Source organism: Sinohyriopsis cumingii, chromosome 12, assembly GCF_028554795.1.
Source record: "Sinohyriopsis cumingii isolate HCF-2022 chromosome 12, ASM2855479v2, whole genome shotgun sequence".
NCBI classification, from domain to species: Eukaryota; Metazoa; Mollusca; class Bivalvia; order Unionida; family Unionidae; genus Sinohyriopsis; species Sinohyriopsis cumingii.
In genome coordinates, this window is record NC_142972.1 from 103570337 (window position 1) to 103642425 (window position 72089).

The 72089-nt window shown below is 36.2% G+C and overlaps 1 protein-coding gene and 1 long non-coding RNA gene across 2 annotated transcripts; one reads left to right on the top strand and one right to left on the bottom strand.

Annotated features, from left to right (window-relative positions):
- The first annotated feature begins 29275 nt into the window (after nucleotides 1-29275).
- On the top strand, nucleotides 29276-46662 carry LOC149787151 (uncharacterized). The gene is made up of 3 exons (XR_016425268.1): nucleotides 29276-29361; nucleotides 38173-38208; nucleotides 45887-46662. It is a non-coding gene; the product is annotated as an uncharacterized LOC149787151 (long non-coding RNA).
- A 9615-nt stretch (nucleotides 46663-56277) lies between these two features.
- On the bottom strand, nucleotides 56278-59476 carry LOC149787152 (E3 ubiquitin-protein ligase TRIM45-like). Its single transcript, XM_089978348.1, has one exon. It carries the CDS (start codon nucleotides 59392-59394, stop codon nucleotides 58285-58287), a length of 1110 nt encoding a protein of 369 aa, XP_089834474.1. The 5' UTR covers nucleotides 59395-59476; the 3' UTR covers nucleotides 56278-58284.
- Between the last annotated feature and the right edge of the window lie 12613 nt (nucleotides 59477-72089).

Here is a 72089-nt window from a genome sequence, read left to right on the forward strand (position 1 = left end):
TATGAAAATGCATTTTATACTTATTTCTACACCAATAATTCGGACTGTATCTAATTAAAATTAACCTTTTACTTCTTTATGAACCAGTCATTTTCAGAAGCAAATTCCACTTTCTTCATCGAGTTCAGTGTTCCAGTTACATATAAAGAGATGTGGACACCTACCCCCATGAAATGCCACGGGCACAATAAAACGGTGTACGAGGACTCTTGTTGTTTGGAAGAAGCTACAAACCCAGCTATACAAATTTACACTGAATCATTAGTAAACAAGCATTTTCCTCTAAAACATCGGTACTTTCTAAAAGTCTACAAGTTTTATACATGCCTGAGTCGTAATAGGAGTTATCACGACTTAAAATGTTTGTATTCGTACCGTTATCACTGGTTGCAGAACGTTTAAATCGGTTGAAATACAGTTGTTGTGCGGATCATTTATGGTTGCCCTAAACATTGATGTGTAGTCAGTCTACTCACTCAGGCGATCGATTTATCGAACAAACCGGTAACCCGTAGCGCTCTACAAAGTAGTGTCATGTCTTGTGGAGAAGATAAGAAGACTAGTCTAACATTACACTGTGCAAACACATGTGCTGTATTTGACGTCGGTAGAGAAAAATAATAAAGCTTATCTACTCTACCCATTCTGGCAAATTGTTGCTTATTTATTTTTGCAGTTTGAAGTGGGAACACATCGTTAAATATTATCATGATTAGTAACCACTGACAACTCAAACTCGACCTGTTTTATGCTATTATACCTGCAAAACACATGCAATCTTCCGACCGTTAGTACAATTTGCAGTGCAATATCTCATGCTTTATGTGCACATGTCATTGCATTATCTATCTATCGATCTGTCTATCTGTCTGTCTGTTTGTCTGTCTTTCTCTGTGTGGCCCATAGCCAGATTACATTGAAAGTAGATGTTATCAAGACATAAACATGACTCTGGAATGCCAGTATTGTTTCCGCATACCCGCACTCCCCTCTGGCCGATTGTACATTTCTTTGGAAATTATAAAAACGAAAAGCAGTAATGATATTCAAATATGCACAAAAATACTCACTAAGTCATTGATTTATAATTTCTAACTCGATTGTCACCAAGTGGTCCACAATATCATCATGACTGCGTTTCACGCCAAACGGAAGATTTCATTGTAAACGAGGAGCTTGCTCACTGTTATTTTTATGTTGCTCGAAGAGTCCATTTTTTAGTAAAGGGGCAGAAGCAAAGCATACATATGCATAGACGTTAACCACTGTGTCGTCTGCATTCAGCGTATGCAGTCTCTTGTTGCTTGTTCTTGTTGGGGTTTAAACCATTTTTCAGCACAAGATAGGCAATATATGGCGGCCAGTATTATTGGTGGTGGAAGAAAGAACCACCGACCCACGAGAAGCTACTGGAATCTTTCTCACATACCACATTAGCCGAAGTATACAATCTCTAATTAAAATATTTCCATAAACATTGAAGACGAGGGAAGAGGGATTATGCTATTACACCATAACGTTATGGAAATTCACACTCCACAGCAATTAAGGGCGATACCTCTGCCAGAATATGACCCTTACATTATGTACTAATCAAAGGTAGTTTTATTGATTTATTTTTAATAAAATATTCATTATAACTTTAGTTCTGCTTCCTCACCCCTCCATTCCCAACGCTTATGGCTGTGAAAATGGTAACGTGATTAAGTTATAACGTGTTACAAAGTAAGCTGAATTTGCTTTGTACACCGGCACCTGACACATGAGACAAACGGGCCAGCTTTGTACCAGTGCCTTATTTGTATATTCTTGGTTAAGTTTACATTTAACTCCAGCTGTATTATACTCTGCGTGCACTAATATAGAAGTGTGGTGAAATGATGCATATTAATCAAGCACTAAACCCTCTTAACAAAAGAGTTTTACTATGCCCCATATTTCATGCTTCTTCGACTTGGGTTTTATATTTTATTTAAAGTTTAATTCTCAAGCACTGTTTATGTTAGACCCAATATATTTGTTTATATCATGAATCTCAGTTACTTTCACACTCTTCCACAGAAGAAGGTAAATGTGACCATAATTTCACATTTTACTTGATTAGGTTAAGTTTTGAGATTTAGCTCAGATACACACAGGTCTTTGCGTGTCATGTGTGCTTACTGTTACATCTGTAACCAAGATATTTACTAAAGGAATGCATACCGATGAGCGCTACACACTCGGCGCAATCGTATTCCACCAAGTTCCATACTTTGTGACAGAATTTGTAAACCATTTTGTGTTGTAACTGTTCTTGGTAGTATCATGTAACGTGATGATTGTATACATCTCTACACGAGTGCAAATAAAGGCCAATGCCTGACACTTCACATTCTGCTGGCTAAGGTTAAAATGATTTGCATTTAGCTACGATACTATACGATCCCATCCAGACTTTGTGTGGGGATGCACAGTGATGAGTACTACTCCTTGATTCCAGAAACAGACCAGTATGACTATTCTGAATTGGATAAAAGTTTGTTGTTTACATTCATTTCTCAAGCACAGTTAATGATAGTACAATAGTTATGACTTTTACACAAGAAATTAATAAGCCACATACCTCTAAAGCTGAAGATATACAAGTCCTTAAAGTAGACCGCTTACTGACAAGACCTTCTGTAATGTAAAGATTTTGACCTACAGTGAGGTATTTATACACAGACGATGCAGCAATACATCGTCTGTGCTCTGGAAGTATTCGGTACTTCCCATCGAAAGCACTTCGCACGTGCGGCATAGGATGAAACGAGCACATTATTTCGAAATCATTGTACAATATACATAAATCACCCTATGGTATCGTTGTACACAAAAGCGAATCCCGAGTACATGTTTTTAATAAATAAAATGATTTATACAATTCCGTGACACCGTTATTGTTGCAATTTCATATCTATGTTTGCTAGACTATGTCTGGTTCACTGTGCAAACTCTAGCATTGATGTCATCAAGGATGATGAGTTTGTCTGTGTTGGTACCTTTGCGACGAGAGACTCGGGGTGTTCGTAATAATTGTTCTTCATCTCATCAAGGTTGGTGGATATGCGTTGATGATAGACGCATGTAATTTTCCAAATGCTAGGAGTCTTATCTGCACTAGTCTATCATTTACACCCTTTGGAAGTTTTGTGAGCCTCCTTACTAGTTTTAATTTGATGGCAAAACCAACACCAGCTACACCACTATCTGTTTTACTCGCCCACTTCAGAAGAAGATGTAGGCGGCTCCTGCTTCAGTGAGTTGTCTTTCCTCAGCTAGGCAAATTTCACTTAGGGCTGCTATCTCTATGTCGAGTCTGGTAAGTTCTATACCGATTGTGCCGTTTTTATGTCTGTTTTCTCATCTGATGTACTGTCCATTAGTGTTTGCAAATTCCAGTCACCAATGGCGCGTTGTCTCACCTTTGTCTTATTGTTGCATTTTCGACCCTTAAGTTGGTATCCCCATTAGTCGCTCTATGCTCTCCAGGCAATGTTTAGGGCATCTTTTTAACAACTTATTCGTGCTACGCAGGTTAGAATGTGATCCTGAAAGTGTTGCTTAGTCACCCACAGGGCTGTCTCATTCATCTGCTGTTTCGGCCCGGTGAAAAGCAGCCTTATATCCTGAGCCGCTTTTGTGTGTGTGTGTGTGTGTGTGTGTGTGTGTGTTATAGCGAAACCGTCATTACGGCGACAGTTCATTGTCACTGGGTAGTTATTAAGGCGACAATAGCATTAGGGTGACAAAATCTGTGTCACCCTAATGTATGCTATTCTTATGTAGCTTAGCTTGCTGACTGATTCACTTACAGAATTGTATACACGTATCACAATATCATCGGTAACTAGTATTTACAAATTTTGATGTCTGATACACAAGATTGTATTGAATATTGTATTAAAAAATTTAACCGTGTGTTAAGGTTGTGTTTTCTCCCACCGTCAGTGAATAGCAATTAAGGCGACATTTCTAAATATGCTTCCTATTTTTTCAAAGTTAATGAAAAATTTAATCAGATATATTGAATTGATTTAAGATAAAAAGACATCATTTTCATTTATTTTATCTCGAATCAAATTCCTTGTTAAGACATAACACACTCAACTTTTCGAAACGGGTTCGAAACAAAATCGAGCTGTAGTTAAAGATAGCGTTATCTTAAATTTGTGTTTGGTAAAGAATACATAAACGGAACAAACTTAATAAATTAATCATTAAAATAATATAAAAATGTATTATAGATCAATAGATTTATTTTAAAAAAATTATCAATGTTTTACACATTCAAAATCTTTTATTTTGTTATTAATTTATATAATAACCAATGTTTCTCTTTCCGTAAAATGTAAGTCCGTTGACAACTAGGACCTCGAAAGTACGAAGGACATACATGTAGAGAACGCTGGTTAGTATTGTTATATATTATTTGTGTAATAAATAACTTTGTTTTACTCGTGAGATGAAGACGTATAATAAATAGCTCGTTGAAACTTTTAACATAAAAATATTATGCCTTCATTATTGAAAAGAGTCGCTAACTTAAGTAATCAAAGGCATGGTTTGAAACTATAAGTGGATCATAAAGTTCATAATAATTCTACTAGAGTGCTACGGTATCACGGATCTTAAATTTAGCGATTGGTGAATACGTAAATAAAGACTTCGAACTTGCAGATCAGGTAAAGTGTTTGGGGGAGGGGGTTTCCAAAATTTCAAAAGAGCTTTGACATTCCTCGAAAGGGCACCATAGCAAAAGTCTGTTTGCTGAAGGTGTGCATAATACCCAATACAAGTGCGCAAGAAGAAAACGATGATCAAATTTAAATGTCAAGTGACTGTATGTATATTTACGCATTTTTAGCGGGTGGGGGAGGGAACAGGACACCCACACCCCCACCGATCAGGCCTAGCATTTAATTTCCAGCTTAAATTAGACGATTGTGGCATAACTTTACTATATAAGCTCACTTTCATATTTCTCTGACCACCATACTGCCAACACAGGGGGTCGTATCGTTGCTTACAATTTACCTGTCATACATGCACTGTGTAGTTATTGTATAGTACATGTATGACAGGTAAATTGTAAGCAACGACACGAGCCCCTGTGACTGCCATCTTGATTTCTTCTCGCTGCACCTCCTACAAATTTTTTTTATAATGAATGAATGAAAATGGTGCCCTATTTTATGCATGGTATTGTTGCTGGAGTGGCTATGTTGACATATTCAAGAGTTAAAAATAATGGTATTGTCTGGAAATTGTTTGCGCCAATAGGATGCCAGCCAGTTAAGTTTATGTATGTATACAGAGAGCAAGATATATGTGTAAACAGTATGTGTGTGATTTGGATTTTTACCGTAGCTTTAAAACAATTCAGTTATATCGCTACGATGTCTGTAGTGGGACAGTTTATAATGATGTCTAGCACTGGGGCATCATGCCACAGACATGTAGCATGATGTCCCACCCAGTCACATTATCCTGATACCAGTCCTAACACTAATCTCTTAATGCTGAGCGCCAAGGGAGGCAGATGTTAGTACCATTTTTGTAAGTCTTTGGTATGACTAGGCCGGGGATAGAACCCACAACCTCGTATATCCAAGGCGGACGCTCTAACTACTAGGCCACCAGAGCAGTCAACCAGATAAAACATAAAAAGGACAGTTTAGTTTTCACTCTGTCAATATATCTACCTCTTTCTCCCTCCTGCCCCCGCTCTCTCTCTCTCTCTCTCTCTCTCTCTCTATCAATCAATCTCTCTCTCTCTCTCTCTCTCTCTCTCTCTATATATATAATGATTTTATTCTTTAACAGTAGAGCGTCATTCTCATCAGCTGGCTCATACTTATTTACTTGATGCAAGGAGGAAAACTGGTCATTTCTACCACAGGCATTTATTGTAGTAGCATGGAGTCACAGATGCGGTGAGCAAACCACGTAGCCCACATGTCAGACCGCCAGCTTCCGAGAAGATATTTTGTATGGCGAGCTAGAACAAGGAAAACACTCCAAAAGAAGCCAGAGGAAACGCTTGAAGAAATCATTAAAGGATTTTGGCATAAGCATTGGCACATGGGGGCCGACTGCTCAGGACAAGGGCTTGTGGAGCTCCTTCATCGCAAAAGGCTCTCTGCAGCTTGCGAGGTGAACATAACACCGCAGCAGAATAACGCAGGCAGACTATGAAAGCCCTAAACAACGACCCCAAGATCTGCGCTGCTGCCATCTTTTGTCCACACGGCCATATAACATCCAGGGCGCACATCGACCTCTTAAGCTACCGGCGCACCCACAAGCCTATCGATCCCCTTCAAACATTGGATGACAAAAGTGATTGACGAAGACAGTACTTGTCTAGTCCTATGTAATAGTCTGTAATTATTGCTATGTCAATGTACATACACGGATGCTAATATACACGTGTCTCCATCAATATGGTAAGCAGCGACCTACACATCTGAGGATAGAAAGCCTATGCATGTTATTTCAGATATTAAATAATAAGAAAAAGAATACATTCATAAAGTTTCCACTGGTAGAATTAAATTTGATGTATTAAGAGTGTATGATAAATTATCAATAGAACCACAGGGATTACAAGTTTGAAGAACAAATATCTAAGTTGTGATCACATCTTTCAAATTGGTGTGCTACTGTTGTCTGCATTGCTTGTAAAGAATATAAGTAAGCTAGAAAGAAACAAGATAGAATGAATGAAAATGTACAGAAAGTAATACTTACCGACTAAACTCAATTACGATGAAAGAGAAATGAAAAGAAAAAAAGAAAAATAAAAGAAAGAAAGCGAAATATTCGAGAATTTAACTTAGCAAGAGTAATAAACTTTTTATTTTACATTACAAATAATGTGACATGCTTGATCAGTGAACAATGAGAAACACTGAAAAGATTTAGGAAAATTGTGCTATGTTTTATTTTGTGAGTGTTGCCATGTATAAGATTTAACAGAAATATGGTATTTTTCAATTAGATCTAGATCACCTTGTAAAATGTACCTACTAAATCTGTGTGTGCGTGTGTGTAAAATGTACCTACTAAATCTGTGTGTGTGTGTGCGTGTGTGTGTGTGTGTGTCTGTGTCTGTAAGATGTATCTACTAAAGCTGTGTGTGTGTAAAATGGACCTACTAAAGGTGTACACTGGAGGACGAAAGGACCGGTTATCATTTACTTGATTTGTATATAAAGAATGTACTGTCATGTTACTTTGTAAATTTGTAAAGTTGAATATATATATATATATATATATATATATATATATATATATATATATATATATATATAACATTGTCAAAAAGAAAGGATAAGGACTTTGGCGTATCTATAACTGGAATTTTATATCCACGATTCTCCGGCGACATATTTGATCTGAAAATTTACGGTCTCTGAAGTCTGTGCAAACTTTGTCCGATATTTGCATTCCGTCATATGAGATTAAACTAATGTAAAGAGTTTTATAGGCAAATAAATTACATGGACCACTAGACGAGAATACACATTAAATAAAGCTGAAGGCAATATCCTACTCTGTTAGAAGTCCAAATTATTTGAAGACGATCCGGTTGTATAGCAGTAAATTATTATTTCATGCCGACTCAAGCACCCTCAAAACTTAAAATAAGAGCATACTATACATTTTACAATGTTATTTATAGCTGACAGGCGTCTACAAATCATCGACACTTTGCGATTCAAGTAAAGATGGTCATTTTTCAAAACGATGCTGCATACTCGTAAGGTTTACTTGTTCTATAACAGCCACGTTTTAAGTGATTTATTACCCTGTACCATATTAAGTTGAAATTACTGTTATATTAAGAAAAAGAAAATGTATAATTCGTTTATGTAGTAGTTGTATAACTTCTCAAAATATCAGTTGCTATTGAAAGAAGAAAAAGATCAGTATTTGATACTAAAATGTCAATCGGATATTTGAACAAAAAATAAATGTTCATTTTTTCCCACAATACAACTATATTGTATTGAATGTTTATACTGCCTACGAATCTAATTGCCTGCTAAATATCTGTCGATTTGACCAACATCTGGATTTGTTTTGTTTTTATGTTACTTTCCTCTTACTCTATTAATAATAACTGTAGGATTTGCAAAACTTTCTTGAAGTCATTGCTTTATATATATATATATATATATGTGTGTGTGTGTGTGTGTGTGTGTGTGTGTGTGTTCATTATTAATATTATCATTTTTATTACAACTAATCATAAAAAAAAATAACAGCAAAGTTTCACGAAAAAGCGCCACGTATTTTCTTTATATAAATAGCTTCACAGGTATATATTCTCATATTTTTCCGAACCTCTATCTCTGAACTGTTGTTTGACAAGTCAAAACTTGCTGCTACGCAACACTTAATGCAGCTTCATGGACAAGTGAACAATGCCCTCACGTGGAACCTAATGCAGCATGTATGGACATAGCAATCATTGCTGCTTCTCGATACCTAATAAAGTCTGTATGGACATTGGAAACCTACGTAATATAGAAAACCTAGGCCCTGGGCTATTTAATCTGTCTTATTCAGTTTCAATCAGGCAATATGTTCTCATCTACTCTAAACAGTTTCAGATGATCAACCCCTTTGTTATCCTCAATTTTTGTTGCTGAAAACTCATAGCCACTGGTCCTCAAAATAGTTGTTATGATATCAAAATAGACGATTACCTGCGCCACTGACCATCAAAATAGCAGCTTTTACTAAAATTACAGTATATCTTGGTGACTGATGCAACGGAGAAAACAAACATGGAGACCGACGAATCAAATTAAACATCTCAACAAGATGTTAACAACTGTCATTTGAATTGATAAAATAAGAAATACATTTTAAAAAGTAAGCAAGATATACCGGCAGACAAACTAAATCGGGAGTAAAAATGGAAGAACAAACTTCCGGATTGCGATCATTAATATAAATGGAGTTAACGAAGAAAAATTAGGGAAATTATTAGAGGAAACTAAGGACTATGAAATAATAATGATACAGAAACGCAACATAATATAACAAAGGAAAAAAAGCGAAATTTGAGTAAAAAATGGATGCAATTTTAATCACTAGTGATAATCAAGACGAAACTAGGGGTGGGGTAGCAACACTAATTCGAAACAGTAAAGGTGTATCATGAGTGCAGCTACATGTAGTTTTTTTTAAGAACGTTTAATCCGTATAGAAATTAAAGATTGTCATTTTGTCAACGTTTACTTTCCCGCACAAATAATTAAGAAAACATATTTTTGGGGGAAAAAGCTAATCATATATTTACAGGACATTACAATAGAGAACTTTATAATGGGATGGAATTTTAACTGAGTGGAAGACGATGTAGATAGGAAAACATATTTAACACCAAACGATAAATTACTTAGGGAGAATATGAAAGATTTATAAACAAAACACAAACTAGTTGATGCATATAGAAGATTAAACATTTTAAGGAAAGAATTTACATATGAATATGGTGTAGACCAAGCTAGAAGGCTTGGGATACACAAAAGAGTTTAGAATAACTGAGTATAAAATATAAGACCATAAAATGGTTAATAAAGAAATAATAATGGAGAAAAGAAAAACGTGGGGAGAGGCGAGGCAATGGAAATTAAATAAGAAAATATTATGGAAAAGAAATATGAAGAAATTATAACAGAAGGATTGAAGGGTTTTATAAAGGCAACCAAGATTTTGAAAATGAATGGATATCTAAAAATGGAAAATTTAAAAGAAAACTCTAAATTATTGTAAAAAAGGAGAGAGAAAATAAAACAATGAGCAACAAGAACTTAATTTTTTTAAGACTTGACAGAGATAGATGAGGAAAAACAAATAGCACAGAAACTTCTAAATGAGATTTTAGATGAAGCAAAATGATGGAGGATAATAAGAGTTGGGAAATTTACAATATTTTACAAAAAGGCAAAGGGGTTATATAAGAGGGAAAGGAGGGGGAGAGTAGGATCTGGAAAGTATAAGGGATATTTGAATAAAATTTATTTACCAAAAGATGATATATTAAAGTGTATACAAATACTATCAAGATGTACATGAGGTGATATCATCAGAACACAAAGACATGTATAATGATTTCATCTCAAATGAGGAAATAAAGAAATCAGTTTCATCCCTGGCGAAAGGAAAATCGTTAGGAATGGGCTCGCAGCAGAATTCTATCAGATATTCCAAAAAGAAATAACGCCGATTTTAGAATCACTATATAATAACATATTTTTAGGAAAGGGAAAATTTTCTAAATCCATGACGGAGGGAATGATCACGATAATATACAAGGGGAAGGCAGATAGGGAAGACCTTAATCTGGTCAAAATGGTGCCATGATACTCTTTGAACAAGAAAAATCTTTCGACAGATTAGAACACAACTACATACAACTGGTACTAAAATTATGGCTTCGGAAAATAAAATCAGGAATGGGCCGAAATCTTGTACACTGGAATAAAAGCGAGAGTACAGATAAACAACAATCACGGAGGAATTTGAAATTCAAAGGTCAGTGAGGCAGGGATACCCAGTGTCAATGCTATTATACGTAATAGCAATTGAGATCTTGGATAACATTATAAGAAACAACTCGAAAATAGAAGGTATACACATTCCAAATTTGAAACATGAGTATAGGATGCTCCAACACGCAGATGATTTCACAAACTTTCTCATGGATGCAAAATCTTTAAGACAGACAAACAGACAAACAGAGACAGAGAGAAACATTCGAATGGATCGGGGGAAAACACCGAAAACTGATATATAGTATAACAAAACACTAGGGGATTAACTGGGAAACTGTCTGGAAGTCATGGGCGGGATTTAAAGTCATTACAAGTTCAAAGTGTGGTATTTAAATTTTTACAGGATGTATGGCTTACGGGTGAAATAACTTTCAAACGCCACATGGTAAAAGAAATACCCAAATGCCCAACAAAATACCATGCAATAGCTCAATGTGCGAATAACAAAGTAGAACGAATTAACTTCATAATGCAGATATGCAAACAAGGGAGATACCAAAGAAATAATGTGTTGCATCTAGACAATATCTGATAAAGTATGCAAAATATAACTGAGTATATTGTTAAAACAATGTTGAAACATGGTCATGTATTTAGGATTAAACAATAAGTGCTTGACTAAAATAACATTTTTATCCACCCTTGTGGAAGACCACTGTGGGGGAACGGCCGCAGTCCATCGCCCCGCTTAGGGGGCGGTTCCAGCCCGTGCGCCGGCTGGGGCTCCTCTCTCGCATGTCACAAGTACACATTAGCATAATCTAAGCTCTAAACGCACATTACAAAAAAAAAAAAAAGAAGGGAAACCCATCAATATAACACAACATTAACAATCTCTTTAGAGAGGTTCACCGGGTCTTTCAGACGGGGAACATGGAACCTGCGTACCGGAGGAAGTAATGAGCTTACATAGCACGAAGTGAACAGGACTTTGTGGTAGTTCATGAAAACCGCAATCGCAGCAAATGGACAAACACATACAGACATAAGGGATACACGAACACAACACTCACAAATAACAAACACACACACACAAATAAACATATAGACGCAAAGGGAGAAATTTCTTCCCTATTAATTTTATTTTCATTTTGATTTTATGCATTTTTTCTTTAGACTTCTTTTCCAGCTTTAGGAAACTTGAGGTACCACAAGACCATGTCCTAAAATAAGGAGCAGCACAGTTATCAAATAATGGTAGTGTAGCCCCTTATATCAGGCTAGGTAAAGTGCCCTCGAATAATATTAAAAGAATGAGAGAGAAACTTAACATGCAAACAGAAAAATACAGTTTAGGGTTTTCTTTGTATTTTGTACCTTTTGATAGAATACATAAACGTCTCTCATTCTTAAAATCATTTAAACTCAATAAAGAACCAAAAAGAACACCAGAAAGGAAAATGTTCCTACTTTTTACAAATAACAAGTATACAACCAGGGGAATGATATCACATAATGCCGTCCTTACAATAACATCTATAGCATACAAACACTATAGCAAATATACATATAGCAAACACAGGGCATAGGCAATCACGTAAACAACAGGAGGAAGGGGATCCACCATAGGCAATGATCTTTGGTCGGATGAACATCCCCATTAGCTAGAGGAACCAGCCTGGGCAACTCACACATACAAGCTTTTTTATATTTCGGTAAGGAGGAGGGGGAATTTTTAAAAAAATAAACATAAAAACGTTTGCAAATGGATAAGCAAACGTTGTAATACAGTTTTTAATGGCTTATATTTATGATTTTGATCACCTTAAAAATATAATTTTATTTCTTTGTTTTATTTGCCATGTCAATAGGGCCGTTAGAAACACTGTGTCCTTAATTCTGGGTTAGACACAATATATGTATGCGAAGATTATATAGGCATAAGGACATGGATGCATATGCATAATACAGTTTTAAAAATGCATATATTTAAGATTCTGATGATTTTAAAATATAATTTTGGTTTTCTTTTGGGTTTGGTATGGCAATAAGGACATTAGAAACGCTGTCGCCTAAATGCTGAACTAGACAGAATATGTGTGTGAAACGTTTGTTGCCATAAGGATGTTTTGACTATTACAGTTGTGTGTAGGCATTACGGCTATGCAGTATTAAATCGAAAAATATGTTTATATTTAAAAATAAATTTTGTTGTTTCAAACATGAATATTGAAGCTTGATAATAGAAATTATAATTCATTTTAATGAATTCATATACAAATATGTGCTACTGTTTCATAACACAACATGATGTCATCCTGTCACCCTAATGATGATCTGTGACATATGTCGCCCTAATGCTGGTTACGTGCTCATGCGTGTGTGTGTGTGATTGGGATTTGTAACGTAGCTTTAACCATTGTTCAGGATATCGCTACCATGTCAGCAGTGTGGCACTTTATAGTGATGTCTAGCACTGGGGCAGACATGTAGCATGATGTCCCACCCAGTCACAGTATTTTGATACCAGGCCGACCAGTCCTAACACTAATCCCTTAATGCTTAGCGCATAACGAGGCAGCTGTTAATACCATTTATAAACGTTTTTGATATGACTCGCTCGGGGTTCGAACCCACGACCTACCGCATATGAGGTGGACGCTCTAACCACTAGGCCACCAGAGCGGTCTCAGCCGCTTGTGTAAAGGTCTGCATATACCAGTGTATCCACACCTGCTGCTTTGCCGCTCGCGCATCACCATATGACTTGAAGGGGGAGGGGAATAATGTCATAATTTGAACGTGAGCTGGACTTAAGTGAGGAAAAGTTGTACAGATGTACCCTCGCCTACGCGTCCAGACCTACCTGGATTCAATTGCACGAGAATGTTGAGATGTCTGGAGACCGGTCCAGATGCAGTTGATGTCCATGAAGTCCTACCACAATTAAGCGGATACCCTGTACTATCCACATAGCTCATGCTAACTGCATTCACAACCGGGAAGATTAGCATTTCTGTTAGACCGCATGATACGCAAGAGAGGACTTTCATGAGGGAAAAAGGTGTTGCTATCCACTCTGGGTCAACGGTCACAGATATAACCGTCCACTGTTACTTACGTAACCTGGGATAGCAAGACCAGACCATTAATCCGATTACGACAAGGATACAGCTGTGGATCAGTGTGATAATATCATTCAACACTTATGGATTATATTGAGGCAATTTGAACAATTGCTATAGGTAACATCCCCTCGGATAATTTACCATTAATATGTTTGACGTCTGAAAATATATAAAAGTTCATTCTATATATTATCAGTGTAAAATAATTCTTTTATGGTTGCTATTCTAGACTTTTCTGTTGGGAGGAATGATTGTCCAGCACTACTATTTTGTTCTCGTTTGCAATTTATTTTTTCCAGCCCCGACTTATTATAGTACCTTTGCTTTGACATCATAGAAAATAATGCTCATTTTATTGTTCGATATGTTTTGTGCTTGCCATAATACGAATATTAGTTAGTTTCTACGTGTGTTTGTGTCTATTATGAGACTGAATTGCCTGAAAACGTAATATCTATGCAAAAATGATTAAAAAATAAGGTATAACAATGCAGATGTGAAACAACTGCTACAAAATAGCTTTATATATTATTGTCACGATCACATTAGTGTGACTTTATGTTTACATGATGTGGCTGCTGTGGGCTACTTAGATCTTTGTAGAAGTACGTGACATATTTGTTTCTAATGCATTTCTGGTTTCCGTTTCTTTTCAAAGGTGAAAATCACGAGTAAAAACTTGTCCACTAACCTGCTGATGTATAATTGGTTTGGTCTCACTAGAGCGCATCCCATTTGAGCGCCGCTCAGTGAGGCGCTGAATTATTTTTTTCTTCTCATTAGGGCTAATCCCATTAGGGCGCCGGAAATCTCACTAGAGCGCATTGACTATAGGGAGCGGAGGAAAAAAATTAAGTACAACAAGATTGAATTGCCATCACGTTTGATGTCATATATATATATATATATATATATATATATATATATATATATATATATATATATATATATATATATTATAATATGTACAAAAACGGCGGTCTCGTCACTATTATAAAATAATTACTAGACAGAAACCAGAGAACCATCAATACACATAATTTTATGCAACTATTATACCTTACACCGGTTTATTCTTTTCTGTACGCAAATCAACAAGTAGATAAAAATGTAATGCAAATTAAATTATATAAAGTGGTCATTACTAGCACAAACACGTTATTACATGCATAAAACAATATAGATACATATATAACATAAACACAATACTGTATTAGATTGATCCGTGGTCAAGCTCACTATAATTTAGGGACAATGATATAGAAATCAGTCGCAAGACCTATTGTCTGAAGAAGGAATGATAGCAGCTATCCGGGATGAATTCCCCATTGCTACACACCGAGGTTGTTATTTCCATCTCCTACAGGCTGATTGGCGTCAGGTGCAAAGTCTTGGATTAGCGAACACTTATGCACAGGATGATACTGCTCGGTTAAAGTCAGGCAGTTGACTTTGGGATTTGCACCAAGACTGCTTATCCAGTCAATCTTTCAACAGCTTCGTTCTTCCGCTCCACATGTTTTGGCGCCTCTATTCGGATATTTCGAACAACAGTGGATGGTAAACATTCCTATACAAATGTGGAATGTCTACCAGGTCAACCTACGAACGAACAATCAGTGTGAAGGATGGCATAACCGCTTTAATCGTCTGGTCAACAAACATCATCCGAACATCTGGCGTCTACTTACAGCAATTCGTGACAGGCAGGCAAGTTCCGCCGTTATACGATTGCAAATCACTGCAGGACAACAAGTGGTACTTCCAAACAAGAAATATTTGTACATTGAAAAACGCATTCAGAGACTGACGGTAATGTGCAACGATGGAAGCATTGATGCTATTAAACTGATAACTGGTATTGGCCATATTCTGAATCAACCCATTTAAAATAAATATAAAGTTACAGTTAACAAATTTTTTTCCATTGTTCGCACTTTAGTGATACTAGTTATTCGCGCTCTAATGGGATGCGCCGTAATAATATTAGCTCTAGTAGGACAAAAAATATTTTAAGCTCCAACAGTTTGCGCTCTAATGAGACGTTACCGTATACTTGTGGTAGAGATAAAGAAACAGACAATCAGATATCTGTAACAACGAAGAAATATGAGAACGAAAGGCTAGATGTAACATTTTACTGGTGATGAATGAATAATGTTATACCTGTATTCATTAATTACTGATTGACGTTTCCTAATAATTTACACAAGGAGAAAAACGTAAAAGTATATGCAAAGGAAATACTATGTATTATTAAATCTAGTGCGTTGTATTTATCGTACAGATTTAGCCAGTGTAGAAAGAAAGTGTCATTATTTAATGCATTTAAAGAGCAGCGATATACATATATGAATGACTTAATATGATGAATTAATACGGGATACAATTGATACAGTATTTTCAATTTTAAATTAGATGTTTGCTTTGACAATCATTCAGGTGTCCACCATAAGGAACAGAGTAATGCATTCTGGAGACATGAGATTATCGGATGGCGATATTAACAGTTTCATACAGGACATTATTGATTTGTTAGAGGACCCCACTCATCTTAAAGCGTTAGAGGAATGTAAGCAGGCTGTGATGGAGATAAACAAGGTACGGAAAAATGATTGTATAGCTGCTTATTCCCATACCTTGGTGAGGGTATTATGATACAGCCCACATGTCCATTCATATATCTCTCTGGCCAGACATCTGACCATTATTACTTGTTAAAATGTTTGTCAGGTTGTAGCTGAACAAAAATAAGGTATAGAATTTGATTACGTGTGCATAACTGCTTCTTATTTCCATATTTTGGTGTTGGATATTGGGATGGCCTCAATGCGTCTCTGTGTGTGTCTCACTCTTACCATATATCCCACGCTGAACAGGCTGTCACTTTGGTAAATAAGGTACATAATATGATTATGCGTGCATAAATGCTTCTTATTTCCATGTTTTGATGTTGGATATTTTGATATCCTCAATGTATCTGTCCATCTGTCTGACTATCGTCTGAATATCATCATATATCTCACTGTAAACAGGCTGTGGCAAATTTAAACAAGATATATAATACGATACTGTGTGCATAACTGCTTCATATTTCCATGTTTAGGCGCTGGATATAGGATATACTCAATGCGTCTGTCCATTTGTATTACTGTCAGCATATATCGTACGGTAAACAGGTTGTGGCTTACGTAATAGTGTATAATTCTTGCCTAAGAAACTGCTTCTTATTGCTTTGTTTTATTTAGGATATATCGTGATATCCTTTTGTCGTTCAATCCAATAATATATCTACATATTTGTTTATCCATCTGAGGGTCATTACATGTCCGATAGTAAGTAGGTGGTGATAATATACAAAACATGATTCTGTAAGTACTGTTGATTATTGGTAGTTACTGGGACACACCTTATCAGTCCTTCCATCAATCAGTTACCACATGTCCCACCGTAATCAGACTGAGCTATAGATAAATAAGGTATAGAACATGTGGATGAAATAAGATGCAAACGAATAATCGATATGCAGTTATTGCTTCTTATTCCCTTGTGTTACTGGCAGATGTTGGGATACATTCCAAATGTTCATACATCTCTCTGCCACCACATGTTACAAAATTTAAGCTAGCAGTGACTGAAAAAAGGTTACATAATTGTATTTTCTGTGCTCTCACCGCTTCTTATTTCCATCCTTTAGTGGTTGATGTTGTGATAGCACCCATGTGTACTATCCACACACCTTACCATCACCACATGTCCCATGTGACAAATTAACTACATTTGTGCGTATGTTGCTCGGCCTTGGGATTCCAACATGCATAATTTGTAGTTATATACTCTTTGAGTCATAACGTAATCATAACAAGATGACCCATTTTTAATTATGATCCCTGGATCACTTTCTTTGGTTGGGGAATAATTTCAAGGGTGATGTTAGGGATGTATGGATGGGGAATATATAATACAAATGCCGGGTTTTGAGATAGCAAGCTTGTGTAATTGCTTCTATTTCATTTCAAAGACGTTTGAGGGTTTTAAACATTCGGATCATGGATAAATTGCGATATTTAGTCAATATCTTTTAAACTAGACGTGAGGTTTCGCATTGTTGTCACTTAGGCCCGTACAGTTTTAAAAGGTCGAGGGTATTATAATTGTTACCGTGTGTCGGTTGAATCAATTTCCGTAGTTTTAATTGGAAATATACTCATAAATAGAAGGCCGGATTTTCATTGGTTTTATGATAACGCAAAATGGATATAATTATTTTATTTATCTTGATTTGATATATCCACATGTCTCTGGAAGCATGTTTATAAACGCCAGTTCACTTAGACAAATTATGTATGTATGTATTTATGTATGTATGTATGTATGTATGTATGTATGTATGCATATGACATAATTAGATTGTCACACTTTTGTATTGGTTTCTACATGTTCTAAAAATTGTTCTTTGTTTCAATTTTGAACTTAGTTGAGCATAATTCTGCTACAACTTTTACTTAGGCTATATATAATAAAAATGGGCATGATGTTATTGCATGTAGATAACCTGATTAGATTTTCACGCTGTTTGATTCATAATTTTGTTAATGTTTTTATTATAAATTATGGACTTAAATTATATTACGTATATTTGATTTAATTTATATTTGATTTTAATTTGTTTGATTTGATTGTTTGTAGGTTTGTGAATCTTTTTTTCTTTCTTTACATATCAATGTAACGTAATTTTATTTACTAGGAATTTAATATTTTCCTAAACATTCAGTTTGACTCGAATGTTACTTTAAATACCTAATAATAGAAAAACTTTCTATTTTTGACTTAGTTCCTTACCTTGATTAATAAGGGTCAAGTAAACAACTTGTTCTCGGCGTAAATGATTGGGTCTTATCAAGGACATACAGGAGCTACGTGATTTTTATATGTAAAACTTATTACGTGATCTCTCTATTTCGAAATTAGGCATTTCCGAAATTGCGAAATACTTAGTATTAATAGTGATGTTTAGAGAGAGAGAGAGAGAAAGAGAGAGAGAGAGAGAGAGAGAGAGAGAACTCAGAGTTTGGGGGCTTTTAAGCACTTGATGTCAAGTTGTTTTCTGCTGTTGTGACTAGTATTAAGTCTTTGAAATTTTTAATTTTGTTTTAATTTTTCGGATTCTAAAAGATTAATTCTTTTCTCTGAAAACATTTTGTGCTCATACAGGTATCTTGAACAAAGACACTTCTTAAATGTTTAATTTGGATTTCCTAAACCTGAGGATTAATTATTGTGTTTCTACAAGGAACTGTAGACTTCAACACAGTACAGGTTACATCATACGTCATCGCCTTCCATCCTGGAATCTTCATCTGGACTCGAGCTTGAAATCATTGTACATTTTTTATTAGGACTTCTAAAACAGTATTCGTGGATAATTGTTGTATTATTTTTTTATTTGATTCTTAAAACCGTAAGTTCATATCATTTTCATTTTTACAGGATTTTTCCAGTGAAATAAATTATTATATTATATTTTTCAAGGCTTGTTGTTTTCACTCTTTTTTTTTGCTACTGTTTATTCGAGTCTAAACACGTAACAATACCTTCAACACAAACCATTTCAACTTCATTACTAGAACCATATACATGAATTAAATTAGGCATATTGTTTTTCTATCATTATGTTTAAATTCACCCTACTTTTGTTATTTTAACATTTTGTGAAACCTTGTTCGTATAAATAAATTGAACATTTTACACCTATGCAATACAGATTTGGAATGCATGTATTGATGGCCTTTTGTGATGTTTATATTATTTGTAATGATCTGGTTTTTGAACTCCGTTGACTTGCATTTGATTTGCCTTCAGTGGGGGCATACACTGTTCGACAAATTAAATCTTAATTGCTTTTAATTATATGGAGGAAACAGTAGCAAACATTGCTGTGGTTTGGTTAGAATCATAATAAATTTAGAAGTAGTAAAACAGATATGTTTGAAATCTCCAGAAATTACACCATTTTTTTTCTTCATACGTAACAAATCTGAATGAAAGAGTCATACACAATTCTATATAAATACCTCATTCTGGGAAGGATTTTGTTGTATTCAATATAACGTTAATGAGAAAAGTCATATTAAATTGATGTTCCTAGTTTACAGGTTTGTTACACCCCTTTACGATGTACTTCAATCCAATCAGCGTCTTACATAATAAACTATTTATGACTGCAACTAATTTTAATACTCTTTGAAACATGATAAAACATATCTCCAAATGATGTACATTGTAGCATACACAGATGTATTCTAAGTATGCTTCTACCTCGAAAAGTAGGTTGTATATAGGATTAACTTTCTCCATTTTTCCATGAGTCCATCCATGCATCAGCCCATCCCTTGTTCCTTTCCAGGATATAACTCCTATAGTAATGCAATTACCAGCAAACTAGAATAGAGAGCACATCGTGAGAGACAGTACATGTTAAAAATTTTAATTTGTTCCCATACCACTTCTCCCAGGGTATGGTCCAAAACTATGATGGGAGACTTTAATTATTGGCATGTTTGCACCACCGGTCCCAACATCTATGGACTGGTCCCAAATATTCACAGGTATGTGGGACTAGTCCCTTTAGGAAAATTGGTGACAAACCCACAAGGGCTTAAAACTTGTGACTTTGGATCAGACAGGCTGTACCCCACCTCGCGCTACCCTTATCCCAGCTATCCTCCACACCACACCCCAGCCAATGGGTTTGCCTAAAATGCTAATTATCCAAAAATTAAAACATTGCAACGTTAGAGTTTCTTCCATTGGTTGGGAATTTATGCTGTTGGTTCCAACGTGAAAGATCAGTATTCTTTTTCTGGGTCTAAATATAATTCTGCATCTTTGTATGCATCATACGAATGTTACGCTAGGTTGTTTATAATCAGGAACTTTTTCAAGTTCTTGTAGAACAGAACGATTTTAATGCACACAGGTGATACTGAGTGTTCAAATTTCTACCGCCCCTTCATATTATTTTCCATTAATTGGTCATATCTATCCACTTTTGCCGACCAGCCATGCGAATATGCAATCAATGTCACAATGGAATGATTTACGATTGATGAAATACAAACAAATTACGAGTGCCAATGTGCCTAACTCTTACGGATACCATGCACATCGCAACGTATTTCAATCAATCGAAATTTCATGCTATCTAATAAGATTTCAGAAAGCAAACCTAGGCAGTTTTAGCATCAAATTTTGTTTTGTTTTCCATTATTAAAAGACATGGTGGCAGAGTGCTGGAGAGTAGAACTCAGGTCAAACTGCTGTTGTTCCAAGGGTGGTATTGCTTTTGTGACAACCTATAATGAATTTTCAATGAGTCGTGTCACAACCTCCTCTCAAACTTCAGCTCTTCTGCAGGCTAATAAAATTAGCTTTCTGCCACATAATTTAATTACAACCGAAGTGTGTGCCTTGTGCAATGCAGCCTGGATCTCATTTGTCATAGTCTTTTGTTTTTTTCTGCCTCCTCTTAGCAAAGATTAATCTCTTCCATGGAGATGGCGTTGTCACGTAGCACCTTGGATACATGGTCTGAGATTCTGCTCAACTATGTTTCGGCCAAAGGGACATATTTGTTTTCTTGCAGTGTTGTCGGCAGATGAACCTGCAATGAAAATCAGACCACATCTTAAGGCAATGATTTATATTATAATTGCAATAGGGGTTGCAATCATTATTGACAATATTCCAGTCTGCTCCGCATTGGTGTCCATGGACACATCCATCAATGTATTGTCACTAACATCAACTGCATTTATAGTGCGCTTGGACATTTTGTAGTTGGCACAATGCTCCTTAGCTTGAGCCCCCGATCAGTTTAAGCATCGATTTTACTTTTTAGGCGAAATTGTTTTGGGTCATGCGTGTTTAGATATATCGACATTATAATTCCTCTGTAAGCAGCCTGATAACAAATCTTTATTTTTGTCCCAGTATTTGGTTAATTCGCGGACCCATACTATTAACTGATTGTGTGTTCTTGTAGGCAGCAGCATGGAGTCGACGAAAAAGAAGCTGACAGTTTCCCTGATTTAATTTCCCAAAATAGTTTTGTTTTTAACACCAAAACACTCTGCCTCTTGGCTAGCTCTATGTCGATTCGAAAATATGCCAAATAATCAAATGCAGCAGAATACATCTTTTCAAAACCAATTGTTGTTTAATCATTATTGAGACAAGTAACATAACAATGTATGATTAAATATCATTTTGGCATTACGTACAAACCAGAAAATATAGACATACCTTACAGCAAATTGTTAGAGTTGCAACGTTTAATCAAGAGTTTGACTTAAAAAGATGGGGGGATTTTAATGACAAGGATAAATTGTTCTTTGTCATAAGCGTCTTTGACTTTCTTACCCCAGTGTGTATCCATATCTTGGGTCACAAAATGAGTAGTTTTTCGCGGTTCGTATGAGAACATCAGTGCTATTTTTGAGTCACATAATATCATTTTGACTGCATATTCAATTATCGGCTACCATAAATGGAAGATTATATTCGGGTATACGTTGACAAGCAGTGTATATGCACGGATATCTGTATTCACACTTGCCGATTCTACAAACATGGATTTCAATGATGCCGTATTTGTTATTTAATATGCTTTCATGAGATAGGGTTTATGCATGACATGTATTTTCATTCTTGCCACCATACCATTTAAACGTAGCTGTCCATTAAGAGCCGAATACACATTTATGTCCTTAGAAGTAGATTCAGACCATGTAAATTCCCGTTGCGTTCTTTCACTGAATTTCATATGACATGTCGATGTTTAGATTATGTCAGTTTAACAAGGCGAGACAATACACGCTTATGCATCTTCGCAGTGTGCAAATACCTAAGTCGAACCGTTCATGCTTTATGTCATCAGAGTTCATTTTAGTAATCCAACCATAATCAATTAGCATTTGTGATCACATAAAACTTATACTCTAATCCATCTCAACAACATTAGGCACCACAAAAAAACTACCCTGCAAAGATAGTCACTGTTAATTCTTTAATGATAAATGAGGTATTTAGTAATCAAACGATACTGGCTTTACTGGTTAGAATGCCTCGATCATAAATAACATTATCCATGTCGACGAACTTAAACCACCGAACCGAAGCCAACAAACATGCCGACCTACGTGGATGCTATTTATTTGATGCTGCTTGAAATTAGCAACTAAATTATCATGTCCTGCCTATGCCATTTTGTAGTCACGTAATCACAAGTAAAACTACCATAAATATGCTTTCCTGCAAGCAAGATGTGAAAAAAAATGGAAAAAATAATTAATTTTTCAATAGTATATTTGCATACGCTGGCAATTACAATGAGTGATGAGAGACTCCCCTCATCTCAGGAGGAAAACCTTCCCAGCCATGAAGTTAACATGAATGCTATTGCAGTAGTAATCATGTTAGAGACATTTCTACGGCCAGAGGCAATTAAATCAGGGGTTGGCTTTGGGTGCTCTGGGTAGCAGCAGTGTTTGATTTATATCTTCGTTGCAACTGCATTCCACACTAATTTGTATAGAAGTGTGATAACCTCTAGGAGGTGCAAATACTCTTACACCAATAATTCATATATCTTTTAAATGTCAGACCAAAAACATTTTGAAAGTCTTGATTTGACAGTGTAAAGAACCAGATGCATTTGTTGTCATAAGTACACCAACTGGTATGATTCTATTAGTCGTCAGATAATGTCATATAAAACAACAATGATGCCTGTATCGTTGTACTCATGATGACAACCTCACTGCTGTGGATTTCAGTTTTGGGGGAAATTAGTGCCATGGCAAAGAGGTGACTGCATCATTGGTATCCAAGGAGTCAGGTCCATGTACACTCAATGTGTGTTGTTATGTGCGGTCATAGCAGCATTAGTGCATAAGTCAAAATATGATAATGCATTCCAGCATATTTAGTGGCGTCCGTTTTTCATTTAAGATATGTATCAAGACCTCATGGATGCTGTCTTCACGTAATCTGTACCAATGTGGTTTTCATAGAAGACTGCATGCATGTCCTTGTGGGAATCACCACCCACAGTACTAACTTGTACAAGGGTAGAGTTTTATCACAATGAATATTCCCAGTTGCATTTGCCTGATCAAGGTGGGCATAGAGACTACGGATGTTGATGAATGCAGGTGTTGCTTATGTTTCCTCTTATTATAAAACAATGTTATTTACATTGGTCAGATAGGTTCCATTCCAAAGATATGGACGTTCAGCAGGTTTTAAAATTAAGTAACTGACAGGGTAGCATGATTTGTGCTGCTGACATGCCCTGTCGCCGTCTTGTAGACTATATGCATTCCAGGAATGGCAATTTGCATTGTTTTTCGATCGTATGCATCTAATTATGCCCTAATGGCAAATGTTTATGCTTATATGTCTACTCTTTTGGAGGAACTGGTCGATTGATAACTCGATAAATAATTTAATTACCAAACTCATCCAAACTGTTGTACCATTCTAGTCTGTACATACAGCCCAAACGTGTTATGTTCGTGCTTGAGTCATTTCATATCACCTAGAAAGTTGGTCAATACAACATGCTTTGTCAGAGCGCATGATGTGGTGAGATTGCATAGCCATAAGTACTTAGTTCAGTAGCATCTTTAACTACAGCTATGAACTGTTGTTGAAACTTGATGTGCATATGCAGAAGGTTATTTCATTTCAAATCAGACTTGTTGACATAGTTGATAATTGCATGATACCCTCTTTTTAGAGGAAGAATAATGTAGGCAGTTGATGTACACCGTCTGATAGCCTGATAAAGTTCTGGCAGAATCAGCTCAACCTTGCCATTGGATCCAACACCTCTGATTATTGTGTTGGCATACGCGACCATCTGTTTATCTGGGAACAGCAGCGCTGACAGTGGATGTAATATATATATATATATATATATATATATATATATATATATATATATATATATGGTTTGTGTGTGTGTGTGTGTGTGTGTACATTTTCCAGCTGTTATTCTAATGCATTTTCACTTTTTGATCACAAAGTTATAAAACTGTGCTGTGGTGGTTATTACGAATGATATGTGATTTGCACCGGGATGTCACGGAATTAACCTCTTTTATTTATTGAATACATGTACTCGGGTTTCATTTTTTTGTGTAAAACGATACCCGAGGGTGATTTATGTATATTGTGTCATATTTGGAAATAGTGCGTTCGGTTCATCCCATCCCGCACGTGTGAAGTGCTCTCGATTGGACGAACCGAATGCCTACAATGCACAGACTATGTGTATAAATACCTCACCGTACGGAAATTTCTTTACAATACGGCTAAATCTTGTCAGCCGGCAGTCTGCTTCAAGGACTTGCACAGCTTCAGCTGTAGAGCTCTCTAATGTCCGGATGTCCGGTCTGTCTAATGTCCGGGGGATCCGGATTGTCTAATGTTCGGGGTATCCAGAGTGTCTAATGACCGCGGTGTCCGGAGAGTCTAATGTTCGGGTGTCCGAAGTGTCTTATTTCCGGAGTGTCTAATGTCCGGAGTGTCCGGAGTGTCTAATGAGCGGAGCCTAGTCCGCGATGATCAGTTGCTTGGGTTCAAATCGCCTTGTATGCTACTAGACCAGACAATTGACCATGTTCCTGTAGCAAGGATAGTTATCGAAACACCTTTCTTGGCCGGAACCGTGGAAGCGTTCTGCATAGCAAACCCGATCTATAAACTTACGATTGGCAATGTACCATGATGTAGACTCCCGACCATGTCAGACTTCCGATTCCCGATCATCCATGCAGTGCAAACTAGGATTAAGGTAAAGGAAGATAACAAACCTTTACGTAAATTAAAAGTACCGAAAATCATTACTGATATCTCCCGCGAAAAATTTCAGAATGAGCAAAAACGTGACGCGTCTCTACGTGCCACCGCGGATAAAACATTATCGGGTACCGTGAGGAAGTATACGAACGCGGAGTCCTCTAGATTTCTACATCGCAATGGTTTCATTTATAGAGACTATGCCTGATGGTAGCAAGTTCTTTCAGCTAGTTATTCCCCAGAAATTTAGACCACATGTACTCAAGGTTTCGCACGAGTCGAGTACGGCAGGCCATTTGAGTATGAATAAAACAACGGTTAAAGTATTAAGGGAATGTTATTGGCCCAAGGTTAACAGTGACATAGCACAATTGTGTCGTTCGTGCAAGGCTTGTCAGAAAACTGTCTCAAAGGAATTGAACTTTGTCATTCACATCGAAGGTGGGTCCAATATGCTGAAACCCACGTAGAAAGACCTAGACAAACAATTGATAAAGGGGTCTTGAATGTAGTATGCGTAGCGGTGATAAAGTATAGGGCGTGTGACGAATATGAATGCGTCTCCAGTACTGAAATGCCCCTTGAATAACCCATTTACGTAGGGAAAGAAAGTATTGACCAGATTAATGTATGCCCGGATTTATCAATGGGTCAGCGTACGCAGATCTTGGAGGTTTTGTCCCAATACCCTGACTTGTTTACGGACAAACCGGGCTGTCTTGGATTGGTTCAACACAATATCAAGTTGAATACCTCTGAGCCGATCAGGATCAAAGGATATCCAGTACCCTTTAATGCGCGAGAGACAATCAAAGAAGAAGTGGGGAAAACATTAGACCAGGAAGTGATCGAACCTTTGAGTTTCCCGTACTCGTCCCCCGTTGTGTTAGTCAGAAAGAAAGACGGGACGAACAGTTTTTGCATTGACTTTCAGCAATTGAACAAAATCACCGTGTTCGACGCAGAACTAACGTCGGACATTAAAAGTCTTTTTTTCAAAGTTGGAAGATCATAAATACATTTCCAAATTAGACCTTATGAAGGGATATTGGCGGATACCAATGGCTGATAATGTCCGCGAGTTAACGGCATTCGCGACTCCCAAAGGTCTTTATCAATTTAAAGTTATGCTTTTCAGTTTAGTCAACACCGGTGCGTCGTGCGTTCGTTTCATGCGCAAACTGTTAAATGGTATGGAAAACGTCGATAGTTTCGTAGATGATATCTTTGTTTATACACATACATGAGAGGAACATGTTAAGGTATTACGGGATATGTTCGATAGACTTCAAACTGTAAATCTTGCAGCTAAGCCCACCATATGTAGTATAGGGTATTTTAGCCTATAATGTTTGGGACATCTCGTAAGTGGATTAGGTCAGTTGAAACCTCACCCAGATAAAATAGGAGCAAACAGAGATGCACCTAGACCAGAAACTAAAACGCAAGTAAGATCTTTCCTAGGTTTGATGGGTTTTGCAGGAAATTTGTCCCAATTTTGCGACTATCGCCAGCCCATTAACAGTCTTGACTAGGAAAGGGCAACCGACTAAAGTCCCCTGAGGTATATGCCAGGAAAAAGCATTAAACGCTTTAAAACCGAAACTGGTAAGTGCACCAATCTTAAAGATGCCAGAATTGAACAAAACTTTTGTGCTGAGGACTGATGCGTCCGATACGGGTCTTGGGCTGTTTTGCTACAGGAGCAAGAGGGTATGACATTGCCCATTGCTTATGCAAGTAGGAAATCGCTCCCTAGGCAGCAAAACTACTCCTTGATTGAGAAGAAGTGCCTAGCCTTAGTATGGGGGAAAGGAAAATTCCATACGTACCTTTTCGGGAGGGAGTTTACCTTACAAACAGACCATAAGCCGCTCTTATACTTGAACAAAACGAAGGTGGACGATGCAAGATTGATGCGTTGGGCATTGTCTTTGGAACCGTATAGTTTCCGGATCGAAGCGAATCGAGGATCGGAAAATGTGGGTGCTGATTTTATACGTAGGGTGTAATTAGCAGATCATTTTCGTTCAGTATTGAAATTGGAAGTTTTAACAATTGTCTATGTTCACATTCCGTGATTTTACTAAAGGTGTTACCATGTTCTTTTTGGGGAGGAGGTAATGTCACGGAATTAGACTCTTCTATTTATTGAATACATGTACTCGGATTTCGATTTTTGTGTACAACTATACCCAAGGGTGATTTATGTATATTGTGTCGTATTTCGAAATAGTGAGTTTGGTTCATCCCATGCCGCACGTGTGAAGTGCTCTCGATGGGACGAACCGAATGCCTACAATGCACAGAATATGTCTGTATATAAATACCTCACCGTACAGAAATTTCTTTACAATACGGATAAGTCTTGTCAGCCGACAGTCTGCTTCAGGGACTTGCACATCTTCAGCTGTAGATCTGTCTATTGTCTGGAATGTCCGGAATGTCTAATGTCTGGGGTGTCCAGAGTGTCTAATGTCCGGGGTTTCCGGTCTTCTAATGTCCGGGGGATCCGGACTGTCTAATGTCCGGGGTATCCGGAGTGTCAAATGTCCGGGATGTCCTAAGTGTCTAATGTTCGGAGTGCCTGGAAGGTCTAATATTCGGAGTGTTCCGAGTGTTTCGAAGTGTTTCGAGTGTCCGGAGTCTGTAGCAGCTGTGAAGCTGAACTGTAGCAGCCTTGGAGCTGAAACAAAATGTACTGATGACGGAGTGTATCTCCGTAAATGTAATTTAGCCGTCGGCTCATTTTGGGGTTCGCAAAACCCAGTGTATCTTTCGGGACTATAAAGATAAGTTGTATATCTGTTACTCTTTTTATCACCATAATTTCGCTACCTAAGTGAATGCATTTTACTACATGAGTAAACGTTTACATCGTGTACTACCTGAGTAAACCATATACATCGTTTCATTGTCAAATCCTTGTGAACTATTCACCCCTTGTCTTTGTATTTGCTAAATTAATTTATTTGTATATTTCATCATTAAGTCTGTGCGTTCATATGTTAATTCAATCTAATGCTTGGATTATATATATATATATATATATATATATATATATATATATATATATATATATATATATATATATATATATATATATATATATATATATATATATATTTACACGCACATCGTCATAATTAATTGCTCATTCAAGTCATCCATGATTAAACATTGTATTTTATCATTGTCACAAGCGTTCTGTTGTGAATTCGAAAATCCCACCCGGTTATCTTGTTACACGGGGTATTACTGGCTTTTCCTAGACCAGCAATACTGACTGTCATGCATAGACTATCTTGTATTGAAAAGGGCGTTAAACATAATATAAACAAAAGCGGTATTGTAAAGTGTTTATTTTTTCAGCAACTGGTCGTTCTAATTAGGTACAAACTTTCGAGTGTATGCTTGTGTCTCACTAAATACAAACTCATTTTCAGATAAAGAGTGCTTCGCAAGACGTATCCTTTAATATTGACTTGGAGATGAAGGCGTTGAGTGAATGTGTAAATGACTGCAGACAGGAGCTGGGAATCCATCAGGAAGAAACTGAGAAAACAGTGGACTCTTTGAAAGAGGAATTACAAAATCTTAGGGACCAATTTGGCAATTTTAAGAAGATTACCAAAGACAAACTTAAGGACCTAGATTCAAAATACACAAAGATGGACGCATACGTTAACACGTTATTCCGAAATGTGGCGTCCAGTCTGGAAGATGTAAAAGAGATGTCAATGTACCGAATGAAGAAATTAAACTGATAAAGGAAAGAACCACTCACGCAATAAAAACAACAGAACAAATATCAGAAGAGAATATGGAGTCAGGTATGAAATATGCATGATTTTGGCAAATGAAATGTATCACAGCTGATATCAAAGCACGTGATTTTATTTTTTGTTAAATGGAATACGAAACCGGGTTCTTAAAAGGAATTTAAAGGTTGAAGTACTTGAATCTCATGCTGGAAAAGTATAGGTTATATGGATTGTGTCATGCTAATTTCAAAGCACATGTGTTTGTTTCTTGTTTGTGTAATTTATATAATATGTAGCAAGCATTTCAAAGTTGCAATATAGGACTCCCTGCCTGGAGATAATTCTAGTTCCTTCCAAAAATCATAGTCCAAATTTTGAAATTAGAATTACCATGTATCATTATTTAGCTGTAGAATGTAACTGTGGTTATTATATGCATACGTTGTTTTGCACAAAGGTACATCATGTCTGGCACAAATATGGGAAGAAGTAACTTTCCAAACAAAGAGCAAACCGGAATGTTTGTTATGAAAGGTAAAGTAAAACCATTGCTTTAATTGACCATCCCTTCCTCAGAAAAAAAACTGAATATTACACTTGTAGCATTAATAATAACGAAAATTATTTCTGTATATGTTTAAATACGTTGACTAACTTTAAAAAACTTCTTGTGGGCATGCGTTTGTAGAATAAGACCACTGCATCCTCCTGAAGGTGGGTTACTTTCCTTGTTAGATGTGGAGAGTATTTTGGTAATTGAGTAGAGGATAGGAGAATTGTTGTCACGCCAATACAATACACTACTTAAAGGTCATGATCCTAGTTCTTGGAGCCTTACAAAATATATAGCTTTTGAGGTCGATGGCAATCACCACTCGAGTAAAGTTTCTTCTTTTCACCCTACCATTATCCCTAACACTATAAATGCAATACATTTAAGCATAAATCTCGTTGGTCCACAAGGCTGGTGGGTACTACAGGTAATTAAATAATATTATATTATGGGAAAGCGCAACGAAATCTCAAATTATAATATGAGACATCATCTAAAAAGGTCCAGAATAAATCAGCCAGTGACTTCGAAGAGGAAATTGTTCTGAGTCGGGGAATTTGGATATCAATTACATCTGGTGATGATAATTAAAAGGTAAGCAAGTTATCGCTTTTTGTGATGGCAAAAGCACTTCCGATCATGATGATTATAGAGCCGTAAAGCACAAAATAAACTTCGTTTAATAGCAGTAAATGCAATACATTGCACATTATGACATCGTTATCCTCTTCCTGGAGTAAGTCCCAAGCTCAAGGTTAATATTTCTTCCAATTAAGTAATTGGAGGTCTAGAACAAAAACAATATTATCCCTGTCTACATTCTTAGTTAGTTCTGCTCATTCAGAATATGGTCATTATTTCCTTTGACTTAAAGTAGTTCTTACATGTTTTTTGTATAGTCAACAATTTTCATCATCTTTGTGGTCTTGTTGTTATTGATTGCGAATATTATATTACTTCACTAGGGATGCAGAGCATATTCGCTTTTACCCTCCATTAGTAACTTATGATATGATAAGCATGACCTATCTTTAATTATTTTTGTATTTCATTTCAGCTTTCAATATGTTGAAAATGTTGATAAAACATTGTTGCCATAAAATGGCTGCTTGGTACGTGAATTCCACCTATTTGCTGTGCACTTCATGTGTACACATATACCTTTGTCCCATTTGTTGAATTTAGTCTGACGAGGTGTGTCGCCTCTCGCAAAGTCATTGTGTATATAGGAAAACTATTCCTGCTTTTATTCCTTGGACAGCTCTCTCAATTCCCTCTCCATGTTGGGTAGGATTTGTATAATAGGCATCCTGGCTGCATGTTATGATAGCCGACTGAGTGGAGGCAGGATTTTTACAGTGGTTTCCGTTCATTGTTTTTGGAGAAAAGGTTCTTGCTTGTTGAGTGGAGGAGAAGCCGAAGGTCGCCTATCCAACGCAACGCACTTATTTGGCATTATGTTTAATTATACAGGAAGTAAGACGGGCCTGGTCTGAGTAATGATCTCGTCACGCGTTCATTGGTTATGTGATCTATATTGAATTAAATAGTATAGGATAGAGTTTATACATAGCCTTTGTGATTAATCAGCATTATGTTATTAACCATACCTTACAAAGGACATACTATCTAAAGGGGTTGCAAGAGCCAATTGATTAAATTGTATACTGTGCTTGAGTTTATGAGCTTGAGTAGCCCTGACATGAGAAAATAAAGGGCATTAAATTGATCTAAATTTCTGTCACCTTCTTTGACTGCAAGGCTGGTGTGGACCACATGTAATGAATTACGTATTACTTCACCTACCAAAACAATCAGTGATGTGAGACCTGGTCTCAAAGAGACCGGCAATAATTCAAGCAGCAGATGTAATAAGGAAACTTGTCTGAGTCGGGGAAATTTGTCATGATTTCGTATCACTAAATCCAGTAATGAAACTAATGAAGCTGATATCATTTATGATGGCCAAAATACTTGAAAGATTGACTGGAGAACGATGAAATTTATAATGAAAACATAGCTTGGATAAATAATATGTGGAGGGTAGCTGCAAAGCTCACGTCGATAATCTGCATAGTACATTACAGTCTGTGCAAATACATTCAAAGACTTCGAGAATCGCGATTGAAAGCCAAATTTTGGTCTGTGTAGCAGCGTTTCTAAAATGTGATTGCGTCAGAGCATTTCTCTTTAGGGTTTCCAGTTTTTTCTCACACAGTGGGTAAAAAGAGACTGTAGGAAGATAGTTAGACCTTTATGACAGGGCTGTAGATTTGCCATTGATATATGTCGAAAGCTCTTCTGAACTTTGTCACACGATTGTATCCAATTTTAAGAATTCCATAGCCTTAAACAGACTTTATGCTGCCTCCTCTTTCTGCAGTGGTGCTGGAGCTAACTCAGATATTACCTCGAGACTATCAGGTAGACAGAGAGCGGAAGGCGTGACCTCTTTCTTTTTCCTGTTCTTTAATCTATGGTTTCGACCTCCATTTCTACGATCCATTAAAATATTTGGACTTGTAAACCCCCTACGTCGACAAAGGTTCTTTCTAGGTCAGATAACAGCACTATTTAACATTCTCTACATAAAGCTCTTCAAGGCTCTACACATCAAATCTTGCACAATTGTTACGGTAGTCCAAGTGTTTCTTGTCTAAGATCAATACTTTGTTGAAACAGGAATGATTCCCATATCACTTCGCAGAAATTGTTGGAATTCAATACCTTGGCATTAAGACGTGCTCTATGATGCATTCTTCCTATGTTTCCTTCATCGGTTGGGATACCTGTTAATCTGATGAAGAAACCTTTCAGTTCGGAATGATGAATGTCTCATCCCCACCGCCATGGTTTAAGCAGGGTCCCACAGGAACTACCATATCCATTTTTAACCCCCTAACTGCGATCCTTCAAACAGTGAGGTTGCCAAATGGGTCAGGGGAGGGAATCTACTGATCTATTGACACCTCCTCTTCCCTAAGGAGGACGTGAGTGTGCCCTAAGGAGTCGCATCCATTCCCGCCAAGTCCCATACTTCTATATATATATATATATATATATATATATATATATATATATATATATATATATATATATATATATATTAGTAAGTGCTAAGCTGGTTATATTTTAAAATATTTTTATTGGACATAATGGATAATGGGTGGCTCTTTTAGTCAATAATGGAAGATCATCAGCGTCACGTCGAGAACCCTCATTCTCCTTCAAGGACCTAATTCGTTTCCATCATCCCCAAAAGGTTTTCGTAAAGGAAGAGGTGAACACCCTTCAAAGTTTACTTGTAAGGCTGCACTAGAGATTGAAATAATTATCCAGGATTTTATTTAGATTTTAAACAAAAAGAAGGAGAAAGATTCAACTCAAAATCGATATTTCCCCATTAAATAAGTTTCATAAGCACTCGTTATTTCCCCCATTAAACCAGTTTATTTAGCACGAGTATTTAAAGATTGGAACATCTGACTAAGTATCGGATGCCATCCGGCGAATGACTTGGAAGTCCTTAAATATTTTCAGGATGCCCACTTCAGCATCCACATCTCCCCGTCCCAAAGGAAACTCCTGTCGGATTGCTATGAGAAATTTCAATTTCAGGCTCTTCTACTCGAACCTAACTAAATCACCAGAGTCTTTACCAAGATCATGTGTGCAAGAGTAGCTCACTTGACGTCTTGAGATGTTCACGTCATTCAGGAATTTTGGCGGTTCATGCCCAACCTCCTGAGATGCACCCTTGTTAGTAACGTTTTGCTCTGTTGGAAGTTAGTGACTCGTCTGGGACTAATCCCGAACCATGAGAAGTAGGATCTAATCCTTTCTTAGACTTTGTTTTAGATGGGGATGAATTTTCTCACCCATTAAGTGACAGTCCGGATGCCCCTAAAGAATCTTCTGTTTCTCATATGAAGTCGGTCAGGCAAGATTTCTTTCTCTGCACTGTTTGGGAACTCTGAACATAACAGGGGATTTAAATCCTCTAGAAATCTTTCATTTTCAGCATCTCCCTTTCGTGGCATTAGCCAATTGGAAAGTGCACAAATAAACCTCTGCTTACCAATGAGATCTAAGTTTCATCAGCATCTGAGCTTTTGGAAATACCAGAAACATTTTTGCATCAGATCGTTTATAAAATTGAATGTCCGCAGATTAAGGTTGATATGCTCGTCATTAACTTAATTGGTAGTTGTGTATGTATTGCGATTGCAGGAAGAATTATCTCATCATAACAACAACCTAAACATGTGGGCTTTTTTGCGCTACAACCACTTTGACATTGTTGCATCATACTTATTTCAGACGTCACATTGGTCATATTAAACCTTAGACATCAAGGAGATAGGCATAACCCTTTTCTTTGTTGGGACGTATTGTAACTCCGCCTTTGGCCAGACATGGAGGAGATTACGCTTGGTCTCGGCCACATTCCTGGCTAAAGAAATAGTATCGCAAATATCCATTCCTGGGTAGGTATCGTAGTCCTCAAAGAATGGGATCTGTACCAGTTGGTAGCATAAATAATCCTTTATTGACAGAAGTTGTTGGTCCGTTGGTCAAGCATTGAAAAACAAGATTCCTCATTACATTTCAACAGTTTCAGACCAGAGATTGTGGGTGATAATGATGGGACTCTTTCTGTTAACTTACTGACATACTATTTGTGACACGTATATGTTTCAAATAATGGCAATATTTACGTCACAACGGAGTGTCACGTTAGCATCATTAGCAGAAACCATGATGTATACATTATACAATTTATAATTTACTGAAATTAATTTTTGTATATGTATAGTATGTAAGCTGTGTCATTGATAATCCCTATAAACTGTTTGTCGACAGGAAACGAGCTTTACCGTGCTTTCTTTCAATATAAAATTGATATAACGAGTTGTATCTTAAAGATACATTCCACATTCTGTTTGTGATCATGCCGTCATTAACTGGCTTGGTTTTGTGAGTACATAAGTGGCTGATCAGGTCAATCTATAGGTACATAACTACATTTTGTAGCGGACTAGCTAGACAGGGATGAAAACAGTTCACTGTGATCGTATTTCTAAGGAATTTTGCCCATAGCCTGTGACGATCGGAGAGAGAGAGAGAGAGAGAGAGAGAGAGAGAGAGAGAGAAGGGGATTTGAGGTTTGGGGATTTTTGGAGACTTTTCAACACTGTACTATATTTATAGTGCATTTCTGTTTCACCCGTGGTCGACTATTATGCTACCTGACAAACCGGTACGGTGAAAAAGAAACTAGAGAGAGAGAGAGAGGAAGAAAAGCCTTCAGTCAAATTGCTATTTAGGAATAATGTTTTTAAAACCATATTATGAGTTTTAAAAAAGTATTAGACTGAATACAGTGTGTGTCCCTAACGATGCTATTGCAGGTTTGTATCATCAGTACTGTGAAAACTAGATAAATCGCATGGAAAGTGTACACATATCTTTCCACAACCCAAGATCTCAAGTTCTTGCATGCTGTTTCGGTAGGAGTTCAGGTTCAAAGTTTGCAGACGGGTTTATCGATATGTTTGCTATTTATTTTATGTCAATAGTTTTTACATAGTGTAACTTAATCACTGATCTTGAGACTAAGTAAGCAATAGCATACAGCTGAGATCATGTTTATGTATGCGGATTCACGGGTCATGGGTTGGTCACAGTTAGATATATCAACAATATTGGAATATCTCATTGCTTTATACCAATACTTTCAAAGCCATCTTTATTTAATGTATGTATACATTAGCCAGACTATGAAAGGACCTTTGCTATGGCACTGAAAAAGGATGTTTGGCTTATTTAACAGTCTGATAGGACCATATTCTGCCAGTCAATCTTCAATACCATCCCACCACCATATCCAATACCTCTTAGTGAATATTGCCACCCTCTTGTGGTTAAACAGGGTACTGATCGATGATGTGATTTACATTATTGCAATGATACGTGCACTTTTCAATAGTTGTATTCATAAAGAATATAGATGCAATTTGGTAATGTGACAAATTTTCAAACCAGTATGTATTAGAGTTTGTTGTTTTGGTTTTAGCTCTAGTGGCCATAGCTGATAATAACTTATGGGATGGTCTGCTGTCTGTTGCTCTTCATGGGGCATGCTTAATCTGACATTCTTGCATTCGTTATTTTCTTATTGCTACTCCTCCTAAACTACTTATAGGATAGCCATTAAACGTTACGCACGCATTTATCCTAATGTATAGTTGGTCCTAAAAATGGTGCTGCACAACCCCTCCTGAATGGTTGATTATATCAACATGTGATTATCACTATAAGGTTTCGTATGATACATATTTAGTCCTAAACAAAATGGGTTCCAGTTTGAAATCTTGTATGGCCGTCAAGGCAGTCATTATGGCAGTTTTGTTATCGCTACTTCTCCAGAATGGGGAGTCATATCGCCGTGGGTTTTCCATTAGAAAACGTCGTATGATGTCTACTTCATTCTAAATAGAAATAGTTTTGCTTGATCATTAAGTATGGCAATTGCACCAGCCATTTTGAAATATTGTATTGCTATTTCCTCTGAATGGATTATCATATCACCTTGGGGTCTTACAAAAAGGACTTCTTATAATGTCTACTCCGTCCTAAATGCAAATGGTGCCGATCTATCACAGCAGCCATCCTGAAATTCTCGTTAATGCTACGCTTTCTGAACAGAAGGTCAAATCAGTACTGGGTTTTAACTAGAATGCTTATTATGGTATCTACTTGGTCGTACATAGGAATTGTGCATATATGATGTACAATATGAGTATGGTGAAAATTTAAAAGGAGCGTACAGTATTGTGAATAAAGTCCTAAATAATCTTAATCTTACTATCAGTAGTCCAAACTCATATGGTGTTCCGAATTAATTCCAGTCTTGAAAGTACTGATATGCACATAGTCTTGATGTATCACAATGATATAATCCGGAATGTGTTTGAATAAATAGTCCCAAAATATTGTTTTTGTCCAAACTATCAAGAAGCACTTTCTGATTCCAATGAATAATTTATATACACATTCCCTCTCAAATTAAAATCGAATGCAACAAATTATGTCTAAATCAGAATTAATAACTTTGATATGAAAAGCTTGTATATATAAATAACCCAACTTGATCTATGTCGAAGTTAACTTTTCTGAAAATCTTCATCGTACAAATGGAAAATTACCCCAAATTGTCAGCAAGGTCATGCTTGTTTAATTATCTTGTAGCAAATCAAACTGAGAAATATCAGGTAATTTGACATTATCCATGGGAGAAACCAGTGTCCTGAACTCTAATCTAAGCAAGCATGTTTCTTACAAATGATCATTATCTTAAACTATCAAATACCATCATGGACTAAAATTTCCTGTGTGATATTTTATTTTCAAATGATCAGTACAATTTACAATCAAGGACGAAAGTTAAACACGAATATATATATATATATATATATATATATATATATATATATATATATATATATATATATATATATATATATATAAGAAACAATATGACTGTGCCAGAAAAAATTGACACCTTCATCCCTTATATAAATTACGTACTAACAATGAATATTTTTTTAGAAGAAAATGAGCTTTATGTCATACACATTGTACAACCGTAACTTAACTAATTATTTTAAATTCACCAAAACAAGATGCTTTATATCATTGAATCAATTCACTAATGCAAATTACACTGAAACTGGAATGTATCTAAACGAAGAGCATCAATATCAATGATGCAACAAGTGAGAAAAACATGCACATATCACTGACATATTGTTAAATTAATGAATGTTCTATTTATGAACCAGTACATGAACATATTCACTGTATGTATGTATGCATGTATGTATGTAAGTATGTATATATGTATGCATGTATCTATGTCTCTGTCTCTACACACACACACACACACACACACACACACACATATATATATATATATATATATATATATATATATATATATATATATATATATATATATATATACAGAGACTTGATTATCATATTCTTCTACTTAACTTTTCATTAAAAGTTCATTCCGTGTCACAGATAAATAGTCGTAGTAGGGACCTCTTTACAGTCTGGTATCATTGTTATAAATAATATTTCTTAGTAACTAAATCCTGATACCTCCTCATTCTTACATTTGTTTCAGATTTCTTAAATATTTCTTCGCTAGTAAAGCTATTCATAGAAACTGGATTTGACTCGATTAAAATTTGTCTTATTTGATTCACCCAAGTTGAATTGAAATATTTCAAAAGACCTTCGTTTCTTTTCACTTTTAGAGGACACAAGAATTCTGACGAAACCAATTGAAAAAGGTAATTTGATTATAAATTCCATACCTATGAAACATTCACTTTTAAACCAACCATTTTAAACGATTTCTAGTAAAACTAGGTATTGCTCTTTTGTTAAGTAATCAAGGTACTTTATTGTGATGCTAATTTTTGAACGAAAACATGATAACAATTTGAAATTCCATTTCTGCGGAACATACACGTTTCAAGCTTCAAATTGTTTAAAAAGGTGTTGTGTTTTAGTGTTATTACTATGTACACAATCGTTTCACAGTAAATGACTTTCCTGCATTGTTTAGCAGCAGATGATGTAATGGTGTGATATTCGGAGCTGAATCTTATGTGGTTGAAATATTTTAAGATGTCGCAATGAAACTGACTCACTGAAGAGTTCAGTGTGCAATATGCATTGAGTAACCATTATAATTTATGTCAATGAAAATGTTCTAATCTGGTGAGGTTTAGAATGCAGGATGATAGCCAACACTACCTTCAGTTGTTTGCATTTTTTAAATTGTTGACTGCAATTTCAGTTGGTTGAAGAACATTTGTAGCTCAGGAATCCATAACTTGAAAGAACTAATGGCTGTGTAACTTTTTCAAATATACTACCTGATTACAGTACATTTAGGAGTACAACCACTGCCTTGCAGATACAACCTTTCCAATTTAATATTTTGTTTTAAATGCAAAACATTGTCTGCCAACATAGGTGGGAGTGAGATAAAAGTGATATCTCCGTGTAAATAAGGATAAATACTTCTGTTACGAATTATGCTTGTGGTATAAATCACGAAACCTAGTATAACTCGTACATCATTTCCACACTGCTGAGTGAGTTGTAGGAATTTCGTACTTATGGAATGTTTACCCCGTCTACTTTAATTGTCAGTGTCTGTAAAGTTGTATAGTTCGTTTTCAAATTAACCTTTGTCGTACATGCTATGTGTTAGTTCCTTTTTTATACCTTCCCTGGTTGGTAGTATCAGGGTTCCAAGTTGCGAGTAAGTTCCTCAAAAGTTTGATCTAAAGTTCTATTCGCCGCAAAACCGCCGGCTTGCGACAATACAAATCAATGTTCAAGCTCATTAATATTAATCACAGGGTCTTGTATCATTGTTTACAGTTTACCTATCAGTTCTGATAGATATACAATATAAACAAATCCTACAAGGAAGGACACATCGCACGCGATATATTTAAGAAGCAACTTTGATATTTCAAGCTACAATTCGCATAGCATAATTTTGGCCACCAAATATTTGCAAAAGGCGAATTTATTTATATGTTGGTAGCCATTTTGCAAACAATATATTACATCTTAATTGGTTTCCTACATTGTGTTCATTGAATACTGTCAATCTGCCATTTTGCCTGTCGCTGACTAATTATGAGTACAAACCAGAGAGGTCATACGCGCAATATTTATATACATATTTATAATCCCTAGCGTCCACTTCACAGTAAATGTATGCAACCCTTTTCGGTTTCTGACTGTAATTAGAGACCGGAAGGTCTTGCATATAATTTAAAATTGACATTTGTATTGTGCAGTAACATCCACATCACGATAAGTCAAGGTGATACTTGACTAATTTCACCTGTATGTGCTATTGATTTGCTGCCTTAAGTTATATTTGTCAACATAATGTGTAGAACATTAAGTGCAAGCATATTAAACTGACAGAGAGTACTTATATAACATGCTTGGATTGCGTTTGTTGTAATTCAGGCCATACATGTGAAATTTGTACACAGTGGACGTAAAATCACTATTATGCTGTAATGGCGCGAGAAACAGTCTAAACGGAAGGTGAATAAGAGCACCAATAAAGAGGGATACGTCTTTGTCATACAGCCGTTGCCTCAGTAAGAAATTTGTTATGACACAGATATTAAAGGCGGAGAGCTTTCGGTAAAGATGAAGTTTATCCTGCCCAGGTAAAGCATCACATCCAGCTTCAGCTCCACTTTCACCTTCTCTTCAAAAGATGTTTTCAGCAGTACCATTAGGTCTAATACTGTGTAGGTACAACAATTATGATTACAGTAAATCCACAGTGATCAACTCTAGCTCGGTCAAGTCTTCACCGTCCATCATCATGAACCTGCCTGTCATCCTCAATATCCCTCACATGGACAAAATAGTCTAAGCAACTCGATAAACGTGTCGGATATCCCAATGAAAGTATGTATCTTTTCTGACATGCTTATACAACGAAAACTGCAAACGCTTTAGCTGAACCCATGTCTCGTGAACCAGAACAATTGGATTTTAACAGTGTTTCTCAAAATACGTGGTGAACAGAATCGCTCAGGAGATAAGACCCATTACTCTTGATAAGTGCAAGTGGAATTGCAGAGTGGTCACACAACATTACAATCGGAAACACATCAATCGGAGTAAAGCAACGTTAGTCCAATTAGCTAAATTTTACATGTGGCTTTTCGAAGTGAAGAAGATTAAGTATACGTCCCTATAAATTGTTGCCATTGCATAAGTCTTTACCCATTTTGCCATCACCGAAGAGAGAACATGTGACAAAACAGAACCCACTGTATGAAGTAAGCAATCGAAATTCGTGAGTAAACAATATATATTTTAACATGAACAAAACATATTTAGCGTAAACATACAACTTTAAGTCCTATGCCAGGGCAATCCTGAATTCATGGAGATCCTTGCTCTCATAACATGTCAAAAAAGAGCCTGTCACCGTCATCATTAAAATACATTGCCTCTGGAACAGTGGGGACCATAGCTGCAATAATCTGAATAAGAACTCCATCTGAAGATATTTGCAATATATTCTTCGAGTTGCTTACTACAACTTAAATATTGATAATTTCTTGTCATTTTCATCTTTGCAATGTCACCCCTTAGGATTGACTTCATAGATCTGAGTTAATGATCGAACTCTAATTCCAATTTTAATATATCATAGTCCATGTAATTTCCTTCATTTGACGACTTGGGCAAGGAAGGTTGGTATAGCATTTGTTTGACCAGGAGAAACATTTGGGAATTTGTTGCAAATTTGTTGACATAATCATAAAATGTGAATTTCTGATTGACATTATCTGAGATTTAAATTTTAGGATTACTTGCCCTAATCTGATCTTTTCGTCGTTATAGATTTTCTGGCATTCAATCTTCTCCGTTCTTTCCAAATCATCTGAACATTATTAATTGATTTTTTGCAAGACTCATATTTCTTCGGTCAGATCATTTACCTGAGAATCAAGCTTTGTCAGGTTTGACATATTATTGTCCGTAACCCCTTTGAACTTATTTTCAACCTCTTGAATCTGTACCTTGATATCGTTCAGAGTATCGGACATATCTGATGTAACATTAATCAGCTCCACTACTTCAGGACAACGTTTGTGGTGAGAATTGCAACATTTGGCGCAAAGCAGGATTTCGTGATTATTTCTGTAATGTTCTATAGGAAAAATGTACATACTGCAAGCACTTAAACAATGACTTAAGTTGAAGCAGAATATCTTCATTGCTTATCAATTCTTCCACTTTCAGAATATTATGGGTATTTGTTTTTGATATTTATGTATTTTGGAGCAATTCTCGCATAAAGCTTGTTTACAAACCATGCACAGTTCTTTAGCAGGATATTGTACGTCCAGGCCAGGACAAATATCACAAACGAGTTCTGTATTAACTTTCAATGTCATCAAGACAGAAAGCAGCAGTGTGTCATGAAGAATTAAATACACCCATTCGTCCAGTGAAAGTTCGTCATCTGAGCAAACTACAGTTTCACATACTAGGTAACCAAATTCCTTCAATGTGCCCTTTACACAGACACTACGGGATATATGAAACTGTAAACAGTCCTGACAGAATGAAATGAGAGCACGGCAGCCGTCCGAGAGACCTAAATATTTTCATTACAAAGTGTACAGTTCAAATCGTCTGAGCCTTTTGGTTCGCTGTCCGCCATTGCGTACGATGCAATTAAATCTTCACTTTGTAATGCAATGCGAACTTCACAAGTTATATTTCTTTTGGTTTTATTGGTGTGGTCTCTCTCAGACTCCATCATAGAGAGGACCCACTATTGCCGAAAGTTGAAATGGTTTTTATGTATACCTGTTTCCCCCATAGTGTGCATCGTGTTTGTTAGGACTGGAACATAATTTTGTAAAAGGTTTATGAATCTTGATTAGGGTTTTGTACACATTCCTATTCGATTGTTATAATAGCTCTGAATCAACCCTGGCTGGTTTTGGAGCTTACTTATAGAGTGCGATGCTTGCCAGGGATCTATGGTGTGCAATGTATGCTCTGTGTTTTTGCTATAGTGGATTGTTTGTTATCCTTGTGTTTATGTATGGACTGGCTAATAGTCAAATTCAAAAGTTGTCTTGCGTTATAAGGGCTAGCTAATAAAAATAAAACAAATTCGGCTATATATGTCTGGGTTGGCATGTGAAGGTGGCAGGATATTATTGACCCACCCACCCGCTTTCATCATAGTGGCCAGTTCCTTCGTTCCTATGCATATCACCCTATATACTTTCAATGTTGCATTATATTTGGAGAAAAGAAGAAGAGGAAAGAAAAATAAATTGTTTTTGTTAACTGTGTGCGTGACGTGTTTGTTATAACTCATATTATTAGTAACGTGCACTTGTGATCCCGTGTTTGTGTTTTCGTAATGTTCTTATTATTTGTTCTAACCTTTGGGGAGCTCCGGTACGATCCGTGCTACTTCGCATTAGCCAGGTAGCTTTGGCATCGTACCATCATTTGCTCCTTAATATATAGGATGATCCCTGTCCCTCTGTATTGTTGAATTTTTGTTCCTAAAAATGTTAGCAAATGTTATTTCTTATGCGGTATTGGTTGTTTCGGTTAATTTGTTATTATATTAGTTGAAAAGAAAGAATAATAAAGTAGATTTAATTTTTTCTTGAGGATCTCCAAACAATAGAGATAAAATAAAATAAAATAAAATATTTTTTTAAAATTACTTAAACATATCTTGCCTATTTGTTTTCATACTTGTGTTAATATATGTGATTAAATCTGTATATGTTCTCTTATCAATAATATCATGAGTGTATAATACATTTTTAGCTACAACCCCTCCATTTTCTTCACGTATTCTGTTTGTTAGTCTACATACCTTTCTTCAGCAGTTTTCGAGCATCTCAGTATAATATGGTTTTTAGCATATACTACTGTGATTGGTTTTAGTAGTAAAATACTCCTATGATAAACTTAAGTAATCAAACATTACTGTACTATAGTCAAACACTACTTAATAAATCTCAGTTAGTCAAACACTAATGTGCTGCACATCTCATATTACTAATAATCACATGAAAGTCAGTGTTATTATTAGTATTATTATCTTGCCTTCAAGATAACGGTCTACTGCCTGGTTTTTCACTGGTGACTCAGACATCTCTTGTACAATGGTACTGTCATCAAACAACTGGATGGGTAAAACTGGTATCCATTCAGCTGTTTACCTCAGATCTAAATCCACGTAGCTACATCACTAAATTTACTGCAAATCACTTCACTCCCATGCACTAAGAACAGCTGGATGGGTAAAACTGGTACTCATTGCCACTCTCAGCTTAAATACTCCGAAACATACAAATACTTGGTAAATAATCTGTTTCACGATCGCTGTCTAAATTAGTAAATACAGGTGCTGTCAATAATACATACCCAAGAATAATAATTGGTACATGCTACGAGCACTCCGATTAGTATGAATCCCAACATGAGTGGCACAGATGTATTGCTGATAAGGCTTAAAGCATAATATGCCAAATTATAATACATAACATCCCGTTAATTACTAGTTGACATTACAGTCAACTAAACTTGATTCAGATACATATCCATATTTATGACTAATAAAATTATACATATTACCTATAACTAGGTTAATAAACCATACATACTCAGTGAATTAGGTTAAACATACGGTAGTAATTGTTGAGAAAACACCAGTGCAAACCTACATTACAGCATTGCTTCATAATATGAAACTGAACAAGAGTCCACTAATTTCAAATAAAATAGTATGAACATAACTCACCCAACTTGTTGGCTCAGACTAGAAGAGAGACATACATCACAATTACAGTCACCCTGACAGCTAGATATAAAATGCCCCCCAGCCCCCCGCAGTATCGGCTGTAAGACATCTATATGCCTACACATCTAATTGGGTGTTATGCTTTGCACATGCCAGGCAGACGACTTGAATGTGAGTGTTTCCACATGTACATAAAATGAAGAGTAAATATAAGAAACTTAAAGCTACAGTGTACCAAATGCGTCACCTAGATTGCTTTGTTAGTCTATGGCATCTCAAATGCATCACATCAGATATTTTGTAACATCCTTACCATCACAAGATCTAAAGTTGTCTATATCTGACCATCCCAAACCATCACAAATTTAATTTCTGCTCAGTAACTTTTGAAATATTTGAGAGACGTTATCAAATTTGACATAAAACTTTAGATTGAGAAGACCTAGGTCAAGTTCAGTTTTCACTTTTCTCTGGCAGAATGTTATGGCAGTATGGCCCCGATTTGATGTGACCTTTCTCTGGTAAAACTGTATGATGTTATGGCTCATTGACTTTACCTTTCTCTGGCAAAATGTTATGGCATTATGGCCCCTGTTTGTTGTGAGCTTTTTCTGGCAAAATTGTATGATGTTGTGACTTTACCTTTTTCTGGCAAAATGTTAGGGCATTATGGCCCCTGTTTGACTAGACCTTTTTACTGGTAAAATGTTAGGACATTATGGTCCCTGTTTGACGAGACCTTTTTTCTGGTAAAATGTTAGGGCATTATGGCCGCTGTTTGACTTTACTTTTTTCTGGTAAATTGTTAGGACATTATGGCCCCTGTTTGACTTAGAACATTGCCTTTTGCCTTTCAGTTTTGTGCTGAACAATTTATTTTAGGATGTTGTGGACAGATTTGGTACGATGCTTTATATTAACAAAGCCTATTCAAGTTTGATTTTCAGTTATGATCCCTGTTGTAGAAATTTGTATTTAATCTCACTTCTGTTCACTAGATTCCTCACATATCTGAGGATTTAAATCAAATTTGGTATGAGGCTTTACATTAAAAAGATGAAGGTAAATGTTAATTTTAATGGTTTGTGACATTTTATGCCTTTTTCCTTTTCAATGTTATTTATGCTTAATAACTTTTTGGGGGATTACATCGATTTAAACTAAATATTGATATGGGGCTTTACATCAAAAAAGCCTTTGCCAAATTTGGATTTTCACTATTTTGTGAAAATTTTACAGAGTTATGTCCCCTTTTGTTGAAACTTATCATTTAAATTTCGTTTAATTTCATTAACTTTGGACCTAATGATTTAAAATAAAATTTGTTGAGACGTCAGATTAAGAATACTAAGGTGTTATTAGGTTTTACTTTTTTGTGACAATTTCAAAAATTATCACCCCTTTAACATTTATCATGTAATTCAGTAATACTGACAGGGGTATCCATGGTGCACAAACATTTTATTTGTCATGCCCCACAACAACATTGGTTGGGCAATGTTCTTTCATCTTATCATTATCATTATCACGTATCATCTTCATTCATGCATTTTGTTTATTTGCTACTGTTAATGTCTGACCACAATAGTATCAGAAATTGTACTATTTGAAAATTTCAGACGCTGAAGAGGATAATTGAAATCTGAATGGTACATTATGTAAAGTTCCAGGTATGAAAAACTATGCTGCTGCCTATTAGGAACTGAAGAAGAATTCTTGGGATGAGATTTAGATGGAGACGTTGGACAACAACATGTACTTGATGAGTGGACTAAACAAGCAACAGAAGAAATCCAATAATTGGACCAGTAGACAGATAGTTATCATGGCTACAGAGTATTGTTTTGTATTGTGTGATGATATCTGACACTGACTACAGGGATTTGTCAATGAACAGACAATACAGACTTTAGACAATCATCGTAAGGCTAGCATATGTATTAACAACTATAAATGTGGTAAAATATTTTTATTCATACTTTAATAATTGATGTATATGTGGTGCAAAGAGATGACTTTGATTTATTAAGAACTTTATTTCAGTTTTTTATGGTCTTTGTTATCATATTTATCAGTTGGACAAATAAGCCAGCTATCATAAAGTATGCTACTTGTTATTCATTATCCTGGTATCATGATTTATATTCAGCAATAATCAATAAGCGTTATTCTCAGTCTGTTCCTAACATGTGTTACACTGTCATGTCTGAATGATAAATATAGAAACAAGATGCTTTTAAAACTGATGAGATATCGTTATTTTGTTATTACCTTAATAACACATATAACATTATTGTGCAGTTAAAATATGCATTGAAAAGGGAAATATCTCTATTTTATTATTGTAATAATAATACAGGTTTTGTATTAGTTGCATAATACAGTGTAAATGTTTTGAGTTGATTCTTTTACTTTCTCACCTGTAAGGCATAGGCAAACAAAGGTATAATTTCTTTCTGATGGTATGGTTTATTTTGCTTCAGGTCTCACCATTAACTTCTTGCATTAAACTCGTTTTGTCTAGCACCATGTGTAGTCAGTCATTAAATCTGACTGAGTGTACTGCTGACACTGTCCCATGAACAATCATGACATGTAATGCTTGTATAAACATAGAGTTTACTGGTGACACTGTCCCATGAACAATCATGAAATTGAATGCTTCTGTTAATCATAGAGTGTACTACTGACACTGTCCCTTGAATAATCATGACATTTAATGCTTGTGTTATTCATAAAGTGTACTGCCGACACTGTCCCATGAATGTACAGATCCGGTGGTCTTGTGGTTAGAGCGACCTCCTCAGATGTGGGAGATCTTTGTTTCGATTCCCGGCCGAGTCATATCAAAGACTTACAAAAATGGTACTAACAGCTGCATCGCTTGGCGCTCAGCATTAAGAGGTTAGTGTTGGGACTGGTTGGCCTTTTATCAGGATAATGTGACTGGATGGGACATCATGCTACATGTCTGCTGCATGATGCCCCAGGGCTAGACATCACTATAAACTGTCACACTGCAGACATCGTAGCGATATGACTGAAAAATTGTTAAAGCAACATTAAAAATCGAAATCACACACACACACACACACACAATGTCCCATGAACAATCATGACATTTAATGCTTGTATAATCATAGTGTACTGCTGACACTGTCCCATAAACAATCATGACAGCTAATGCTTGTATAATCACAGAGTGTACTGCTGACACTGCCCCATGAACAATCATGACATGTAACGCTTGTATAAACATAGAGTGTACTGCTGACACTGCCCATGAACAATCATGAAATGTCATGCCTGTATTAATCATAGAGTGTACTGCTGACACCGTCCCATGCACAATCATGAAATTTAATAATTGTGTTAATCATGGAGTGTACTGCTGACACTGTCCCATGAAGAATCATGAAATCTGATCATATTAATGACAGAACGTACTGCTGACACTGTCCCATGTACACTCATAAAATATAATCATTGTATTAATGATAGAATGGGGTGCTGACACTGCCTTATGTACAATCATGAAACCTCATTGTATTAATGACAGAACATACTTCTGACACTGTCGCATGTACACTCATACAACCTAATAATGTATTAATCATATAATGGAGTGCTGATAATGTCCTATGTACAGTCATGAAATCTAATGGTTTTATAAATCGAAGAGTGCACTGCTGACACTGTCCCATGGGCAGTCATGAAATGTAATTATTGTATTAATCACAGAGTAGTACACTGACACTGCTGAAGATACAATCATGAGGTCTAATGGTTGTATCCATCATGGAGTGTACTGCAGACACTGAAATGTACAGTCATGGAATTAAATGGTTGCATCCATCATGGAGTGTACTTCAGACACTGAAATGTACAGTCATTGAATCAAATGGCTGTATCCATTATGGAGTGTACCGCAGAGACTGAAATGTACAGACATGGAATCAATTGGTTGTATCCATCATGGAGTGCACTGCAGACACTGAAATGTAGTCATGGAATCGATTGGTTGTATCATCATGGAGTGTACTGCACACACTGAAATGTACAATCATGGAATCGAATGGTTGTATCCTTCATGGAGTGTACTGCAGACACTGAAATGTAGTCATGGAATCAAATGGTCGTATGCATCATGGAGTTAACTGCTGACACATAAATGTACAGTCATGGAACAAATGGTTGCATCTATCATGGAATGTACTGCAGACATTGAAATGTACAGTTATAGAAATGAATGGTTGTATCCATCATGGAGTGTACTGCAGACACTGAAATGTAGTCATGGAATTGAATGGTCATATGCGTCATGGAGTGTATTGCTGACACTGAAATGTAGTTATGGAATCTAATGGTTGTATGCATTATAGAGTGTACTACAGACACTGAAATGTACAGACATGAAATCGAATGGCTATATCCATTATGGAGTGTACTGTTGACAATGTCCCATTTACAGCCATGTAATATAACGGTTGTATTAATAAGAGTGCACTGCTAACACTCAGTATACACAAATCAGATATGAAGAGAGAGAAAGTCAAGACAGTTACGAAAGAGGAAGAGAGAGGAAATAGGGTTGAATACAGAATAAACCTGGAAGAGAGATGAAAGACAGGGGAAAAAGAGAGGATGATGGAGGAAGAGAGAGAGGAAGACTGGACAAGAGAGAGAGAGAGAGAGGGGGAAGGTATAATAAAAGAGAAGGAAGACATAGGAAGAGAGAGAGAGAGAGAGAGAGAGAGAGAGGAAGACAGAGGTGAAGAGGAAGATGGCCAAGACAATTAGAGGAAGATGAGGAAAGGGAGAGGGAAGACAGATTAAAAGAGAGTGGAAGATGGATAGAGAGAGAATAATAGAGAGAGATGACAAGGTTTGAAAACAGCTGATGCTTTTAAGTAAGTTTGCATTTGTTTCTTTTATAAATTTAGGTTTGCTAATTCAGTGTTCTAATGTATCGGAGGTATAATTGGAGGCTACAAGAATCACCCCGCCAATTCTTTACCGTGGGGAATGACTTCCAGCTGGAGGGGGAAGGAAGTGGCAAGCCAATTATTTCCGGCAGGTAACGAATTTGCTTCCAGATTCATTGTCTAGTTAACATATCAGGTTGCCAATTCTCTCCACAGGGGAAACGTTCATAAATTTGACTCCACCAGAGATACTAGCCACAATATACAGCCTATCATGCTGGAAAATGGCGTTAAAACCAAAAAACAACAAATATTGCGGTCCTACTTTTTGACCATTGATCTCAAACACAAGCACATAGGGACTGGTTATATATATGTACCAAGATTGATGAAGCTAGATTCATATATTTTCAAGTGTTGGACAAAGATACTCTTTGGAATTTGGCCGCATACCAACAGTTGTGTTTACTGAATATCAGCATTTAGATATTGTTGAGATATACTCACATGCCAAGTTTAATAATAATCCAGTAATATCCGTGTTATTGAGATTAGAATAATGTGCTACTGACAAGATGTTAGATAGCTTCCATACAATGGACACCAAGCTATAGCATAAGGTTTGTGAAGTGAAGCCTTATGGTCATTAGATATCAAGCAAGACAAATAGTAAGCTTATATATATATATATATATATATATATATATATATATATATATATATATATATATATATATATATATATATATATATATATATATATATATATATTCTGCCATTATTAAACTATAGAAGATCGCCCGATTTGTAACAAGGTTAGTCATCATATTAAAGAAAATATCTTTACAATTTTTGACAATTAAGAACTTTTTAACATAAAGTACATATAAACATCATCCTATTAGAATGAACTGAGGTTATATTATAAAACCTAATCATTAGGGTTACCATTACCCAAAACAACAGGGTGGCCGAGTGGTGTAAAGTGCTCACCGTTCCGGATCACTGCCATATCTCTGTGTGCGTGGGTTCAAGTCAAAGGCTCTTCTAGCATGGGTATGTGGGAAAGCCTGGCAGTAGCTTCTCGTGAGTCGGTGGTTCTTCCCTGGGTTTTCCAGATCTTCCTCCACCAGTTATACTGGCCGCATTGTATAGCCTATCTTGTGCTGAGAAATGGCGTTAAACCCTACAACAACAACAACAACAACCTAAAACAACCTACTCTTATTTTCTGTAGTTTAACAGAAAAGGAAAAGACAATAGGAATATAATATTTTGAGGTTAAAGCATGAACTAAATCATAGTCGATAGCTGAGAATCATTACCAGGTGTACCCCGGAACCGGTTATGGAAGCAAAAATGAGAAAAGAACCACCAACGATGTTACGTTTTTGACGTATATAAGGCATTGACAGCATACAATATTGTTTAACAGTATTTCCTAAAGATTTTGCCATTTGATATCAATATAAGCATGTAAAACGACTTTAAATTCCACAGTAATAATATTAAACGCTCTCCGCGGAGAGATTTTGAGAGATCTTACGCACAGAATGCAATGATTATTATATTGCTAGTCCGGACATCGATATATGTGATTAATGCTTTAGAACTTTCTCCACAGCGTTTAAGACATAAATTGTAGACTTTGTGACATGATACTCGGTGTAGTGAGAACAACTCGCCTCCTGGAGGTAGAGGTAGGGTAATTTTGAATGTGTTTACATTCAACTTAAATTACACATTGGTTTGTATTACTAGCTTGCAAATAAGAATTTGTGGCAATTGATCCAAGTGATAATTCGTATCAGACAGTGTTGAAATCCAGGGCGATCATGCCCTTGGAATATACAGGTATGGGCTCTGGGTCAGAAATTGGAAGACAATGAATCCTTCAACACAGAAACAGAACTTTTAAGGGACAGGAAAATATAAATGTATTGTATAACTGACATTTATCCTTGATATAACATCATACTCCCTCATTACAGGACTTTTACTGTTTCATCAGACCGCTCCGGTGGCCTAGTGGTTAAAGCGTCCACCTCGGATGCGGGAGGTAATGTGTTCAATCCCCCGCAGAGTCATACCAAAGGCTTACACAAATTGTACTAACAGCTGCCTCGCTTGGCGCTCAGAATTAAGAGGTTAGTGTTAGGACTGGTCGGCCTGGTGAAAAGATAATATGATGGGGAGGACATCATGCTAAATGTGTGCGGCATGATGCCTCAGTGCTAGACATCACGTTAAACTGCCACACTGCAGACATCGTAGCGATATGACTGAAACATTGTTAAAGCTACGATACAAATTTAAATCACAAGCACAAAATCACACCTTTCCATCGTTGGTAACCTTTCCTCCATGTCATGACAGTGATGTATTCGTTTATTGCACATACAAAAGAAACATGCAAACGTGGAGCGAGGATAAACAACAGACTTAAGGTCTAGTTTTACCCTCTGGGGGTTGGCCAAAAGGTTAGAATTGCGGGGCAGTGCGGAGGTTGTGTGATCAATGCAGGAAACTGGGCGAAATTTGTTTTGCTAACTGATCATTCTTGTTTTCAAAAATAATTATATTTCATTCTAGCCTTAACGCAGTGGTGTAGTATTCTACAATTATATCCATTTCAAACATACACTGACCATTTCATTCGTGTATTGACAACGTTATAGCGATAATAAAAGTTCACGCGAGCATTTCTGCATTATTTATTCATTGCTAACTACAATTAAATTAAAGGATGTGCAATACACGCCATTGGAATACTCGATATTATAGTGTGTATGCCAATCCTCATTCCCACAGTACTTACCCCACCACCATCAACATCGACAAATAGGTTCTAAAGCAAAATCCTTCACAAACACGTACCATCGTCCTTCTGTTACTATATTAAAACAATTAAGTTATCAGATCTTGAAATATGATTTCAATTGCAGTTTTCATCTATTTGATCATTTACCCCCTGCTAGAAAGCCGAGGATAACACTCCTGCAGTATTTTGCCACAGGGCTAACATAACTACAACGTTTGATGAAATTTCCATACAGATATTGTGCTACCTGTTGACGGACAGAAAGACGAGCAGACATATCAACGGACGGAAATATAGGCGAACAGATCGAGTGTATTACGATTTCCCTGACGCTAAAAATAGTCTTAAGCATACATGATCTTGTTGTTATTGTTGAGTTTAATTATAAAAGTGTGCGCACAATTGTGCATGTGCCACCTTTTTCTGACTGCACCGCAGCCTGCTAGTTGTTCCTGGGGATGGGAATGGTGCCACCGCCCCCCCAGGCTTGTATGGGTTCAAGGAACCCTGATCGTTTGGCCTCAATCTGTGGGTCCATAAAGGTCCCTTACAGTTGAATGGTTGGTTGTCATTAGTGGGAAGGAAAGCTCGGGAACGGTCCTGGCTGCTTCACATCGCTGGTTTCTTGTTGCATTTGCCTTGTGTTTCCTTGCGTTTTAAGGTTTGTTTTTTCTTTCTCTCAAAATGTTCTAAAATGGTGTGTGTGTGTGTGTGTGTGTGTGTGTGTGTGTGTGTGTTCTATACTGTTTATAGAGGTTGTTAGTAGAAATCATGTATGAAGATAGATTTTCAAGGTTATTATGATATTAATAGTCGAGCTGTTTAATGTGTGCTTCCTACGTTATGTTATTTATCAGTTGTTAGATACTGCCTCTTTAAGTTATTTATTTATGAATGTTTTTAGAGATTGAATGTTATTTATACTTTATTTAGCAAGAGACCGGAGTCCTAGCTGATTACACTGTTCGTTAAGGACATCTATGACATCCGATTTTTCGGTTTCCTTAGTTTTTGATAGGTGCTTCGAAAGTGAATTATTTATTAAAATTTTTCTAAAACTGAATGATATATTATGATATTTATGTGGGGGCTTCTAAATTTATTTAGTTAGTTACTGGGTCTTTTGGTTTTGTGGGCATAGTAATTATATTTTTTTCCTAAGCTCTGCTGAGTCTATGAATTGATTTATATTTTTGTATGCTGATTGTTTATTTATATTAGAGTCTATAAGTAACTCTGGGTATGTGTGTGGTGATCCAATCTCTTTTTGGCTTTTGATAAATATTTTCCTATCGAGTTGATATTTTGGGCATATATTGAATACGGTGTGTAGATCTTCGGTGGTGTGGCAGTTAAAGCAGTTAATGGTTGTTGGTTTGGGTCCGGTAAACCTTCCAAAACTGCTTGCTTGTTTAGTTTTTCCAGTTATTATCCTGTTTATGGATTTTTGTTCTAAATAGGTACCCTTAGGTAGATGTATGTTCCTATCTACGTTTTGGTTTTGGTTTCATGGTGCTTTTTACCTTTTGTGGATGAGTTCCAAAAATCTTGCCATTTTTGGTCTATATATTTTTGTGCGAAGCTTAATGCTTCTGTAGAGCTATAGTTAAGCTTGATAGAGTTTTGATCTCCTAGTTTGGTTTGTGCAACTTTGTCTGCTGTTTCGTTGCCAGAGATTCCAATGTGCGACGGTATCCACATGAGCTCGACTAATTGATGTGCTGTGGTGATATCGTCGATTAATTGGCATGCTCTGTCGAGGAATGTTTTCCTAGAGTGTGTATTGCGATTTTGGATCGATTTGATAACGATTAGGGAATCGGTTTTAATGACTATTTTAGGTATTTGATTGTCATTGACCCATTGTAGTGATTCAAGCATAGCCTATAATTCAGTGATATAAATGGAGCAATAGTCAAGTAATCTGGATCCCGTTTGTATATTGAATTCAGGGATGACTGTTGCTGCTGCTGTTCTTGGTGGTTTGTTTCTTTTTGATCCATCGGTATATATTTTAACATAGTCCGGGTATTTTTGGTTGATTTCGTTTACCAGTACAGGTTTTAGTAAGTTTTCTTGTCCTTCTTTATTGCCTAATTTGGTAGCTTCAGTGTTAATCCTTGGTGGTTTTTGTAACCATGATGATTTGTTCTGGTCTATATTGTTTGTAACCTGTTTTTTGTTAGAGGCATCTTTTCTCTTAGTTCAAGGATTACTTTGCCACTTGGTGTGGTGGGTATGATTTTTGGTTTGAAGACAACTTTACACTTGTTTATAGCTATTTTGGTGGGATGGTTGTCTGGGTGGGTATCTTATCGAATGGAGTATCGGAGGAGCAGTTCTTGCCTACGTAATTTTAAGGGTAGTTCTCCTGTTAGTTTTTTTAGTTCTTCTAATGATGTGGAGGAGAGTGTTCCTGTGCATAATAGTAAGGCTTTTCTCTGGATAGTGTCAAGTTTTTGTAGTACAGGTTGCTGAGCCGAGTTATATGCTTGGCAACCGTAATCCAGTTTTGATCTAATTAGGGTTTTGTATATCGTGAGGAGGGTTTCCTGGTTGGATCCCCAGTCAGACCCTGTGATGTTCCTGAGTAAATTGGGATTTTTGTTACACTTCTGGGTGAGTTGTTCAATGCGCTGTTTCCATGGCAGGTGTTTGTCAAAGGACATTCCTTGGAATTTTACCACTGTTATGTATTTGAATAATTACTTTTGTATATAGAAGTTTGAATAGACTAGGTTATTATTTCGTTTGGCGGTGAATATGGTCTATACAGTTTTTTCATGAGATATTTTGAAACCCCATTTTTCCACCCATCTCCCTGTGTTGTCTAGGCTCTGCTGGATTTCTTTAACTACTGTTTTATTGGCAGGATTTCCATTCCTGCATATGCCACTATCATCTGCAAATTGTGACAAGTTTATTTTTGTGGAGGCTGCATTGAGGTCAAGAGCGTTTATCAATAGGTTAAATAGTAACGGACTTATTACACTGCCTTGCGGTGTTCCATTTTCAAGTGAAAATTCTTCCCAATGGGTGTCGCCTATTCTTGTGGTAATTTCCCGGCTTGTGAGGAAATCGCCAATCCAGTTGAACAAGCGTCCATTTATTCCAAATTGATTTAATTTGGCCATTAGTCCATTGGTCCATACTAGGTCGAACACTTTTTCTAGGTGTAGAAAATCCGCTATGAGGTTGCGATCGGTTTTCCTATGTGCGTTAAAAGCGAGTTGGATGTTTGTTTCCAATCTAACAAGTTGGTCAGTGGTGGACCGTTTGTTCCGAAGGTCACATTGATTTATGGAGAGTAGGTTATTGGTTTATGGGTGGTGTTTTAACCTATTTGCGATTATTGTCTCTATTATTTTGCAAATATTGTTTGTAATGGAGATGGGTCGGTACGAATTTATGTTGTTGGGATCTTTACCTAGCTTGGGGATTGGTAATACTATGGCCTGTTTCCATTTGGTGGATAGTTGGCCTTTATCCCATATCCTATTAAAGAGTTTGATTATGGCTATTATTATATTGATATGCAGGTTTTTTATAGATAATGTAACCTAACTGATCCTTACCAAGGCATGTTTCGTTTTGGGATGTTTTTGTAAGCATACTTGCATACTGTATTGACTCTACATTATCAATGCATGGTGGAAAAATTAAACAACGAGTCTGTTTATTAGCTTAGAGGTCGCTTGTTGGTGCGTGAAATGAGTGGTCCCGACGCCCGTATATCATTTAACAATTCGCATTATTTTCTTTCTAAAACACTATACCTGTGCTGCCCAAGTTTATTTTATAGCATTTTCATATCCAAAAATAATATTTAAAAACAATACATACAATGGCTTAACAAGTGACTTGGAGAAATTGCAGGGATGGCAGTACTTGAGACAAAGGAGGAGCATAATGACATTGTATTCGTAGTATTCGTATAATTAATTGTAATATTAGTGGAAGCAATTGCAGTGACAGTGTTTGTATTGTAGATTTTACGATATAAATATCGGACACAAAATTAAAATCCTCACTGATGATATTTATTGCAATTCGACATTTCTGTCTAAACCTAAACCATTTTCTGATTGTTTCCACATCGTTATTATTATTATTATTATTATTACTTTTTAAAACAAATTCAGATAATATATACCAGTATTTATAACGCTACAGCTATTCAATGTCTGTAACCTTTACTATATTCAGTGGGACGAGAGCTGAATCCACTGACCATGAAAAAAAAACCCCACAAAAAGTCAAAAGACAAGAACTCAACCCCATAAGACCAATCGATCATTCGCTTGCAGGTTCCGCTAGAATAGTGCAATCCAACCCGCGGCCCGCGGGCTGATTTTAAATGGACCGCCAGAGCTCGAACAGCTATATATTCGTTGATTTTTTGTTTTCTGCTGCTGCCCTAGGCTTCAAGAAAAACATTTTTCAGTGGCCCATGGTGTCAAAAAGGTTGGACAAGAATGCTCTAGAACAAAATAAGTAAATGAATGTTGCTCTGATATTCCTATTTCAGCACATAAAGAAAAACTTATTCGCTCTTATCAAGAGTATATTGATATTTTAATTTCAAAGGAATAGTTTTATGAAACTAACAACAACAAAAAATATCAGCAGTTGAGACGAAATTAAAATAATTTATCAAATGCTAGATTTACTGTTTTTTCATAGTTCGGAGCTCCGAGGATTCAAAATATAATACTTGTACCAAGAAGGGAAAGCTCTCTATAGGTACCATGGAAGTTAAAAGTGAGAAATTCGGGCACAATTCGTTTTCACAAAATATAAATGCACTACATGAACTTTGTATTCACATACATATTAACATGTTAATTAAATATAGCATCAATTTCTCATAATTGTATGCGGAATCACAATCTTAATGAAGGAAGTTTTTTTAAAAGACATGTTTTCAGTCAGAATAGTCTCAATCTACCAATGAAATATATTGTATACCGATACAAAATATACACAATGCGACCTTCGTATATTTTCTTCAAATCGTTAAAACCTAACGTAAATCGAACTGCAAACTTCAGTCTGATTGCAAAACACCTTTACACCTAAGCATACCATAATATTCCAGAGCATTTAAAGTCTGTGTTAATAATCAGCAGTATATATTTTTGTTGGCCTCACAGAGTAACATCCGCGCAACAGATTTCCCTCTTGAATATCGATCAAAGCAGGTGAATGGTTGTACGTGATTCTTATGCATGTCACTGCAGCTAGCGCGTGAGGCACTGTAAAATGTATAAGTAGGGCAGAAACTTCATACAGCAACCATAGAAGAAACTAATACAAAGTAGCGTTACATATGTATATATTCATATTTGCCTCCGATACAGTATCACCCGTCTTTATTTCTGAGTGCATACACACTGAGATTAGTATCTTTATAATGTGTCAGCACGAATTTGTCCCCTTCCTGAAACAGATTCCTATAGGAATCCTTTTAAAATCTTTCAGGAGGATCTGAATGAGGGATCCTTCTGGAGACATTTGGAAAATATTCAAGGATTGACTTCCCACAATATACACATTGTCATCTCTGTCCAAAGCAACCCCCCTGTGAGTCTTGTAGATCCTGATGTTTGAATGTAAAATATTTCCTACCATCCAGTCCAAAGCAATGCAGAGAGTTGTCTTTAAATACAGATATATACAGGCGAGTCTTTAAGGCGTTAAGTGCGACGTAAGTCTGGTTAATGCCTTTACCATCAAATTCATGATAGGATTTCGTCTTCCCCTCCAGAGCGAAGAGACTCCAGTAGTACTTCTTTCCGTCACCACAATGCCCGGCTACTATCAACTCTTCTTTACTGTAAGCAGCAATACCAAAACACTGGCATTGAGTAGGTATCTTTCTGATGGGCATGATCGAATTATCTTGTAGGGATAGTATGTGTATTGATTTTCCAATGGGCACAGTTACTGCTAATTCCTTTTCTCCTATCATACAAACACAAAACGGCTTTTCTGAGAATGTGTAACTAGTGATGATTTCGCATGAAGAGCCAAAAAGGTAACAGGCATAGTTATCATAATCAGCCAGTAACATTTGAGTAGCCTTAGTAGATATTGTAGATGTTACACTTGTAAACCAAGGGGTCTTATTGTCTGGAATATTTATCCTCTTAACACTTACAGCTTTTGCTTTACAATCTTTTAGAAGCTTGAATCCATCACATAAAAGAGGACGTTCGCCATTTCTCTTCATCTTAAGTCTGCTTATTTCACCTTTTGGAATCATAGTAATTTATTCTAGTTGTGGGTTGACCTCTAAATACAAGGTTAAAATGTTATTCTTTGAGTACTTGCCCTCAATTTGCTGTTGGGACATTGACAGCTGATTCGTTATTCTTTTTGTAAGCAGGAACATTTGAGACTGTGATGCATTTTTCCTTTCTAAATCCAGGACGACATTCGAATTCCGAACGGCTGCTTCATAAGATTGGCAACATTGGTTCAATCGGTCTATTCTCTTCTTTTCTTCGTCAAACATTTTCTTCCCTTCTTCTTTCACCCTCCTTTCTAGATCATCTAAAGCATCATTAATTTTTTCTTTCAATCTTTGTATTTCAGCTGCCAGTTCATTTACGTTTGTTTCTAGCTTGCTTAGATTTGATAAATTTATCTTTGTAAACTGCTTTATTTGACCTTCAAGATCTTGCACCATCTCTTTCATTTGCATCAGTGAGTCTGATATATTTGGTGATTCGGTTTTGAGCTTAATTACGTTAGGACAATTCTCATGATTGTCAAAAAAGCAATTGGTGGACATCAAAGTTTCATGAATTGTACAGAAAAGTTCAAGAGGATTGTGCGCATGCTCGGTGCAATGAAACACCGCATGATTGTCCAGAACAGTATTCTGATTTCCAGGCAATTCTTCAATTTTCAAAATAGTGTGAGTTGTCGACAGTCTTGACCTTTTGTGGCCTTTTGAGCATTTCCCACATAAAGCCTCTTCACATACAGTACACATGTCTACGGCAGAGGAGGTGACATCCTCAGCCTGGCAAACGTTACACACAAGATCTAGTTTCACTTTTGATTCCATTAACAAAGAAAGTACGAGTGTATCCAGAGGAAACAATAATATCCATTTATCTGTAGGAATTTCGTCTTTTGAGCGAGACTGATTGCCGCATATTGGACAGCAGAATTCCTTTACATATACATTTACAGAAGCAGTGTGAGTAATGTGAGACAGTAAACAGTCTTGACAAAACGAATGAAGACACGGCAGTCGTCTAGGAGACCTAAATACTTTCTGACAAAGTGGGCAATTCAACTCTTCTGATACTCTTGTTTCCTTCTCCACCATTTCGTCTGAAGCTATCAAAGCTTCACTTGATGTCGACATTGTAGACTTATATCATTTTATCTCACAGCTCTTGTGATAGTAACTCACCCAGTGTGTCAGTTGTCCGTATGAGATTCACTGCAGTTTGTACTATTGACTGGTTCACTGTTGTATTTGGGGCAAGTTTATGCTGCCAAATGCGTTTAAAAGTGACGCAGATACACACACATTTGTTTCATCTGTACGCTTTGTGTTCTTCCTTGTCGGTTTGCAAAGCAAATCGGCATTTTTCGTTTTGTACGTAGATCACAAGGATGTAGCAACTATTTAAGGAGTTAATACAGAAAAACCCAGTCTATATAGACTAATACTTCCTTGTTCTTTGCTTGGACTTGTCTATGCAGAAAGCGCCCTTATTATATATCCTCAGTTACAAGCCGGTCATTGATGTCGAACTTGTCATAGGTACTCCCAACAACACTGTTAGTAGTTTCAACGTTGGCAACTGTTATAACATAGTCAATATTGTAAATCAATAGTAGCGCAATACAATTAGCAGGTTTTCCATACTGTAGACATTAAAATATCAAAATGAACGTCTAAACTAGATTGCCTGCTCAATGTCGGATGAGAACAACAATAAAAAACACAAACCTTTACGCAATGCAGTTATTGCTATTTATAATTAATGCAGACAGATATTAAGATTCCATCAAAAGGTTTGTCACCCTTTTTCAAAAGTAAGACGTCCATGATATCATGAAGTTAGTATCAAGAAAATTCAGAGTCGTCATATTTTTAACCAGATGATAATACTCCTTGTATTTTAAGAAATCTTTAAATACAAAAAAGACATTAATTTTTAAGTATCACAAAATAGACTCAAAAAGACTAATGAAAATATTATGTTGATTGCTACTTAATCATTAATAATTATGTAGGCCCGTTACGATGTGATCGGTGAGCATTTGCAGTTCAGTGCATCTTTTTCTTTCAGTCTCACGTATTTGTTCTCTGGCCCTGTTCCCTTTTTCTTTGTCACGTGCCTGTTTAAATGAGTAGTTGAGCAGTGGGGTTTTCAGACTGTTTACGTCTCCGGGTTCGTGCCTTACACACCCCAGCACCCACCCCGCGTTTCACCCAAGCTGTAAATGCGACAATATCTCAAAGATAACAAACACATTCTAAATAGTTTAATTCTAGTTTACATCCTAAAATAATAACCATACATGTTATACCTTCAGTAACTGTTGTTGTACTTATCCCATGCTGACGTTTATTAACATTCTTTACAATGCACGAAGATAATTTGGTAACTCATATGGTATATTGTCGGATATTTAATGCAATAGTCCTCGGGTTCGAAACCCGCACAGGCTTCCTTGGGTCAGATTTCGTAATGCGTCCATGAGAAAAATCACTAAGTTCTCATTTTCGTGGTATGATATTGCCAATATTTTCTTAAAAGTGTCGTTAAAATCAAGCAACCAATCTGCTAATGTATTTATCTCTTCACAGTGAATGATTCATCTTTTTATAACGGCATCAACCTTTCTAACTGGATAGAAATATAATGCTGCATATACAACGTATGGATAAATTATATGTATTTTGTCATATAGTCTTTCTATATGGCATGCTTAATAATATAACTTGCAAGTGAGAAAATTGTTCCATATTTCCAATCTGATCAAGTATCCCTCACACCATAAAATAGGTCAGCAAATAAATGCTTTGTACATATTGATCACCCAGCCAGTTTATCAGTGTTTGACAGGTTATTTCTATATTCAGTACGCTTATTCTCATTACGTAAATAAAGTACAGTATATCTTAAACAGCGATTATTTTTAAAGAGTTATGCAGCAATGAAATATTACACGCCGTGTACAAGCTAATCGCACCGATTGTTTCTGTATTTGATAAACCAATTAACCATAGCTTGCAATGTCGTGTTTTGAAATTAATCAAAAAGGTCAGATTAGTTTAACAAAAAACATATTTCTGTGATCAACTAAACTCCCCGTTTTTATGGTTTACTAGATCGTTTGATTTGGTTGACTTTTTTACTATTACACGAACACGCATAAATCATTTTAACTTTCGTGTATTTATTTTTTCTTTAGCATTACACAAAAATGGATATATTATTTTAACATTGGTATATGATGATATATTTTCAAGGATTATATCCAAGATATTGTTATGTCGTGACGTGGACATGATTGACAAACACGTACCGTTGTGACTTGGATATAATGAATTAACACGTAATGCCGTAACTTGGACATGAGGAACAAATACGTAATGCTGTGACTTGGATATGATGAACAAACACATAATGAAGTGCCTTGGACATGATTAACAAATAGGTCATGCCGTAACATTGATATTATCAAGTAACACGTAATGCTGTGACTTGGACATGATTAACAAACAAGTCATGTCGTGCCTTGGACGTGATGAACAAACAGGTCATGTCGTGCCTTGGGCGTGATGAACAAACAGGTCATGCCGTGCCACTGACATCAACAAGTAACACGTAATGATGTGACATGCTGTAATACATAATATACAAAGTTCGGATTTTACAACTGACAGTTAGGTCAAACTAATTTCTGGAAAATATCAAATTCCTAGTAAACAAAATTACATTATTCTGACATATAATGAAATTAAAAATAAAAAGATTTTAAAACTTACGAACAGTTAAATTAAATCAAATATAAATTAAATCAAATATGCATAACATTAGATGTACAGTTTAATATGCATTAAGAATGTATGGTGCGTGCATTGTAGAAGTTTTGCTTATCAGTTTTTTAAACTGTTACATGAATCTAGTTGCTATAAATGCAATCTTTACTGCGCAACAATAACGTCATAAGTTCTTTTATCATTCTTTGCCCCGCATAATAAGACATAACATTGTTTATGATGTTTTCAGACTCTCGCACGTTGATCCGCTAATGGTTTTGGCTGTGTGGATATGAGAGATTCAACCTTTCCACCAGCACACAAAAGTCACAGGGAAATGGAACGCCTTGGAAAACACCAAAGTAGATTTGTAGAAAATTCAAAAATATATATCTAACACATTATTCATAAAAAATAATAATTTAACATAATTTGCAGATCTCCAATTGAACCACATGCTGGTTTCGCTGTGATGTTACAATGTTTTTTATGAGACACGATATAAAGATTATACATTTTAAAACTTGTGACCAGTTATATTATCCTAAATGTATTAATATCTCTCTCTCTCTCTCTCTCTCTCATTGGATAATATTTGCTTATATATATATATATATATATATATATTCACTTAGGATAAATATTAGAAAGTTCAATCAAGATGTATTTACCTCAAGAGGTGTTATTGAATAGTATTATTCTGAAACGTCGACGATCAATATCTATAGGTGTTTATTAAAAGGGTATAATCTAATGAGTTCCTACATTACAAATAGGAGTGATTGTTGTAGATTTGGTTGCAACGCTATTTATCAGCGCATTATATGCTTGACATGGCGGCCTGTATACCAGGTAGACGAAGAGCGAGTTAAAACCTCAGTAAAAACCATCGACCCACGGGAAGCTACTGGTAGTTTTTTAATATGCAAACATTAGTTGAACCTAAGACTCATACCCACGTGGACAGAGGAGAGATGTCACTGATCTTGAAAGACGAGAGCTGAAAACCACTCGGCGACACGGGGTGCAGGTAGGAGCGAATTCTAATGAAACTATTGTCAGATGCCAGTAAGCGGTTTCTGCAAAAGAGAAACGGATCAGCTAGCTACAGTGGCATATTACGCTGATTGGGGGGGGGGGGGGGCGGGGGCTTAGCGTGGAAACTCAGACTGGCTACTAAGCTCCTCTAACTTTCTTAAAGCCACGTAATTTATTGCTTAACTTTTCATAAATTCCAAAATGAATTTATATTTAACTTTATAAGCTGTTTTGAATTTGATTATCTATACCACGTACAGTAATGGGAAAGGTGAGTTAAAAAAAAGTGAACAATTTGCGACATTTAGCGAGATTTATCCTGTATCATTTAGTCACAAATATAGCATTTAGTGAGATTGACGCTTAACATTTAGTCACAAATATAGCATTTAGTGCAGTTTAAAGCTGAGACATTTAGTCACACAAATAACATGTAGTGCAATTTATGCTGTAACATTTAGTCACAAAAATTACATTTGGTAAGATTTACGCTGTAACTGTTAGTGACATTTTGTTTTCATTCTTTACCTGACAACTTAAATCAACCAATGAGCAACAGAAAAGCCGCACTTAGAATTTCATTAGTCATATGTAAACAATGATCTAAACTGCATAAATACTAATCATTGTGCAGATCTAACTTTGGCTGTAATAATAGATAACAACATGATGAAATACAATGGATTAAAATAAGGAAGAAAAAGTATTTGGTAAAGATGACTAAAACACAATAACAACAACTGAAGATTTTAGCTGTTTTTCAAATTAACTTATGATTTAGAATTAGTACTATACACATTGTGAACTAACATCATAATACATTCGGGCTTGAACAGATTGTATCACTTTACAGCAAGTCAAACAAATTGAGCTACAGCATATCTTTTGGACATTCAATGTCTGCTACTTTGTGTGTGGGGGTGGTGGGGGTGATTCATAAGCCATAATCATTCTTCTATATTTTACGTTGAATCTGAATACAATATACTGTTAGAATTATATGGAAACCTATAGTAAAACGGATTTTATTCACAAATCTATTTAACCTAAACAATCTGTCAGAGAGTTTTGTAGAGATATCAATCTTTTTAAAACAAGGATATTTTAATGTGCTCCCAAAAAGGATAGCTGTTGTTGTTATAGGGCTTAACGCCATTTTCAGCACAAGATATGCTATGCATGGCAGACAGAATAAATGGTGGAGGAACAACCAGGGAAAACCCCGGAAAGAACCACCGACCAACGATAAGCTACTGCTAAGCTTTCTTACGTGCTCACATTGACCGAGCCTGATACTATAACCCACGCAGACAGTTATGAGATGGCAGTGATCCGTAAAGGTGAGCGCTTAGGCCACTCGGCCACTCGGTGACCCCAAAAATGATAGAGTGAAAGCGGAAACAAAATATAATGAATGCTGCATAACCAGTGCACAAGAGTTTCCTTTGTATAGAAAGATTCATACACATAGGGTAATTAATATACCCTATCTTGTGTCTAGATTTACTTCACCACATAATAACGCATACCATTGTTTACAATATGTCAAGTGTCTTGTATACTGATCTGCTAATGACCTTGAAATCTATTACCTTGGGAATACCAAAATTGATTTGTCGAAAAAAAAATGGAAATATTTAATATATTATATAAAAGAAGAATAACTATTTAACAGCTTTAATCTTTATAATTGAGCAACTATAGTGGTTTAGCTGTAACATAATTATGTTGTGATGCCATAGCACGGAAGATATACGTTGGAACAAATATTAAATAAATCTGAATTAAGTAAACGCTTACCTTATCCTGAGAAAATATTCCCTTTCTCTCTCTGTCTCTCTCTGTCTCTTCATAGCAGCTGCTTAAGAAAAAAATTAAGAAGTAGAACCGTACCTCCATCATATATTACAATAATGAAGTGTTATAGATTCTCTCTGAAAAATAAAGTATTGTTTTAAAATAACTACGGTAGATACATATCATTGCATAGTTAAAGGGAGATAATCTACAGTTGGCTTATGTAACACTCCAATTCCAAGGTCACTGTGGTTAGATAGCTCTAACCGGTTTTTACAAAAGAGAAAGGGAACAAATTGTCAACTACCGCATATCTGTTAAGTGAGGGGAGAACGCAAGACTGCTTTGCCATGCTGATTTATTCTTTATTGTTTGTTTTGAATATATTAAAAATCTATGTAATTTATCTATACATATGCTATGATAACTGCAATAGCGGCATGCGCTAGTCGCGTTTATGGTGGAAACTTCAACACGTCCAGCTGAGTTCTTGGTTTGACGTAATATGAATATTACTGAATCATTCCGATCCGTCGCTTAGCCACTCCACTGCTCTAACTTTTACAATGTCTCGTTTTTATTGCTATGGATTAAACACAATCTAAAATGTATTTATAGTTAAATCTAGAAGCTATTGCAAATCTGATTGTCTCTATCCCTAACTTAAATAATGAAAGAAGTGATCATGTAAAAGTAACAAAAGCGACAAAAGTAGCATATACTGAGATTTACGTAGTAACATTAAGTCACAAAAAATAAGCATTTAGTGAGATTTACACTGTAACTGGTAGAGACATTTAGTTATTCACTCTATTCATAACTACTCTCACTGAAGAAGAGGTATGTTGAACATTGAATTAGATCGGTCATTTGAAGAACAAACATCTAAAAGGCATAATCAATTTATTGTGTAGATCTTTTTTGTAAGAACTTACAATAAGCAATAAGATCAAATACACTTCGACAAAAGAAATAATTCATTGCTAAAGCTTACAACAAGAAAACAAAAAAAATTAAAAATTAAAAGGGTTGTTCAAATTAATTCAAGTGTGTGTGTGTGTGTGTGTGCGTGTGGAGGGGAGCTATAAACACACTGCTAGTTTTATGACCGATATATATATATATTCATTGACATCGTCGCAAAAATGAAGCTTATATACCATTGTAATACGCACAAATTGCATTGTAATGATCGAGTGATGCATTATTTTAATAATAATAAGTGGAACTGACAATGGAATTTGAAATTTGCTAATGTAATGTGAATCATGTGGTTCCCACTGTCTTATTAGAGGGATGAATGGTTGGTTATGTACCAATATATTCACAAACTTACAGTCTATAGTTTCAATTATAGGTTTTACTTTTCCAACATCACTGACTGGTTAGATGATAAAGGTTATCTTATTGTCATGTAGAAAATATACACACTCCCATACAGATTTCTTGTATAAAGTATAATGCAGTATAAACTGTTCACTGAATTTTTACTATCCTGAATCGTTCTTATTTCCAATTTGCTTATGACATTATGTGCTGTTTAAATCTGCTTGTAAAGATTATATATTTTTCTCTGTGTTTAAATCTTAAAATTATTTATGGGGTGCCAACAGATGGATCCGCCCTGGATGCTAAATACTTTAGTTATTACCGTGACTTGAGGTCAGATTGGCACAAGTTTCAGTTATGAATAACTATACAACATAACTAGTTTCTGACTGAAAACCCATGCCAACAAGATCATTTATTCAGGTGTAGACAACATTTTTTAGATTTGAAATGAGCACTTAGTATATCAGTAAATTTAAATGGAACAAAGCTTCAAACATGTCCATATATATTACAGGCAGAGGGATGCATATATATATATATATATATATATATATATATATATATATATATATATATATATATATATATATATAACAGCTAGTGATGTAGGTCATTATACATTAGAGTCAAATAGATGTAGTCTGGTGCTATAAATAAGAATTTGATTACAAAAATTGATTATTCCATGTCTGTTATGAGAAGAAATGCTCAGACCAGCCGATTCAATAATGTGAAATTACAAGGCACAGATTCCTTGGTGTGTGGACAGTACTGTGTGTATTTTCTGCATCATCGCAGCCTGGGCTATTCCTTAGAACATTTAGTGACTCATTTTGATCCTCGTTCTTCTTCAAGAAACGATGTGAAAGTAGATCAATGGTTTTGTGACCATTATGCTTATCTTTTGTCTCAAGCTAGGAAACGTAATTTCCATCAATGGCCTAATGACTTCCAACAATGGAAATCACAATTTCATTCACAACGTTGTCAGCCCTGTTTAAAGTAGAGTGTGAATTGAAAAAAAAATGTTTGTCATTTGAAAAAATGTTTGATGTTACATTGTTGGATTATTGTTAAAAAAATGTTAGAGTTGTTGTTAGTTAGTGTTAAGTGATCTTGAAAAAAAAATGTTGCGTTTTGAAAAAAATACCTTTGTGGTTTGTTTGGCTATAAGAATATTGATTCATGCTCTTTGACATCTCTCTATCACTCTCATGACACTCATTGAACGTTGCGGCTCGAAAACCGTGGAGGGATGTTTTCCTTCACGTCCGCGCTTTGACTTTAAGAACCGGGGTAGTTCCCAGTCTAACCATCCATTGTCGACTCATCCTCCTACGAAGATGTGCTCCAAACTAGCTAAGCTCAACGAAGCCTACGTGAATTTGCATAGGGTCAGACACTGTCTGATACCGAAGCCAGAAGAGATAGAGAATGTGAGAATGTTAAAAGTCACTGAAGACCTGATAGAAGAGCTCTTCAGAGAAGAAGTGAACAGGGAGAAAGAAGAATGGACAGAGAAGTACAGACTTCAGAGACAGCAGCAACAGCAACAACAACAACAACAGCAGCAGCAGCAGCAACCTGAAGCTGACAGAGGCTTTGTCGATTGTCGTATCGACACCAAAGAGTACTTCTTCTCTTTCCGAAGAAGCAGACCTATCGCCAGAAAGTCTATCCTCAGAGGACATCGCATTCTTAGAAACTAAAAGATTGCCATAGCAAACAAAAAAAAAACCCAGCCCTTTTCAGGGCTACCCAATACTCTAGAAAAGAAATAACAATCCATTTGCCAATGTGTGTAGGTAGAGTAGTGTGAATATAAACACTGACTCTTTTTTAATAGCGTGAGTGTCTGTGTTTGTGTATAGGATTGTGTGTTTGTAAGTGCTCACGTACGTTTGTGTGGATAGTAGATTAAGATCATGGTTTTTTTTTTTTTTTTTTTTGCTGTTTGAGGTGTGGGGAGAGTAGATTAGGGGATGGATTGGATTGCTTTGCGTATGTGAATAGTATATTGAAGCGATTATTGAAAATTTTTTAGAATAGTGATGGGTAGTATTAAAAAAAGTGAGTGAGTGTTTCTTTTAGGTCCGCGCGTTGTTAGGTTATGATCTAGGTAAGATCAATTTTGTTTTAGGGGGATGTTTTCCTTCACGTCCGCGCTTTTAGTATAAATTGAAACTCGCTGGGCAGTCTAGCTACCCTGTTCATTCGTTGACAAGACAATGAATACCAGAATTGTGAAACTGCTAGAACTCCAGATGCACCTGGAATATGCCAGGCGCATACTAAAAGAACTGGCCGCGGAGGCCATTGTCGAAGAGGCAAGGATGAAAGAGGAGGGGGAAAGAAGAAAAAAAGAAGAGGAGGAAAAGGAGAGAGGAAATTTCAGAATCCCAGAGACAGAAAATTGGGATTCTGAAGCCACTTATCCCGCCTCTGCACTCCCAAGAAGAAAGGTAAAAGGAGACTGGGGAAGAAGATGTGTGTGTGGTGCCAGGCCTGGAAGGTGCCATCATTAACCAGGTGTCACTGGAGTTCAAAAACAAACAGCCCTTTTCAGGGCTACCCAAACCTTTAGAAAAGAAATAACAATCGATTTGCCAATGTGTGTATGCAGAGTAGTGTGAATATAAACACTGACTCTTTATTTATTTATTTATTAGTGTGAGGGTATGTGTTTGTGTGTTTGTATTTCTCAGCGCTGACGTAGGTTTGTGTGAATAGTAGATTATGGGTTTGTTTATTGTTTTTTTAGCGTATGTGGAGAGTATAGTTTGGATTTTGTAACGGTTCAAGTACGTTTGTGTGGATAGTAGATTAGGATTTGAATAGGATTTGATTTTGATGCTTGGTTTGTGTAAATGGTAGATTTTGGTTAGTTTATTGCTGCTTCACGTATGTGGATAGTAGATGATATGAAATGAGAAAAGTAGGGGATGTTTTCCTTCACGTCCGCGCGTCGTTTGGTCATGATCTAGGTAATATCAATTTTGTTCTAGGGGGATGTTTTCCATCATGTCCGCGCTTTTCGTATAAGAACCCACAGTATTCGTCGTTCAAACCATTCTACAGAGAAGATGGCTTCAAACCACCTCGATAAAATGCAAACATTGCAAGACGTCCTGGACAATTTGGGCATGATGGAACAAATGCTAGTGAGGCTAAACGAAGATCACTATTCTTATAGTCCCCATCGAGTGAAGATGGAGATTAACAACTTACGAAAAGTAAAGGACATGATAAGTGATGTGATGAAAGAAATAAAGGAGGAAAAGGAGGATGAAGAGGAAAGTATAAGGATAAGAGCATGGAATGAAAAAATTGAAAAAGAAGAAGAAAATGAGAAGAGGAAGAAAGAAGAGGAGGTGAAGAAGAAGAAAGAAGAGAAAAAAGGAAGAAAAGAAAGAAAAGAAGAGAAAGAGTGTAGGACATAAAATAAGAAGTTGGTGGAGAAATAGAAGAAATTATAAGAAGAAGAAGAAACCCAAAGGCCCTTTTCAGGGCCACTCCAATTTCTCGAAAAGAGACTGACTTTCCATTGCCTACCCTTTTTTTCTTTAAAAAATAGGGTCCCAAACCTATTCCATTTCCCCTTGAGGCTCAACAGGCCCAAACGTCTTTTTCTTCCAATGTTAAATTCCATTGAGGCTAAACTTGCCCAGGGTTTTTTGCCCATGTTAAATTTCCATTGAGGCTAAACTTGCCCAGGGGGGGTCCGTAATGCTAATTCCCATTGAGGCTAAACTAACCCCCTATACTACTTTCATATGACTCCACCTAATGATGAGGAGAAAAATTAGAATTAGATTAAGTAGAAATTAACCAAGACTAGCGTATCGGACACTGGAATGTTTCCATGGAATTAACATTAGAAAATAAGTAGTATTAAAACATGTCTGGTTCCCCCAAAATATACTGTATATTTTTGTAACAGCTGCTTGGTTTATGGTCAGTGGCACATGTAATGTCTATTTTGATGTTATAACAACTATTTTGACTACCAGTGGCTATGAGGTTTCAATAAACTTTTGGAGGATAAAAAGACGATCGATCATCGGAAACTGTTTATGTATATGTGTATGTGTGTGTGTGTGTCTGTGTGTGTGTGTGTGTGTGTGTGTGTGTGTGTGTGTGTGTGTCAAGCTTCGTGAAGTAAAGGATTGTAATCGATGTATGGTCTTCACTCGCTGTTCTGTCTACCACTGTCCTGTAGTTACATACAACCGCCATCAATCCCATAGTCATGGTGATAGATGGTACCTGATCGATAGTAATTGCAATGCAATAGCTTAAAGAAAGTTTGCAAATCCTAAAGTAATTATCAAATGAGTAAAGTGAAAAGTAAAATAGAAACAAAAAGCAAAACCATAAGTAGTAAATGGGGTCACTTTAGGGACAATGGGACTTAGCATTAAAAAACACCCTGGGTCACTTTAGGGACAATGGAAATTTAACATGGAGAAAAATCGTGGGTCACTTTAGGGACAATGGGAATTTAACATAGAGTTTGGGTCTGTCTAGGGACAAGGGAAATTAACATGGGGGAATAGAGTTTGGGTTTGTCTAGGGACAAGGGAAATTGAATATGGGATTTTTTTTTTTAAAAAGTTTTTTTAAATTTAAATTTAAATTTAAATTTAAAAAAGGGGTAGGCAATTGAAAGGCTATCTCTTTTCGAGAAATATGGCTGGCCCTGAAAAGGGCCTTTGGGTTTTCTTCTTCTTCTTCTGCTTCTAATTTCTTCTTTTTCTCCACCAAGTTCTTATTTTATCTCCTACACTCTTTCTCTTCTTCTCTTTCTTTTTTTTCTCCTGCTCTTCTTTCTTCTTCTCTTCCTCCTCTTCTTTCTTCCTCTTCTCATTTTCTTCTTCTTTTTCAATTTTTTCGTTCCATTTGCTTATTCTTATTCTTTCCTCTTCATCCTCCTTCTCCTCCTTTATCTCTTTCGTGACACCACTAATCTTGCCCTTTACCTTTTATAAGTTATTAATTTCCATCTTTACACGATGGGGACTATAGGAATAATGGTCTTCAACGAGTCTTATTAACATCTGTTCCATCATTCCTAAGTTGTCTAAAACGTCTTGCAATGTTTGTATTTTGTCCATTTGGTTAAAAGCCATCTTCTTTGTAGAATGGTTTGAACGACGAATACTGTGGGTTCTTATAGTGAAAGCGCGGACGTGAAGGAAAACATCCCCTAAAACATAAAATTGATCTTACCTAGATCATGACCAAAGAAACAGCAACGCGCGGACGTGAAGGAAAACATCCCCCTACTTTTCTCATTTCATATAATAAAACCCAAACTATACTCTCCACATACGCTAAGAAACAATAAACAAAATCCATAATCTACTATCCACACAATCGTACGTGAGCGGTTACAAAACCCAAACTATACTCTCCACATACGCTAAGAAACAATAAACAAAATCCATAATCTACTATCCACACAATCGTACGTGAGCTGTTACAAAACCCAAACTATATTCTCCACATACGCTAAGAAACAATAAACAAAATCCATAATCTACTATCCACACAATCGTACGTGAGCGGTTACAAAACCCAAACTATACTCTCCACATACGCTAAGAAACAATAAACAAAATCCATAATCTACTATCCACACAATCGTACGTGAGCGGTTACAAAACCCAAACTATACTCTCCACATACGCTAAGAAACAATAAACAAAATCCATAATCTACTATCCACACAATCGTACGTGAGCAGTTACAAACACAAACACACAAACACATACCCTCGCACTATGAAAAAAGAGTTAGTGTTTATAATCACACTAATCTACCTACACACACACACACACACACACACACACACACACACATTGGCAAATCGATAGTTATTTCTTTTCTAG

What these genes read in the sequence shown, in the direction of transcription:
- LOC149787152 (XM_089978348.1), bottom strand. Translation starts at nt 59,394, where the DNA reads ATGTCGACATCAAGTGAAGCTTTGATAGCTTCAGACGAAATGGTGGAG.